At 49.1% G+C, this 70,546-nt stretch overlaps 3 protein-coding genes and 1 long non-coding RNA gene across 11 annotated transcripts; 2 read left to right on the top strand and 2 right to left on the bottom strand.

Annotated features, from left to right (window-relative positions):
• Positions 1-5,909: 5,909 nt before the first annotated feature.
• Positions 5,910-7,025, bottom strand: LOC110147165 (olfactory receptor 10P22-like). The gene has a single exon (XM_020908486.2). It carries the CDS (start codon positions 7,023-7,025, stop codon positions 6,087-6,089), a length of 939 nt encoding a protein of 312 aa, XP_020764145.2. The 3' UTR covers positions 5,910-6,086.
• Positions 7,026-41,441: 34,416 nt separating this feature from the next.
• On the top strand, positions 41,442-44,108 carry TMT1B (thiol methyltransferase 1B). The gene is made up of 2 exons (XM_020908516.2): positions 41,442-42,017; positions 43,333-44,108. The coding sequence occupies exons 1-2, from the start codon at positions 41,520-41,522 to the stop codon at positions 43,567-43,569; spliced, it is 735 nt and encodes a 244-aa protein (XP_020764175.2). The 5' UTR covers positions 41,442-41,519; the 3' UTR covers positions 43,570-44,108.
• Positions 44,064-70,178, bottom strand: ITGA7 (integrin subunit alpha 7). 8 transcript variants are annotated; one of them, XM_070454836.1, is made up of 26 exons: positions 66,378-66,809; positions 61,762-61,889; positions 61,583-61,662; positions 60,291-60,546; positions 59,684-59,815; positions 59,417-59,536; positions 58,406-58,613; positions 58,115-58,308; positions 57,661-57,749; positions 57,447-57,574; positions 57,219-57,314; positions 57,017-57,078; positions 56,721-56,890; positions 56,166-56,315; positions 55,413-55,528; positions 54,132-54,324; positions 53,203-53,283; positions 53,031-53,110; positions 52,817-52,891; positions 52,542-52,644; positions 50,144-50,320; positions 49,818-49,949; positions 47,308-47,421; positions 46,997-47,095; positions 46,743-46,868; positions 44,064-44,774 (listed from the first exon to the last, which is right to left on the bottom strand). In XM_070454836.1, the coding sequence occupies exons 1-26, from the start codon at positions 66,581-66,583 to the stop codon at positions 44,544-44,546; spliced, it is 3,546 nt and encodes a 1,181-aa protein (XP_070310937.1). In that variant the 5' UTR covers positions 66,584-66,809; the 3' UTR covers positions 44,064-44,543. The 8 variants fall into 8 exon arrangements, with proteins under 8 accessions (XP_070310937.1, XP_070310934.1, XP_020764150.2 ...); XM_070454833.1 differs by lacking the exons at positions 59,417-59,536; positions 66,378-66,809 and adding an exon at positions 69,359-69,440; XM_020908491.2 differs by lacking the exon at positions 59,417-59,536.
• Positions 66,455-68,549, top strand: LOC139030888 (uncharacterized). Its single transcript, XR_011483336.1, has 3 exons — positions 66,455-66,532; positions 67,212-67,345; positions 68,319-68,549. It is a non-coding gene; the product is annotated as an uncharacterized lncRNA (long non-coding RNA).
• Positions 70,179-70,546: the final 368 nt, after the last annotated feature.

The following is a 70,546-nucleotide window of genomic DNA, read 5'->3' as shown; positions in this document are numbered from 1 at the left end:
GCCCGCCTCCTCCACAAGTCCCTCATCCACAGTGGGCGGCAGGACAGGCAGGAACTGGCTGCAGGGAGCAGGCATGCAGGTGGCAGAGCCCTCCAGGTGCCCTGCAGCATCTGTGATCTTCCCAGATGAGGAATCAAACTCATATCCCCAGCACTGGACCACCAGGGAAGTCCTTCATCTTTGAACCTCACACATTAGCCAGTTTGCCCTCAAGGTTTTCATAGCAGTAGACTATTAAATGGGCTTCCCTGATATCTCATGGGGTCTCAAAGAGTCGGACACAACTGAGCAACTGAACTGAACTGAACTGAACTGATAGCTCAGTTGGTAAAGAACCCACCTGCAACGTAGGAGACGCTGGTTCAATTCCTGGGTCAGGAAGATCCCCTGGAGAAGGGATAGGCTACCCACTCCAGTATTCCTGGGCTTCCCTTGTGGCCCAGCTGGTAAAGAATCTGCTCTGCAATGCGGGATTAAATAAAAACTGCTCACAGAAGTGGATGATAAAAAAATGTAAAACCTTTTTCAAAGTCACTCAAAATTTTGCAATAGTTGAAATTATACTTAAATATATATTTATATTTACTAGCTCTTTCTTTTCTTTTATTTACAAGGGTAATCTTGAAAATCCTCATTAATAATGAAAAAGAATTTCATATCCAATCATACTTTCATGCACACTGAACATTTTCTTCTTTGATGTCAGTGTTTTATGTTTAATCAGCAAGAAATCTAAATCTTTTCCCAATGTGTTTCTGTGACTTACTCCTCCTCACTAACTGGGTGGCATTGAAGTGATCTGTTGCCACCTAACAAAGCACCCTAAATCTAGCGGCATAAAGCAACATGCAGTTTATTCTGCTCATAATCTCTGTAGTCTAGGAGTTCAGAAAGAGCACACCCAGGATGTCTGTCCTCTGCTGCTCAGTGTCTCTGTCATCAGCCAGAAGAGCTTCAGTAGCTAGAAGGGGCTTGAGCAGTGAGAACCGTCATCTAACAGTTCTTCGTTCACTTGTCATGTGCCAGCAATGACTGGGTTTATTCACCTACACGTGACCTCTCTATGAGCCTTGGGTTTCTCACAGCATAGCTGCTGGTTTCCAAGAAGGAGCATTCCAAGAGAAAACATCCCAAACCGAAAGCCAAGACAAAAGCTGTGAGGCTTCTGTCGTCCTAACCCTGGAAGTCACACACCATCATTTCCACCACCGGTCACAAGAGGGTCACCAAGGCAGGCCCACATTCAAGAGTCGGAGGTAGAGCCCACCTTCCGATCCAGGAGAATTACAAGGCCACATTGCCCTGCGTGGAGTGGTGAGCGGCTTCTTCTCTGGTGCTTCCAGTGGCCAAGACCCCAAGCTCTCAATGAAGGACGCCTGGGTTCAATCCCTCATCTGGGAAATAGATCCCACATGAATCACGTGGCAACTAAGAGTCTGCATGTCACAACTAAAGATCCCACATCCTAACAAGGAAGATCGGAGATCCCATGTGCTGCAATAGAGGCCCAGCCCAGCCAAATAAATCAAGTAAATAATCTTTAAAGTGCATATGGGGATTTATTATTATTATTTGGTAGTTCAGTGGTTAAGACTCCCCACTTCTACTGCAGGGGACATAGATCCCATACCTGGTCAGGGAACTAGGATCCCAATATGCCACACATCGTGACAGAAAATTTTTTTTAAAAAGCAAAAGTGCATGTGGAATGGGAGAGATTGCTGCTGCAATGTTTGGGACATCTTATCTGTTAGAGACAGATTATCAAGTAATCTGAGAACCTATGTGTGCGTGCTGAGTCATGTCTGACTTTTTGCGACACCATGGACTGTAGCCTGCCAGGCTCCTCTGTGCCTGGGATTCTCCAGGCAAGAATACTGGAGTGGGTTACCATGCCCTCCTCCAGGGGATGTTTCCGACCCAGAGATCATACGCAGGTCTCCGTCATTGCAGGCAGATTCTTTACTGCCTGAGCCACCAGGGAAGCCCATGAATACCGGAGCCGGTTGCCATGCCCTCCTCCAGGGGGTCCTCCCGACCCAGGGATTTAACCCGTGTCTCTTACGTCTCCTGCATTTGCAGGCGGGTTCTTTACCCCTAGGGCCACCTGGGACGCCCCCAAGAGCCTATGAAAGTGAAAGCGAAAGTCGCTCAGTCACGTCCGACTCTTTGCGACCCCATGAACTATACAGTCCATGGAATTCTCCAGGCCAAATACTGGAGTGGGTAGCCGTTCCCTTCTCCAGGGGATCTTCCCAACCCAGGGATGGAACCCAGGTCTCCCGCATTGCAGGCAGATTCTTTACCAGCTGAGCCACAAGGGAAGCCCCCAAGAGCCTATATTTCATGCCAAATCTGTTCCTTATAATGAATGACTTTTTATTTTAGTACAATCTGAAATTTCTACTATAATTTGCTTCTCATATAAGAATAATTCCACCCTTCATCTTTGTTCGTATCCATGAACACAAACATTTTATTACTGTTGTTTTCATCTAGGTTTTCTTCCATGTCCTTTACAAACATGTGCATTCACGTCAGTGAAGAGTGTTTCATTTCATACTTTTTCATTAAACACTCAAAACATGTCTTCAAATTTCAATTAAAATGAAATATTTTAATTGAATCAAATCTCCCATTCCTACTTTTTTAATAAATGTTGGGTTTATAACCATACATGTTCCTGCATTATCAAACACATTTCTGATAGAGGAGAACTTTTTTCACTTAGAGGACGAAAATAAAATCCTGCTTATAACATTATGCTTGTGATGACTTGAGCGTTTTTTGCCATGTTCTAACTCCTTTATCCATATATGTCTAACCTTTTTCCTCCTCCATTTCCCATATATTTTCAGTGCCAGGCACATTCAGACACATTTTTATCATAACACAACATCTGGTACTTCACTCTGGGTTGAAATGCTGAGTGATATGACACTATGGATGGAAGGCACATTCCTGGAAGCCATTCCTGCATCAGGACAACTACCAATAACTTAAGTATACTCAAAAGCAACTGTGAACAACACAAACGCAAACACTTTCATCTTACCAAACTCAATCTATCCCCAACTCAACTTTGTCTTAGATCAAAAATTATCCATTGACATTTCAACAGTACGTATCACAAGGGGAAACTGGGCTGAGGAAGAGACTGGGCTGTGTCTCTCTCATACAGGAGAGAGAGAGAAGTCACAACAGATTAAATAAAATAAAATTTTTTAAAAAAAAGTTACGGAACTTTCCTGGTGATCCAATGGCTAAGACTCTGTGCTTCCAACACAGGGGACCTGGGTTCAATCTCTGGTCAGGGAACTAGATCCCACATGCTGCAACTAAGCCTGGGCACAGCCAAATAAATAAAGATTTTTAAAAAAGAAGAAGTTACAACAGATTGCAGTTAAAATATATTACTATGCAATTTTTGTAAAAATATATGACCAGAGAAACACAATTGCTAGAATTTTCTGGCCCTTTTAAGGAGTCCATGCAAGTGAATGTTAAGCATCACAGTAAATCTACCTCCAAGTTTAAGCTTCACAGTGTATCTTCCTCTAAGTAGACACTGTTGTTATACCAATTGCACAAGATGAGGAAACAAAACTCAGAGATGTTGAACAATTTTCCCTAGGTAACACAGCTAGAGAATAACACACTTGAGCTTTCAACACTAGAGCCCATATTTTTACTCTGTACAGAATTAGTTCTCCTTCTGATAATTCGAGTTTAGAGAAAGTAGGAAGATGGGAACAGACAAGGAGGGGAGATGTCTGGCAGTACAGTGGTTAGGATCACTGCCCTGGCACTGCTTTGATCCAGATTCAGTGTGTTTTCTTTGGGCAGGGATAGAAATTCACCTTTCTTGCCTTGCCTCGGAGTTACACCAACTCTAGTGGTGTGCCATCACTTAATCCCCAGGCATCTTGATCATCCCACCATCCTATAGGACACCATATGCCCCATCATATTCATGAGACTATGCTGACAGCACCTGGAAAGAAGCAAATGGTAGGCATGGTAGATATACATTCACATCAGAGAGCAGGAGATAAGTCCCATCAAATGCAGAGACGTGTCTCTCGGTGAAGACTGTCTGAGGACATCAAGGGTTAGTCACTTGGTCATGTCCGATTCTTTGTGGCTCCATGGAGCATAGCCCACCAGTCTCCTCTGTCCATGGGGCTTCTCCAGGCAAGAATACTGGGATGGGTTGCCATTTCTTCCTCCAGGGGATCTTCCCAACCCAGGGACTGCACCCGGGTCTTTCACATCGCAGGCAGATTCTTTACTGTCTGAGCCGCCAGGGAAGCCACTATGGGAACGTCAAGACATCTCAAACACTAAGGACAATCTGCCTTACCCTTTTCTCTTTACAGTAAGAAAAAGACCTCCTGAGGATCTTGGACTGGGGAGACAACACATAGTTCAGATGGATGTTCTGCTTCAAAGTATTTAGCAGATGTCTTACAGTCAGAGCATGAAAAGGCTCTCTAGCTGCTGCAGGCCACAGCTCTGCCGTTGGACCTTCTGAACTACTCAGCAGACCCTAAGAAGCTCCATGGCAGTCCACTGGAAACTGCGGTAAGTCCAAGAGGCAAACCCACATCTGAGAACTAAACCCAGGCTTTGAGAACCAAGGCTTGCCCTTTGGAGCAAATAATTATCTTAATGCAAAATAGTTTTCAAGCTCCTTATACACAAAAGTGAATACTGAACACCTGACCACTGGACAATGAGCGACTCTTGAACGGCAAGCTCAGAATCGATTGGATGCAACTGTCATCCAAGACAAGGAGCCTCTCAGAGACTCAGACAAAACAGCTAAACGTACTGTGGAATCTTGGAAGAGATAAAAGTACATCAGGCAAAAACTAAAGAAATCTGAATAAGGTGTCCATCTTAGGTAATAATAAAGTATCAGTATTTGTTCACTAATTCTGACAAATGTATCATACTAATTTAAGATGTTAAAAATACAGGTAACCAGATTTGGAGTATGTGAGAATCATGTGTATCATTTAGCCGCATCCTGACTCTTAGTCCATTTCCTTGCCCTGGAAACTCGACTGCTCTCAACTGGACCATAAAACAACGAAAACTCTCTTATTTGGCAATAAGTTTTGAAAACTCAAAAAAATGTGCCTATATTTTGACTCAACAATTCTATTTCTAGAAGTTTATGATCAGAAGAACATAAAAATACACAAGTATAATGACACCTATTCAGCAATCAGTTCAGTTCATTTCAGTTCAGTCGCTCAGTAGTGTCCAGCTCTTAGCAACCCCATGGACCGCAGCACACCAGGCCTCCCTGTCCATCACTAACTCCCGGAGTTCACTCAAACTCATGTCCATCGAGTCAATGATGCCATCCAACCATCTCATCCTCTGTCATCCCTTCCTCCTCTCGCCTTCAATTTTCCAGCATCAGAGTCTTTCCAAATGAGTCAGGTCTTCGCATCACGTGGCCAAAGTATTGGAGTTTCAGCTTCAACATCAGTCCTTCCAGTGAATATTCAGGGCTGATTTCCTTTAGGATGGACTGGTTGGATCTCCTTGCTGTCCAAGGGACTCTCAAGAGTCCTCTCCAACACCACAGTTCAAAAGCATCATTTCTTCGGCGATCAGCTTTCTTTGTTATAACAAAAAAATTAAAACTATTCTCTGCCCTGTTTCCACCCAAGTCAGACCTCCCACCTGGAGTAAAGGCGTTCATGTGGAAACAGAGGCAACAGACAAGAAAGAAAAGGGTTTGCAGTGAGGAGTCTGGGAGGAAGGAAGCACCGTCTCCAGAAAGCGCAGCCCCAGGAAGAGCCCTAAGCCTCAGGAAAGAACAGAAGCTCAAACGTGGACGAGTCGGGCAGTCACCTTCACGCCTCAGCCTCCGCCCAGGGCGTGTCTCTCCAGCTTCGCACCCAAAACAGGCCAGATCAGGGCCCAAAGAGCAGGCTGCAGGGGGCGAGCTCTGAGCAGCAGTGCCCTCGAGCTGGGCAGGCTAGGGGCCCCGACACACCGCTCGGGGCCAGGGCTTCTTTCTCACGTGAAAGTCTCCAAGAATCAGGCCCTCCAACAACGAGAGGGGGTCAAGGCCTCCAGAGGTATTTCTTCACAAGCCGCCTCATTGCCCCTGTGACCTCCTCGTTCCTCAGAGTGTAGACGAAAGGGTTGAACATTGGAGTGACAACCGCATAGAAGAGGGCAAGGATCTGGTCCCTGGCCTGGGAGGAGCCTGTCCCCAGCCTCATGTAGGCAACGATCCCCGTCCCAAAAAAGAGCGTGACCACAAGCAGGTGGGAGGAACAGGTAGAGAAGACTTTCCGACGTCCCTGGGATGTCGCGACGCCAAGGATGGTGACAAGAATACAGGCATAGGACACTATGATCAGTGAGAAGGGTGTTAGGATAAAGGCTATGGTGACGGCAAGATTGGCCACTTCACCCCAAAAGGTGCTGGCGCTGGCCAGGCTCAGCACGGGAAGGATGTCACACAGGAAGTGGTGGATGGTGTTGGCACCGTGGAAGGGCAACGTGCAGATGAGGGCGCAGTAAGTGGTGCTGGTGATGATGCTCACGAGGTAGCTGGCGCCCAGCAGGCACACACAGGCTCCCGGGCTCATCAGGGTGGTATAATGCAGCAGCTGGCAGATGGCAGCATAGCGGTCATAGGCCATGGCAGTGAGCAGGCCACACTCCGCAATGCCAAACAGGGAGAAGAGAGACAGCTGGGTAAAGCAGCTGGCTGGTGGGATGGTGGGGCAGGAGGAGAGGAGGTCGGCCAGCATCCTGGGGACCACGGTCGTGGTGTAGAGCATCTCCAGCCCGGAGAAGTGGCGCAGGAAGAAGTACATGGGCGAGTGCAGGGCAGCGTCCGCCAGGGTGAGGAGGATGATCAGCGAGTTGCCCAGCAGAGTGACCAGGTAGACCAGAAGCACCCCCCAGAACAGAGGGCCCCGAAGGGAACGGTAGCCTGAGAACCCCAGCAAAACAAGCTCAGTCACTGCTGTGCCATTGCCCCCTCTCATGGCCCCAAGGCCAGACTGGAAGGGGGAGCCGAGGGGGCAGCCTGGCAGCGACGGAGGCTCAGGCCGCAGAACGGAAGGCATGCCGGTAGGTCCACAAGACCCTCCCGGGGCAGGAGTGGGCCTGTCAGCACCTGGGCGCTGGCGTCGCCCCTCAGAGGGACAGAAACCAGGGGAGCTGGGGCGGTCCCTCCTCGAGGCTGGAACTGGAGAGACACAGAGGATTGGCCCCTCTCACCAAGTTCTGGAGGATACGGGCAGGAAGCAGGGTGCACAGGCAGAATGAATGAAGCTGGCAGAAGGATACCGGGAGAAAAATGGATCCAGCAGGAGGCAGGACTGGAGTGAGAGCAAGAGCTGGAGAGAGAAAGAGAAGGCGCAGGAGCAAGGCTTCAGAGAGAAGGCAGGTGGGGCTTTTACCTGCTCCCGAGTCCCCACGGCCCCAGGTCGGCCCTCCCTGATGCCCAGGAGGGAAGCTCAGTCCCCCAGAGCCTGATTCCCAGAGGAGAGGTGGGGATGGAAACTATCAGCGGAAGCTGAAGAGGGGGAGAGGGTTCTGTCTGATGGTGGGGAACAAGGAAGCAGCGGCTCAGCCTCTAATTCCCTGCAGTCGGGCCTGGGGGCTGGAGTCCACACCCCAAGGACAAAACAGATGCCACAAGGCCAAAGAGTCTGGGTTGTGTCCAGGGCCCCTCAGCCAGGCCTGATGCCACAAGGCCAAAGAGTCTGGGTTGTGTCCAGGGCCCCTCAGCCAGGCCTGATGCCACAAGGCCAAAGAGTCTGGGTTGTGTCCAGGGCCCCTCAGCCAGGCCTGATGCCACAAGGCCAGAGTCTGGGTTGTGTCCAGGGCCCCTCAGCCAGGCCTGAACGAAGCCGGGTTCAGAAATCTCGTGTTCCAGCTCCCCACCAGGGTCCACCTGCTGAGCTGCCCAGCTCACTGCCCCAGGGGCTGCCCTCTGCCCACGCCCACAGTGAGTCCCCAAGCTTCTTCTTTCCAGTGCCTAGAAACCAGGACAGCACTTTCTCAAAATCCTTTTGTAAGACTGTGCTAATCCTCAAAGAAAGGAAACTGCTAAAATAGAAACAGGTCTGACTTCTGGATGAACTTCCCAACCCACCCCAGGCATCAACTTGCTCCCCAGGTACTGAGGAAGATGTTAGAAAGAGGAAACAGATCTCAGCTAGAATAAATTATGTCACCAACAGTGGGGGAGGGAGGTAACACAGTGACCAGAGAGGATGCCTCAAACCCTAACGGCTCAAAGAATAAGGACCAGAGAGAAATTCCAGTCCTTGGAAAGACATGTATCACACAACCAAGAAAGAAGCTTTCTTTGCCACTGGTTCATCTCCTGTTGAGAGTTGTGTGTGTGTGTGTGTGTGTGTGTGTGTGTGTGTGTGTGTGTGTGTGTGCTCAGTTATTCAGTCGTGACTGACTTTTATACCTCCATGGACTATGGACGTCCAGCCTTCTCTCTCCAGGGTATTTTCCAGGCAAGAATACTGGACTGGGTTGTGATCTCCCACTCCATGGTGATAGCTTACAATGAACAATGTCGGATTGGTGATCTCCAAAGAAGATTTAGCTTCAGGACCAGGGACCAGACTTGATCACTCAAGAGCTTTTGTGTAGCAGAGTTTTATTAAAGTATAAAAAGGGACAGAGAACGCTTCTGACAGACCTCAGAAGGGGGATGGAGAGCGCCCCTCTTGCTAGTCTTAGCAAGGGAGCTATATAGTTTTTCAATTGGTTATTACAGTAAATCAGGAGAATGTCTCAAGTTTGTAAAGGTCTTACCAGACCCACTCCCACAATATACATTTTAAGCTAACAGGATTAGTCAGAAGGTTCTCAAGAAAGAGAAACATGTCCTCCAGCAGGACACACTGTTGTTAGATAACCCTTAGTAGAGAGTGTAAACTGAGTTGTTTTGTTGTGTAACCTTTAACTCTAGGCTTAAAGAAGAAGAAAAAAAAAACATTGTATGCGACTAAGACTGAGGAATGCAGAAGTTTTCCGCCCTTTCCTCCTCAAGAGCCCCAGACCCCTTCTCTTCCTCCAGGACCCCGGACTTCTCATCAGCCTAAGAACTGATTCTCTCAGTGATAGCTCAGCTGGTGAAGAATCCCCCTGCAAGGCAGGAGACCCCAGTTCAATGCCTCGGTCAGGAAGATCCCCTGGAAAAGGCAATGGCAACCCACTCTAGTCTTCTTGCCGGAGAATCCCCATGGACACAGGAGCCTGGTGGGCTGCAGTCCATAGGGTCACAAAGACTCAGACACGACTGAGGGACTCAGCACAGCACAGCAGAGCTCTATGAAATCCTCCTAATCCGAGGCAGTCTTGTTTATTTGGTTTTTTTCTATTTTAGGTTGCAATATGTTTATTTATTAAAAATTCAGGGTTTCCCTAGTGGCATAGAAGATAAGAATCGCCTGCCAATGCAGGGGACATAGGTTCAATCCCTGGTCTGGGAAGATCCCACGTGCTGTGGAGCAGCTAAGCCTGGCCCCACAAATACTGAGCCTGAGTGTACCCCAGCTCCTGAAGCCCACGTGCCGAGAGCCTGTGCGCCTCAACAAGACAGGCCACTGCAAAGAGAAGCCCTCAGACCAAAAAGAGTAGCCCCTGTCACCGCAACTAGAGAAAGCTGAGCAAACCACACCAGGACAGCCAAAAAAAATTAAAAATAATTTTTGTAAAAAAAAAAAAAATAAAAGATAATTATTTATTTTTTTAAAAAAGTTCAAGACTTCCTTGGTGGTCCCAGGGCTAAGAGCCTGCCTTGCAATGCTGAAAACTCGATCCCTGATAGGGGAACTAAGGTCCCAGTGCCATGCAGTGAGACCAAAATATATTTAAAAAAAAAAAAAATTCAAACAACTTAAGTAGATAGTCCACCCTCAAAGAAGGGAAGCATATCTTTAAGTGTGGGCTGTACATAGAGCTTTCTGGAAAGAAGCAGTAAAAACAGTAACTTTACAGAGTAGCCTGAAAAACACCACTCCATGATAAAGGCCAACATCAGTAGTGGAAATCAGGTGACAGTGTGCACCTTTGATATGATGTGATGTGAAAGGCACATCACCTCTTGGCTTTCCTCCGAAAACCGATAATTCCAGTCTCCTCATCAGAAAATTTCAATACAGGAACAGGCTACAAAATATCTCACCAGTGCTCCTCAAAGCTGTCAAGGTCATCCAAACCCTCTGAGGTCATCCAAAGCAAGGGGCCTCTGAGAAACCAAGGGGACATACTAGCTGAGTGCACTGTGGTACCCTGGAAGAGACAAAAGGATATTAGGCAGAAACTAGAGACAGATAAATAAAACATGGATCTTAGGTAATAATAATGTATCACAGTTAGTTTACCAACTATGACAAGTGTATCATACTAATTTAAGATGCTACTAATACTGGAAACCAGAAGTGGGGTGTATGAGATTGCAATTTTTCTCTCAATCTAAAACTTTGCAATTTTTCTGTCAATTATCTTTGTATTTTTCTGTCAACCTAAAACTATTCTAATAGAAAACTTTTGTTTTCAAAAGTTGATTTATTGACATGGAAAAATATTCACAATGTATTATTACCTGATAAAAAACAAAGTAAAAAACAGCAAATTGTCCATATAAAATACATATTCAGGTAAATAAATAGAGAGATAGTTAAGGTAGACATACACCAAAGTATTAGCAATGATACGCTTTGGATGAAATGCACCTGGAGTGCATAATTTACATAACTTTTGCTTGTGATTTTTTTTAAGTGTGTTTTTGACCCACTGATGACACAATAATAAAAACCATATATGAAACATTAAAAGAAAAATATGGAATTTGTTTTAATGTATTTTGGTATTAAGTATCTGATTTATTTTCAAGCATTTATGCCTACTTATGCCTTTGGAAATGTTTCTTTTTATCAATAGTTTAATTTTTTAGTCAACAAATGAGTGTTTCTGATTGTCAGTACACATTTTTCAAACATAGGTCATAGAAAGGCTGTGAATAGAACACTTAGGTTATTTTCAGATTTATGATAGTGAGCACGTCTGCAATTTCCAATTTTAAAAAGTTACCAATAAAAAACAGAAAGGAGACTTTATAGAGTCCCATCAATGGACCCCAAAAGGCAGATTTTTTTCTCGAGTGGCAGTTTAAATGTGGAAGCTGTTCAAATGACATCACATCGCCCCCGTGTGGTCAGTCTCCAAATAGCCACATTATACATGGTCCCCTCTGAGCTGTATGGGTGACGACATGGTAGAAGGAAGGCGCCTTGAAGATCTTCTTCTTGTTCGAACTGCAGTCCCCAGAGGAGGAAACTGAGGCCTAGAAAAGCTCGTTTAGCTCTCCCAAGGTCGTTCAGTCGAGAGCAGAGCTGAGCTCACCCGACGCCTCCGGTGGGCGCTTCCGTCTAGGCCCACGGGGAGGTCAGGTGGTTTCTGCCAACGCAGATTCCCACTCCCGGGACACGCCTGCCTGCTCTTCCCCCGTCTGGGAACCTTGCTCCACTTCTCAGGTGTGTGTCCCGTCCGCCCTTCCGAACCAAGCACAGACACACCTTCTCTGAGAAGTCTCTGCTGCTTCTCCCAGAAAAGCCACACCCCTCCCAGCCTCCCATGCTGAGTCATCTCAGAACTTAGGAACTTAAAACAAGAAGCGTTTTCTAGCTCATGGTTTCTGAGTCAGAAACCTGAGCGTGACTTAGCTCGGTGTCTGTGGCTCTCACAAAACTGCAGTCAAGGTGGCACCCAGGCTCCCCTTGTCCCAGGGCTGTTCTTGGAGAGAGGCTGCTCCCAGCTCACTCCTGGGCTGCTGGCAAGTGTCAGGCGCCCACTGGCTGGGGACACCAGTTCCTCTCCATCGATGCCAGCTCACTCCACGGGAGCTACCTCCCCTCTGAGTGACTGAGTCAGGCAGTGATGGAGAGGGTGAGAGAGTGGACAGATGGAAGTCTGAGGCTTTTTGTAATCGAATCTCGAAAGTGACAGCTGATTACTTTTGCTGTGCACAGTTAGAAGTTGAGTCCTTTCTGGGAGAAGGCGAGGGTGGGATGTTTCAAGAGAACAGCATCGAAACATGTATATTATCTAGGGTGAAACAGATCACCAGCCCAGGTTGGATGCATGAGACAAGTGCTCGGGCCTGGTGCACTGGGAAGACCCAGAGGGATCGGGTGGAGAGGGAGGTGGGAGGGGGGACCGGGATGGGGAATACATGTAAATCCATGGCTAATTCATTTCAATGTATGACAAAAACTACTGTAATGATGTAAAGTAATTAGCCTCCAACTAATAAAAATAAATGGAAAAAAAAAAGAAGTTGAGTCCTTAATTTTGGCTCTAACATGTCAAGGTTACAGAAAGCCTGTGACAGTGATCTTGCTCACACTCTCCCTCCCTCACTCACTCGGAGGAAAGGCATCTGCCCAGTTGTGAGCCCCATGTAGCAAGGGCCTGATGTGGGAAATGCAGACACAGGGCCTGGGCACCAGGAGGCGGGGTGGCTGGGAGCCCGCTGCAGGGCAGCCTCTCAGCATGCTGCCCTGCTGCAGTCGACATTGCCCGAGCAATGCGGAGTCCAGCCCTGGGTTAAGTAATAACCTTACTCAAATCCCGTTATCTGCCTAGTGAACCAGGCATCATGATTAATTCTTTGCACTTGAGAAGGCTGAGGCTGAGACACAGCAATAGGCGTGACATGCCAAGGTCCCGTTAATCAGTGGTGGAGCCAGGATCCAAACCCAAGCCTCTGACCCCGAGTGCAATGTCTTTTCTACCTCAGCTGCCTGCCCTGACCGCTCTCCGAGTCAGACTCTTGGCTTCAGCACTCTCAAGTGGTGTGACTCTGACCTCCCAGAGTCTAGGTTTTCTCATCTATAAAACAAAGACAGTCCCTACCTCACAGGATTGTCGTGAGAATTAAATAACAATACACAGTGTCTGGTGTAGAATACAAATCAGCATTTGGCCACATGAATCAGGGAAGATAGAGAAAGTGAGTGAGTTCACCACCTCCATTTCCACCCTACTCTGAAAAGACAATAAAATCGAAACAAAAAAAGCTGCCCAAAAGATACCGAGATGGAAAAAAGATGAGACTGAAGGAAAAGTGCCTTGTAAGTTACCACTTTGAGTGGAGAGCTGTGGGAGGTCCTCTGCTCCAGACTGGAAGGCAGGAAGCAGGCTTTCTTCATCACCTTTCTCAAAACAACATTTTTTTATACAGGTGAAAATAGAAATAGGTTGGTTGCATTATCTGGAATGTGTGTGGATGGAAGGACATGAGGCGAGTCAAGGAAAGAGAAAAAGAACTGAAGAATAATATGAAAGAGAGAAATGGGATTCCATGACTGTCAGTCAACACCACAAAGATCAGAAGATGAAACTGGTCTCAAGTTGCAGCGGAAAACACTAGGTTAGATCCAGGAAGAGGCTTCCCTGCTGTGTCAGAAGGTAAAGAAGCCGCCTGCAGTGCAGGAGACCCCGGTTCGATCCCTGCATAGAGAAGATCCCCTGGAGAAGGGAATGACAACCCACTCCAGGATTCTTGCCTGGAGAATCTCATGGACAGAGAAGCCTGGTGGGCTACAGTCCATGGGGTCGCAAAAAGTCAGACATGACTGAGCAACTTAACACACTGGTCTAGACCCAGGAAACTAGAACTACAGTGGCCTCCACCCTCGAGATCATGAAAAAACACCTAAGTCTAGGAAATCCATGTACCCTGAAGCCCAGACCTTCCTGAATTTCTGGGGCTGAACTTTGACTTTGTGGGAAAAATGGGGAAGGGAAGATCTCACAGAATTAAGAGCTCCTGAGAGAGAGCTTGGGGCAGGAGATGGCTCTTCAACCCCCTGAGATCCTCTTCAGCTCCACAAGTCTAAGCAGTGTCTTGCATACATCCACATGCAGCTTAATGGTTAATAGGTACTTTCTCCTCTGGGTTGCTGTGTAAGTTTTAACTAGTTCCCCGGGGTCAGCCAAAACTCCCTCAGGCTGGGTCCCCAGTCCCGCAACCCCCAGAGCCTCAGCAAAAATAATGACCTTAATTGAGAAAATGAGATCTTCTCCACAAGATCAATGGTAATCACACCCGCAATAACGCCACAATTGTTTTTGTCCCTCAACATTAAAAAAAGAAAGAATACAGGGAACTATACCTAGTATTTTGTAATACCCTATAAGGGAAGAGAATCTGGGAAAGATATATGTATGTGTGTGTATATATATATATTTGGGCTTCCCTGGTGGCTCAGGTGTAAAGAATCCACCTACAATGCAGGAGACCTGGGTTCAAACCCTGGTAGGGGAGATCCTCTGGAGAAAGGAATGGCTACCCACTCCAGTATTCTTGCCTGGAGAATTCTGTGGACAGAGGAGCCTGAGGGCTACAGTCCGCGGGTCACAAAGAGTCGGACATGACTGAGCACCCATGTATATAATCACATCACTGTGTTGTGCACCTGAAGCTAACATGATATTGTAAATCAACTATACTTCAATTTTTAAAATAAATAAGTAAAAAGAAAATTAATAGTTTGCAACCTAGAAATGAACAGAGCACTTCAGCAATTTCACAATCTCATTTGGTCCTCACCTCAAAACAAGAGAAAAGCCTCGCAGGTATTCCTGCTGTGTTTTAATGACAGGAAAACTAAGGAGCCATGTGACTGCAAAGTCACTTGGCCAACAAGGGTGGAGCTGAGATTTGAAACCTAGAAGTCACACCCCAGGTTCCCAGTCCAGGACATCCTAATATACCACCCAGTCATGCCTATCTCAGAGACACCCCCTCCTACCAGCTCTGTCCCCACATCTGTGAGTTGTCCTCTGAAAGTCCAGCTCCTTCCAACATGAAGAGGCCACAGTGTCCTACACAGCAGTCAAGGAATAGCTGACCTCCTCTAAAAATCCCCCTATCTTCTCACATCCTGCCCCCTCACCACCCAGCTGGCATCTGGGACAAGAACACAGGCACCCTTGGAGGGGGGCATTAGTCCCTGCCCACAGTTATATGGTTCTATAACTTCATCCACCACTCTGCCTAAGAACTTCCAGAGCTAAGGGGAGACTTGCTGTCTACATTTATTAATTCGGTATTTTATTTCTTGTTGCACAGCATAAATAGCTTACCAAGACATATCACACAACCCCCCCAAAAAAAAAAGAGCTAAAATTAAAAGTAGTAGCAATGTAAATAAAGAGAAAAAAATAAAATTTTAAAACAGAAAAAGAGAGGTAGGGATATAAAATAGAGTCAGGAATGAAACTAAAAAATTCAGGCTATAAGACTCATGCCCTTCCTAAGGATGGGTCACAAGTTTGGCTCAAAACTGTTTAGCAGTCAACCCAAAAAGGAAAGTCTGATTAGTTCCAGCATCTACAATGTCCATGAGATAAAACAGAGACAGACTGCTTGGGGCACCACAACTATTCCTGGAGCTAAGACGAGACAGAGTTTCTCCGGATACCCCTAGAGAGACGACTGTGGCTCACGTCCCTACAGTTGCTTTAAAAGTGAGTTTGTTGGTGTGGCTTCTAACAGCTCCATGCAGGGAATACCGTGGCTCCAAAGGACGCTGGCCACGGTGGGAGGGCCTGGGTGCACCACGCACCCTGCTCTGTCCTCTTGGAGCTCAATCTTGACGTGCCTGACATTTGGGGCCAGGCCAGTCTTTGTTGTGAATGGCTGTCATTGCCATATAGGATGGTTGGCAGCATCCTTGGCCTCTGTCCGCTAGAGACCAGTAGCACCCTCCCCCCAGCTGTGACAAACAGTGTCTCCAGAGGTAGGCAAATATCGACTGGCCCCAGCTGAGAACCACTGATCCAAGGGTAGAAATCACTGCGTCTGTTTTCTTTCTTTCTTTCTTTTTAATTTGTTTGTTTTGCTGTGTCTTAGTTGCAACACACAGGACCTTCCACTGTGGCCCTTGGGCTCTAGTTGTGGCACGGGTTTAATCATTCCACAGCATGTGGGATCTTAGTTCCCCAGCCAGGGACTGAACCTGTGGACCCCTGCATTGCAAGGCAGATTCTTAACCACTGGGCCACCAGAGAAGTCCCTTCTATTTTCCTTTTAATGTGGGGGAGCAAAGAGGAACCTGGTTTTTTCTTCCCCTGCTTTTCTTTTTTTTTTTCCATTAGAGGTAATTTCTTACCTAGATAATCTTTGGGCTTTTTAATTTCTGAATTAAATATTTTTACATTGGGTGTAAACCAAACTTATGAGAAGCTTAAGTTGATTTAATCACATTATTTTGTAATATATATGCCAAGTATATACATACATATATACATATATATATATCTCTCTTTTAAAACTTTTTATTTTGTATTGGAGTATAGCCAATTAACAATGTTATGACAGTTTCAGGTGAACAACCAAGGGACTCAGCCATACATGGATACGTGTATACGTATCCATTCTCCCCCGAACTCCCCTCCCATCCCGGCTGCCACATGACATTAAGCAGAGTTCCCTGTGCTACACAGTAGGTCTTTGTTGGTTATCCATTTTAAATATAGCAGTGTGTACATATCCATCACGAACTCCCTAACCATCCCTTCCTTCCCCTCTTCCTTCCCCCCAGCAACCATAAATTCACTCTGAGTCTGTGAGTCTAAGTCTATGAGTCAGTCCATTTCTGTTTTGTAAGTTCATGTGTATCATATCTTTTTAGATGCCATATATAAGGGACATCAAGAGGAAACTGCTTTTATTTTTATTATTTTTTACAGTTTTATTGAGGTCTAATTTATGGACCATAAAGTCCACTCATTTAAAATACAAAGTTCTGGGACTTCCCTGATGGGGAAACTTCCCAATGCTGGGGGCCTGCCCAATTCAAAGGGCCCAAGTTTGATCCCTGGTCAGGGAAGTAAGAGCCCGAATGACAAGCAGCCCAGCCAAATAAAATAAATAACTACATAATTTTAAATATGTAGTTTAAAAAAATAAAGTACACAATCCAATGGGTTTTAGTATATTCACAGCATTGTTTAACCACCACACACATCACTTCAAAAAGTTACTCTGCACCCTTTAGCCATAGCTTACCTTTCTTCCCTCCTCCCAGTATCTCTTGGACAGATTTGCCTCTTTTAGATATTTCATGTAAGTAGAACCTTGGAGCAAGCAGTGTCTTGTGTCTGGCTCTTTCATTTAGCATGTTCTCAAGGTTCATCCACGTTGTAGCATGAATCAATACTGATATCTTTTTGTGGCCAAATAATATTCCATTGTATGGATATGTCATATTTTATTTATCCATGCACCGGTTTAAGTAAGTACTTGGGTTCTTTACACTTTGGGGCTACTGTGAATGACTTTGCTACAAATTCTCACATACAAAAAGCTTTGTTTAGTTATAGCTGATCGACATTGTTAAGTTCAGGTGTACAGCAAAGTGGTTCAGTTATACATACACATATGCCCTTTGTTTCAGATTCTTTTCCCTTTCATGCTATTGTAAAATACCGAGTATAGTTCCCTGGTGTACAACGTTTTGAGAAGATATACGTTTCCATTTCTCTTTGGTATATACACAGGAATGAGTTGTTGATATGGAGTTCTATGTTGTTTTGTTATTGCTGTTATTTTAAAAAGGAAGATGTATTTGTTTATATTCATTTTTTTAGATCCTATGTACAAGTGATAACATGACATTTGCCTTTCTCTGACTTACTTCACTTAGTATGATGGTCTCCATGGTCCACCCATGTTGGGCAGCTACAATCTTAAAATATTGTCACTGATTATTTGATCAATTCCCTGATGATAGGGCTTTCCTCACTGACAGTAGAGACAAGCCTGGTGAGCGAGGCTTCTCAGGGATCTTCCAGAAAGGCCAACTAGTGGCAGCTCTCTGGGGACCTGCTTCAGGAGCCAGACAGGACTGGAGTTGCTTGGGTGAGGAGTGAGGTCACAAGCTTTTGTGATATTAGTAGATGGTCCATTAGACTGACATTCATGATTCCCCATTGCTTCCAGTGCCTTTCTTGAAAGGGGAAATGTGGTTTTCACAGTTTCGAAACATTCGGAACCATGAATGAACTTCGTAGAAATGTCATAACTGACTGCACACCCTATCTAAACCCACCAGTGCCAGGCAAGGCCACCCAGAGGGTGAGAGGAGACTAGTCTTCTTCCATTTCTCAGACTGGGGGGGGGGGGGGGGCGGTATCAGAAAATGAGGAAATGCCAGAACAGAGTTACTAAAACATTGGTGCATTTTTTATGTTTCTTTTTAACCGATCTAAATTTTGAATATCATCAATAAACGCAAAGACAATGTGACCTTATTCAGCAATAATAGCAAAGTCCTATATGGGAGGTCTTTCATGAATACTAGGCCTGGGCCATGTAACTTCCCTGGTTCCCTGACGGATAATAAGACCCCTCCTTTCTGTCCTACTGTGGATTTCTCTGCTCCCTACGGGAGGAAGGGAGTGAAAATTCAGATAAGTCAACCTCAAGTTCTCTCTGACCAGGAAAGCATCCGTAGATCAGAGTGGTGCCTCCTCCAAACACATCCGAGGAGGTCAGAAGAAGGTCATGCTCCCCCATCCACGGCCATGTCTCAGCCCCTGCCAGCATTCTCCTGCCTCTCCAGGCTCCCCGAGGGGAAAGAAGTCACTCCCGTTGCTGTGACGGAGATTCACACCATTCCTCCTCTGTCTGACCTGGGCACTCTGCACAGAGCATTATAGAATAAAAAGACTCGATGTGCTGCCTTAACTCATTCCTTGCATCACACAAGCGAAGGAGCCCTTAAAACCCAAGACTTAAGAAGAAAAAGGTTTCTTGTGGAGATTTCCTCTTTCTCCACCCATGTTCAAGCTTCAGATTTTAGCCTTTTAGCCAAATGTTAATAAAAGTTTTCCTCTACCGGATTTTACCAGACCCACAGTAGGAAGGAGTTCTCTGATTTGATGAATGGAGTATGCTGTAGGCAATTTTTTCACAAGTTACCTAAAAAGTAAGTACACCTCACTGTAACAAAGATTAATTTTTCTCTCAAGTCAATAAAATCTGATTTCATATTAAGAAGGCATATAGTCCCCCTAAGGTTCAGATTTGGATTCTATTCCTAGCAAAATGCTGACTTCTTACCAAGCCTTAATGAGCTCTGCTGGGTCACACAGCCCTCCTAGGTCAGGTGCCAGCTTCAAGTTCCCATCCTCAACACTCTCCCCTGAGAGAAGAAAAGGGGATCTCAGTAAAAAGAGCTACTAGAAATTCCCTGGCGGTTCAGTGGTGAGGTCCCTGAGCTGACCGTGCAGGGCCACTAGTTCAGTCCCTCCTCAGAGAACTAGGATCCTGCATGCTCTCAGCACGGTCGAAAACAGTCTGGCTTTGACTGAAGCTTTACTCTGATCTTCCACATCTTGATATTTAGTTGGCAGAATAATAACAGCCACACAATGACATCTTACCTCAGGGTGATGCAAGTGGTTTACAAAGCACTTTCGCTTGCATTTCTTCATTTGAGCTTCATCTGAGAGGTAGGCATGACATAATTTTTCCATGAAACAAATGAAGAAACTAAGGCTCAGATAAATGACAGGCTGTGTAGCCTACACATGGTAGAATGGTAACTAAATGCAGAATTTCAGCCTCACAGTTCAGTGCATTTTGTATAACATTTTGTTGTTTTTAGAGTGTTACTTCCTTAATATTGTTGTATCTGTTTTGGATGTGTGCCTTCATCTCCTTATGCAAGTTGTAAAAAATAAGAATATATGTTACTACCTTGGGGTTTCAGGGGTTAAGACACTGCACTTCCACCGTGGGGGTCGAGGGATCAATCCCTGGTTGGGGAACTAAGATCATGCATGCCACAAGGTGTGGCCAGAAAAATTAAATTAAATTTAAAATAAATAAATAAATGATATTATCTCAAGATGAGGACAACAGCAAAGGGGGAAAAAAGGAGAGCTCAGTACTTCTTAACAAATAGAGTTGGCACGCTAACTCATATCTGATGGCTTCCAGTATTTTTGCCGTGAAATCCTACTGATGTTAAAGCTGAAACTCCAATACTTTGGCCACCTGATGCAAAGAGCTGACTTATAAAAGACCCTGATGCTGGGAAAGATTGAGGGCAGGAGGAGAAGGGGACAACAAAGGATGAGATGGCTGGATGGCATCACCGACTCGAAGGACATGGGTTTGGATGGACTCTGGGAGTTGGTGATGGACAGGGAGGCCTGGCGTGCTGTGGTTCATGGGGTCACAAAGAGTCGGACACGACTGAGCGACGGAACTGAACCGAACCGAAGCATCATCTTGGAACATGCGAGGGTGCACACAGAAGTTGCCCAGCAAATACGTGTGGCGAGAAGAGCACACGGGGCCGCGGGAGGGCCCACGCTCTTCTCCCCATGCTCCTTGAGAGTTCCTTGTGACCAGAGGACATCTACGTGAAAGTCTGCCAACTGCACTATAAAGCTGGGCATTCTAGCAGAGCCACACCTTCTAAAGGTGAAAATACTGCTCAGAATTGCCAAGAATGATGTTTGCACTAGACATTCTAAGCCCTACTCCAACTCTGAGCCTCGCCTCACTCCTGAAGCTAAGGGCCCAGCCCCAGTCCCTGCCCTAACACCAGGAATTATCTCATCTGATCCTCTGGCCTTGGCTCATGCTCACTGACCAGGCCTCTGTCTGTCTCGCCTACCAGTTCCATCCAGGTTCACCTCCTGCCTCACTGACTCGGTCTGATCCTTGCTGGACTCCATTTGGGCTTATTTAGCCAAGCCCAGCCCCGGGCCCCAGGCGGCTCCTGTGTGACCCTGCTGTGAGGTGCTAAGTCCGTACCTCTGCCCATCTAGGCACCCCTTCCATGGAGGCCTCGCCTCCACTCCTTCCTGAAATCAAGGCCTGGAACGTCCAGGCCTCCCCAGAGAGCACTGCCCCTTGGAGAAACCAAGGGGACCAAGGACCATCTCACAAGCTCCATCTCCCTCTTCAGCCAATTAAGTGGCTTCTTAAGACAGAGCTTCTCAGTGTACATGTGGACACAGATACATACGTGAATGACCTGGGGATCTTGTTCTGCATGATTCAGTAGGTCTGGGGTGGGACCCAAAACTCTTCATTTCTAACAAGTGCCCCAGTGAAACCAATAATGTCGGCTTTCAGAGCTGGGGGCACTTTGAGAACCAGGGTTGGGTTTAGTCACTAAGTTGTGTCCGATTCTTTTCTGACCCCATGGTCTGTAGCCCGCCAGACTCCTCTGTCCCTGAGGTTTCCCGGGCAAGAATATATAGCAGAACCCACTGGAGTGGGTAGCCATTTCCTTTTCCAGGGGGTCTTCCTGACCTAGGGATCGAACCCAGGTCTCCTGCATTGGAGGCAGACTTTTTACCACTGAGCCACCAGGAAAGCCCAGGGTTCTAGAATACTGATTACTGTGGTGTTGCAAAATTAAAAACAAACAACAACCACAGCAATAGCAACAAGAAAAACAAACAGCTCACAGAACCTGGAAGGTGTCACTGCATATTCTGTTTTTGCGCTAATCGCGTGCAGCGCTGCTCTATCTTTCACTTGAAAGTTCCCGCAAGTGCATTTTGTTTCTTACTCATGCATCCGCTCCTCTACAGCACTCATCCATCCTGCAAACTGCGTCGGTGCTACAGGGAATTGTAAGACAGCCCCTGTGACCAACAGGCTTTACAGGTGGACAGATCTGTGAACCGGTATCTTCGGTGCAGTGTGATGAGTATAGCAACAGTATTAACACCTGTGTATAGTATGAGAGAAAAGAGGCCTAGAACCACATCAGGACAGGGACTCATCAGGGAAGCCATACTGGGCGATGACATGTATCTAACCGAAGGAAGGAGCGAGCCCAGTGTGGTGCAAGGGACCTGCCTGGCAGAGGGAGAAACAGCCTGGAAGTGGGAGAGGAGGGTGGGCTGGGAGGAAGCCTCAGAGAAGAGGCTGGGGTTTCTTTCCATCAGGGGCCGATCACAGAGGGCCTTGTCTACCACCTTAAGGCACTTGGACCTTATCCAGCAGACAATGAAAAAACTATTCATATTTTTAAATAAGGGTGTGACATGGTCATGTATGTGTTTTTGGTAAAGCATATTTGGTGACCGTGGGGAGAATGGATTTCAAGGTGCCAAACTAAAAACCTAAAGGGAGGGAGGCTCAGGAAGGAGGGGTATGTGTATATTTACACCTGATTCACATTGCTATATAGCAGAAGCCAATCAACGTTGTAAAGCAATTATGCTCCAGTTAAAATTTTTTTTAAAAGAAGGAGGAGGAACCCATTAGGAAACAGTTTTCATGGTCCAGAAGCCAATGATGGGGGCTTGAACTAAAGCACTGGAGGTTGGAATAAGAAAGAGGAGACAGATTCAAGATGTGTTTAGAAGTTATTTGGAAATACATGGCAAGATTTTGTGATTTATTGAATGGGGATGGGGGCAGTGAGCAGGAGGGTGAAGAATGACTCCCAGTGGTTGGCCTGGGGCAGTTTCACTGCATCCAACCAAAGCCGAGAGCACAAGAAGGCTTGCTTGTCTGGAGTTCAGGACCAGATCCAACCTCTATGCTAATGGGTTTCAAATATTTATCTCCAGCCTAAAATGTTCTTCAAAGTTCTAGATTCATATATTTAATACGTCAGCATGCTAAAACCAAATTCACCATCTTCAAAAGACAACATCTCCTTAATCTGATATATTGAATCCAGTGACCCAAGCCAGAAGCCTCAAAGTAATCTGCTAAGAGTTATAAATGCTTAGTGGCTGCCAAGGGCTCTTAGAGAGTTAATGTTTAACAGGTACAGAATTTCAATTGGGAAGATCAAAAAGTTCTGGAGGTGAGTGTTAGGTGATAGTGGCACAATAATGGAAATGAATTTAATGCCACTGAACTATACACTTAAAAATGGTTTAAACAGTTACTTTTGTGTTATACTTAGTTTACCAAAACTTTTAAAATGAAAAAGGGGATTAAATACCTTCTTATAGAGAAGGAAATAGGGAATCTACCTGAAAAAGAATTTAGAATAATGATAATAAAAATGATCCAAAATCTTGAAAACAAAATGGAGTTACAAATAAATAGCCTGGAGACAAAGATTGAGAAGACGCAAGAAATGTTTAACAAGGACCTAGAAGAAATTTTAAAAAGTCAATTAAAAATTAATAATGAAAAAAATGAGATCAAAAACACTCTGGAGGGAACCATGAGTAGAATAACGGAGACAGAAGATAGGATAAGTGAGTAAGAAGATAAAATGGTGGAAATAAATGAAGCAGAGAGGAAAAAAGAAAAAAGAATCAAAAGAAATGAGGACAACCTCAGGGACTTCTGGGACAATGTGAAACGCCCCAACATTCGAATCATAGGAGTCCCAGAAGAAGAAGACAAAAAGAAAGGCCATGAGAAGTTACTCGATAAGATAATAGCTGAAAACTTCCCTAAAATGGGGAAGGAAATAGCCACCCAAGTCCAAGAAACCCAGAGAGTCCCAAACAGGATAAACCCAAGGCGAAACACCTCAAAACACATATTAATCAAATTAACAAAGATCAAACACAAAGAACAAATATTAAAAGCAGCAAGGGAGAAACAACAAATAACACACAAAGGGATTCCCATAATGATAACAGCTGATCTATCAATAGAAACCCTTCAGGCCAGAAGGGAATGGCAGGACATACTTAGAGTAATGAAAGAGAATAACCTACAACCTAGATTACTCTACCCAGCAAGGATCTCATTTAGATATGAAGGAGAACTCAAAAGCTTTACAGACAAGCAAAAGCTGAGAGAATTCAGCACCATCAAACCAGCTCTTCAACAAATGCTAAAGGATCTTCTCTAGACAGGAAACACAGAAAGGTTGTATAAACGTGAACCCAAAACAACAAAATAAATGGCAACGGGACCATACCTATCAATAATTACCTTAAATGTAAATAGGTTGAATGCCCCAACCAAAAGACAAAGGCTGGCTGAATGGATACAAAAGCAAGACCCCTATATATGCTGTCTACAAGAGACCCACCTCAAAACAAGGGACACATACAGACTAAAAGTGAAGGGCTGGAAAAAATATTTCACGCAAATGGAGACCAAAAGAAAGCAGGAGTCGCAATACTCATATCAGATAAAATAGACTTTCAAATAAAGGCTGTGAAAAGAGACAAAGATGGACACTACATAATGATCAAAGGATCAATGCAAGAAGAAGATATAACAATTATAAATATATATGCACCCAACATAGGAGCACAGCAATATGTAAGGCAAACGCTAACGAGTATGAAAGAGGAAATTAATAGTAACACAATAATAGTAGGAGACTTTAATACCCCACTCACAACTATGGATAGATCAACTAAACAGAAAATGAACAAGGAAACACAAACTTTAAAGGACACAATGGACCAGCTAGACCTAATTGACATCTATAGGACGTTTCACCACAAAACAATCAACTGCACCTTTTTCTCAAGTGCACATGGAACCTTCTCCAGAATAGATCACATCCTGGGCCATAAATCTAGTCTTGGTAATTTCAAAAAACCTGAAATCATTCCAGTCATCTTTTCTGACAACAGTGCAGTAAGATTAGATCTCAATTACAGGAAAAAAAATTATTAAAAATTCAAACATATGGAGGCTAAACAACACGCTTCTGAATAACCAACAAATCATAGAAGAAATCAAAAAAGAAATCAAAATATGCATAGAAATGAATGAAAATGAAAACACAACAACCCAAAACCTATGGGACACTGTAAAAGCAGTGCTAAGGGGAAGATTCATAGCATTACAGGCCTACCTCAAGAAACAAGAAAAAAGTCAAATAAATAACCTAACTCTATACCTAAAGCAACTAGAGAAGGAAGAAATGAAGAACCCCAGGGTTAGTAGAAGGAAAGAAATCTTAAAAATTAGGGCAGAAATAAATGCAAAAGAAACTAAAGAGACCATAGCAAAAATTAACAAAGCTAAAAGCTGGTTTTTTGAAAAAATAAACAAAATTGACAAACCATTAGCAAGACTCATTAAGAAACAAAGGGAGAAGAACCAAATTAACAAAATTAGAAATGAAAATGGAGAGATTACAACAGACAACACAGAAATACAAAGGATCATAAGAGACTACTACCAGCAGCTCTATGCCAATAAAATGGACAACTTGGAAGAAATGGACAAGTTCTTAGAGAAGTATAACTTTCCAGAACTGAACCAGGAAGAAATAGAAGATCTTAACAAACCCATCACAAGCAAGGAAATCGAAACTGTAATCAGAAATCTTCCAGCAAACAAAAGCCCAGGACCAGATGGCTTCACAGCTGAATTCTACCAAAAATTTAGAGAAGAGCTAACACCTATCTTACTCAAATTCTTCCAAAAAATTGCAGAAGAGGGTAAATTTCCAAACTCATTCTATGAGGCCGCCATCACCCTAATTCCAAAACCAGACAAAGATGCCACAAAAAAAGAAAACTACAGGCCAATATCACTGATGAACATAGATGCAAAAATCCTTAACAAAATTCTAGCAAACAGAATCCAACAACATATTAAAAAAATCATACACCATGACCAAGTGGGCTTTATCCCAGGAATGCAAGGATTCTTTAATATCCACAAATCAATCAATGTAATACACCACATTAACAAATTGAAAGATAAAAACCATATGATTATCTCAGTAGATGCAGAAAAAGCCTTTGACAAAATTCAACATCCATTTATGATTAAAACTCTCCAAAAAGCAGGAATAGAAGGAACATACTTCAACATAATAAAAGCTATATATGACAAACCCACAGCAAGCATCACCCTCAATGGTGAAAAATTGAAAGCATTTCCCCTGAAATCAGGAACAAGACAAGGGTGTCCACTCTCACCACTACTATTCAACATAGTTTTGGAAGTGTTGGCCACAGCAATCAGGGCAGAAAAAGAAGTAAAAGGAATCCAGATAGGAAAAGAAGAAGTGAAACTCTCTCTGTTTGCAGATGACATGATCCTCTACATAGAAAACCCTAAAGACTCTACCAGAAAATTACTAGAGCTAATCAACGAATACAGTCAAGTTGCAGGATATAAAATTAACACACAGAAATCTCTTGCATTCCTATACACTAACAATGAGAAAACAGAAAGAGAAATTAAGGAAATGATACCATTCACCAATGCAACAAAAAGAATAAAATACTTAGGAGTATATCTACCTAAAGAAACAAAAGATCTATACATGGAAAACTATAAAACACTGATGAAAGAAATCAAAGAGGACACAAACAGATGGAGAAATATACCGTGTTCATGGATTGGAAGAATCAATATTGTCAAACTGGTTATATTACCCAAAGCAATCTATAGATTCAATGCAATCCCTATCAAACTACCAACAGTATTTTTCACAGAACTAGAACAAATAATTTCACAATTTGTATGGAAATACAAAAAACCTCGAATAGCCAAAGTAATCCTGAGAAAGAAGAATGGAACTGGAGGAATCAACCTGCCTGACTTCAGACTCTACTACAAAGCCACAGTCATCAAGACAGTATGGTACTGGCACAAAGACAGAAATATAGATCAATGGAACAGAATAGAAAGCCCAGAGATAAATCCACGAACCTATGGTCACCTTATCTTCGACAAAGGAGGCAAGGATATACAATGGAAAAAAGATAACCTCTTTAACAAGTGGTGCTGGGAAAACTGGTCAACCACCTGTAAAAGAATGAAACTAGAACACTTTCTAACACCATACACAAAAATAAACTCAAAATGGATTAAAGATCTAAATGTAAGACCAGAAACTATCAAACTCCTAGAGGAGAACATAGGCAAAACACTCTCCAACATAAATCACAGCAGGATCCTCTATGACCCACATCCCAGAATTTTAGAAACAAAAGCAAAAATAAACAAATGGGACCTAATGAAACTTAAAAGCTTTTGCACAACAAAGGAAACTATAAGCAAGGTGAAAAGACAGCCCTCAGATTGGGAGAAAATAATAGCAAACGAAGCAACAGACAAAGGATTAATCTCAAAAATATACAAGCAACTCCTCCAGCTCAACTCCAGAAAAATAAATGACCCAATCAAAAAATGGGCCAAAGAACTAAACAGACATTTCTCCAAGGAAGACATACAGATGGCAAAAAAACACATGAAAAGATGCTCAACATCACTCATTATCAGAGAAATGCAAATCAAAACCACAATGAGGTACCATTACACGCCAGTCAGGATGGCTGCTAACCAGAAGTCTACAAGCAGTAAATGCTGGAGAGGGTGTGGAGAAAAGGGAACCCTCTTACACTGTTGGTGGGAATGCAAATTAGTACAGCCGCTATGGAAAACAGTGTGGAGATTTCTTAAAAAGCTGGAAATAGAACTGCCATATGACCCAGCAATCCCACTTCTAGGCATACACACCAAGGAAACCAGATCTGAAAGAGACACGTGCACCCCAATGTTCATCACAGCACTGTTTATAATAGCCAGGACATGGAAGCAACCTAGATGCCCATCAGCAGACGAATGGATGAGGAAGCTGTGGTACATATACACCATGAAATATTACTCAGCCATTAAAAAGAATTCATTTGAATCAGTTCTAATGAGATGGATGAAACTGGAGCCCATTATACAAAGCGAAGTAAGCCAGAAAGATAAAGACCATTACAGTATACTAACACACATATATGGAATTTAGAAAGATGGTAACGATAACCCTATATGCAAAACAGAAAAAGAGACTCAGATGTATAGAACAGACTTGTGGACTCTGTGGGAGAAGGCGAGGGTGGGATGTTTCAAGAGAACAGCATAGAAACATGTATATTATCTAGGGTGAAACAGATCACCAGCCCAGGTTGGGTGCATGAGACAAGTGCTCGGGCCTGGTGCACTGGGAAGACCCAGAGGGATCGGGTGGAGAGGGAGGTGGGAGGGGGGACCGGGATGGTGAATACATGTAAATCCATGGCTAATTCATTTCAATGTATGACAAGAACCACTGCAATGATGTAAAGTAATTAGCCTCCAACTAATAAAAATAAATGGAAAATAAAATTTTAAATAAATAAATAAATACCTTCTTATAAATTTCCTCCTCTCTGCCCCCACCACTGTTGTTCCAAATATTATCCCTTCACTGGACCATAGCAAATCCTCTCTGAACTGGTCTCCCTGCCTCCAATCTTTTTTCCTTAAATCAGAGATGTTTCCAACAACAAGTCGATGAGATCGTATGACTAATTCCCATGACCTATAGAATAAGATCCAAACCCCTTAGGTTGGTAGAGAAAGCTCTCAGTGGCATGGACCTTTTCTCAATGATATAGACCTTTTATTCATCCATATGATAGATATATGTTGAGTGGTCCCTGAGATTGGCACTGGAAATGGCCCAAGGACATAGCCATGAAGAGGAAGATATGCTCTCTGACTCTGTAGAGCTATCTCAACAGAGAGAACAGCAGATTCTTTTCTGCTATAGTTTTTTTTATCTTATTTATGTTCTGCACATAGATCCAGGCTGCACTGGATCTCCATCGCCGCCTCAGACTCTTCTCTGGTTGCGAGGCTTGTGCCTGTCACTGGGGTGGTGTCTCTTGCTGCGCAGGGCCTCAGAAGGTTGTAGCGTATGGACTTAGTGGCCCCACGGCATGTGGGGTTTTTCCAGGACCGGGGATTGAATCCATGTCCCCTGCATTGGAGGGAAGACTCTTAACCACTGGACCACCAGGGAATTCCCTATTGGTCATTTGTTGGCATACATGTTTTCAGTATTTACTACTTGCCAGGCACTGTGCTAGGTACTGGAAATGTGATGAGGAAAAAAAGACACACTTCTAGTTCTAATGGAATGTATTAACATAGACTAATTGGATAGTGGTAAGAATACACAGAGAACTATAGAGAAGAGGTTTTAATGACCCAGATAACCACGATGGTGTGGTCACTCACCTAGAGTCATACGTCCTAGAGTGCAAAGTCAACTGGGCCTTAGGAAGCCTTATTATGAACAAAGCTAGTGAAGGTGATGAAATTCCAGCGGAGTTATTTCAAATTCTAAAAGATGATGCTGTTAAAGTACTGCACTCAATATGCCAGCAAATTTGGAAAACTCAGCAATGGTCGCAAGACTGGAAAAAGTCAGTTTTCATTTCAATCCCAAAGAAAAGCAATACCAAAGAGTGTTCAAACTACAGCACAATTATGCTTATTTCACATGCTAGCAAGGTAATGCTCAAAATTCTTCAAGCTAGGCTTCAACAGTGAACTTCCAGTGTGAACAGAGAACTTTCAGATGTACAAGTTGGATTTAGAAAAAGCAGAGGAACCAGAGATCAAATTGATAACATCTGATGGATCATAGAAAAAGCAAGGGAATTCCAGAAAAATTTCTACTTCTGCCTCATTGACTATGCTAAAGCCTTTGACTATGTGGATCATAACAAACTGTGGAAAATTCTTAAAGAGATGGGAATACCAGACCACCTTACCTGCCTCCTGCAAAACTTGTAGGCAAGTCAAGAAGCAACAGTTAGAACCAGACATGGAACAATGGACTGGTTCATAATTGGGAAAGGAATATGTCAAGGCTGTATATTGTCACCCCACTTATTTAACTTATATGCAGAGTTCAGTTCAGTCACTCAGTCATGTCTGACTCGTTGCGACCCCATGGACTGCAGCACCTCAGGCTTCTCTCTCCATCACCAACACCCAGAGCTTACTCAAACTCATGTCCTTTGAGTCAGTGATGACATCCATCCATCTCATCCTCTGTTGTCCCCTTCTCCTCCTGCCTTCAATCTTTTCCAGCATCAGGGTCTTTTCCAATGAGTCAGTTCTTTGCATCAGGTGGCCAAAGTATTGGAGTTTCAGCTTCAGCATCAGTCCTTCCAATGAATACTCAGGACTGATTTCCTTTAGGATGGACTGGTTGGATCTCCTTGCAGTCCAAGGGACTCTCAAGAGTCTTCTCCAACACCACAGTTCAAAAGCATCAATTCTCAGGGGCTCAGCTTTCTTCATACTCCAACTCTCACATCCATACATGACCACTGGAAAAACCATAGCCTTGACTAGACGGAACTTTGTTGACAAAGTAATGTCTCAGTCTTTCCCATTCTATTGTTTTCCTCTATTTCTTTGCATTGATCATTGAGGAAGGCTTTCTTATCTCTCCTTGCTATTCTTTGGAACTCTGCATTCAAATGGGTATATCTTTCCTTTTCTCCTTTGCTTTTGGCTTCTCTTATTTTCACAGCTATTTGTAAGGCCTCCTCAGACAGACAATTTTCTTTTTTGCATTTCTTTTTCTTGGGGATGGTCTTGCTCCTTGTCTCCTATACAATGTCACGAACCTCTGACCATAGTTCATCAGGCACTCTGTCTATCAGATCTAGTTCCTTCAATCTATTTCTCACTTCTACTGTTCAATCATTAGGGATTTGATTTAGGTAATACCTGAATGGTCTAGTGGCTTTCCCCACTTTCTTCAATTTAAGTCTGAATTTGGCAATAAGGAGTTCATGATCCGAGCCACAGTCAGCTCCTGGTCTTGTTTTTGCTGACTGTATAGAGCTTCTCCATCTTTGGCTGCAAAGAATATAATCAATCTGATTTCGATGTTGACTATCTGGTGATGTCCATGTGTAGAGTCTTCTCTTGTGTTGTTGGAAGAGGGTGTTTGCTATAACCAGTGCCTTCTCTTGGCAGAACTCTATTAACCTTTGCCCTGCTTCATTCTGTACTCCAAGGCCAAATTTGCCTGTTACTCCAGGTGTTTCTTGACTTCCTACTTTTGCATTCCATTCCCCTATAATGAAAAGGACATCTTTTTTGGGTGTTAATTCTAAAAGATCTTGTAGGTCTTCATAGAACCGTTCAGCTTCTTCAGCATTACTGGTCAGGGCATAGACTTGGATTATTGTGATATTGAATGGTTTGCCTTGGAAACAAAGAGACATCATTCCGTCATTTTTGAGATTGCAGTCAAGTACTGCATCTCAAACTCTTTAGTTGACCATGATGGCTACTCTATTTCTTCTAAGGGATTCTTGCCCACAGTTGTAGATATAATGGTCATCTGAGTTAAATTCACCCATTCCAATCCATTTTAGATCGCTGATTCCTAAAATGTTGATGTTCTCTCTTGCCATCTCCTGTTTGATCACTTCCAATTTGCTTTGATTCGTGCACCTAACATTTCAGGTTCCTATGCAACATTGCTCTTTACAGCATCGGACCTTGCTTCCATCACCAATCACATCCACAACTGGGTGTTATGTTGCTTTAGCTCCATCTCTTCATTCTTTCTGGAGTTAGTTCTCCACTGATCTCCAGTAGCATATTGGGAACCTACCAACCTAGGGAGTTCATCTTTCAGTGTCCCATCTTTTTGTCTTTTCATACTGCTCATGGGGTTCTCAAGGCAGGAATACTGAATGTTTTGCCATTCCCTTCTCCAGTGGACCACGTTTTGTCAGTTTAGGACTCAAACCCACATGGCCAAGACTTGAATCCAGCCAAAACCCTGCTTGGCACTTGAACCCACATGGTATCGAAACACCTGGTTTCAGGACCCAACGGAGCTCAGGTTCTTGAGGTTTTATCACAGAAAGAACTCAGTGAGAGACAAAGTGTTAGGTAAGAAGTGGATTTACTCAGATTCAGAGAGGAGCAAATGCCAAAGGCTGAGTGTGGGCCATCACAGAAGGTGAGTCTGACGGCCGTGAAATGTGGTGTGGTTAGTTTTTATTCAGTTCAGTTCTATTCAGTTGCTCAGTAGTGTCTGACTCTTAGTGACCCCCATGGACTGCAGTACACCAGGCTTCCCCTTCCATCACCAATTCCTGGAGCCTGCTCAAATTCATGTCCATCAAGTCCGTGGTACCATCCAACCATCTCATCCTCTGTTGTCCCCTTCTCCTCCTGCCTTCAATCTTTCCCAGCATCAGGGTCTTTTCTAATGAGTCAGTTCTTTGCATCACGTGGCCAAAGTACTGGAGCTTCAGCTTCAGCATCAGTCCTTCCAATAAATATTCAGGAAGGATTTCCTTTAGGATGGACTGGTTGGATCTCCTTGCAGTCCAAGGGACTCTCAAGAGTCTTCTCCAACACCACAGTTCAAAAGCATGAATTCTTCAGTGCTCCACTTTCTTTATAGTCCAACTCTTACATCCATACATGACTAGTGGAAAAACCATAGCTTTGACTAGACGTACCATTGTCAGCAAAGTAATGTCTCTGCTTTTTTTTTTTTTTATGTCTCTGCTTTTTAATATGCTGTCTAGATTGGTCATAGCTTTTCCTCTAAGGAGCAAGCATCTTTTAATTTCAGGGCTGCAGTCACCACCTGCAGTGATTTTGGAGCCCAAGAAAATAAAATCTCTCACTGTTTCCATTGTTTCCCCGTCTATTTGCCATGAAGTGATGGGACCAGATGCCATGATCTTAGTTTTCTGAATATTGAGTTTTAAGCCAGCCCAATGAGTGGGAGGATTATTCCATCCATTTTGGGAAAGGGGCTGAGATTTTCAGTAACTGGCCCACCACCCACTCCTTGGTCTTTTGACAATGCTTTGGAACTGTCATGGCACTTCTGGGTGTGTCATTTAGCTTGCTGATTGAGGATCAAATTCTTGTCTCGTCTGCCACCTTGGTCCCATTTGATTCTAATCAGTTTATGTTGTGTCCTTGGGCTACGTCATTCTTTCAAAAGTTGTGCCCTGCCCGCTTCCCTCCTGTTACAAGAAAGTGAAGTTGCTCAGTCGTGTCCAACTCTTTGTGATCCCTTGGACTATAGCCTACCAGGTTCCTCCATCCATGGGATTTTCCGGCAAAAATACTGGGGTGGGTTGCTATTTCCTTCTCCAGGAGATCTTCCCAACCCAGAGATTGAACCCAGGTCTCCCGCACTGTAGGCAGACACTTTACCATCTGAGCCACCAGGGAAGTCCATTCCTGTTACAAAAGCAGCTTTGAAATATGGCATGGCTAATTTTTATGGGCTGGGTAATTTCATAGATTAATGAGTGGGAGGATTATGGAAAATTATTTCAGAGGGAGGGTGTGAATTTCTAGGAATTGGGCCACCTCCCACTTTTTGGCCTTTTATGAAGGGTCTCTCCCAAAGAAAAGAAAGTAAAGTCGCTCAGTCGTGTCCAACTCTTTGCGACCCCATGGACTGTAGCCCACCAGGTTCCTCCATCCATGGGATTCTCCAGGCAAGAATACTGGAGTGGGTTGCCATTTCCTTCTCCACTCCCAAAGAAAGGCAATGTCAAAGAATGCTCAAATTACCACACAATTGCACTCATCTCACACGCTAGTAAAGTAATGCTCAAGATTCTCCAAGCCAGGCTTCAACAGTACGTGAACTGTGAACTTCCAGATGTTCAAGATGGTTTTAGAAAATGCAGAGGAACCAGAGATCAAATTGCCAACACCTGCTGGATCATCAAAAAAGCAAGAGAGTTCCAGAAAAACATCTGTTTCTGCTTTATTGACTATGCCAAAGCCTTTGACTATGTGGATCTCAATAACTGTGGAAAATTCTGAAAGAGATGGGAATACCAGACCACCTGACCTACCTCATGAGAAATCTGTATGCAGGTCAGGTAGAACTGGACATGGAACAACAGACTATTTTCAAATAGGAAAAGAAGTATGTCAAGGCTGTATATTGTCACCCTGCTTGTTTAACTTCTATGTAGAGTACATCATGCGAAATGCTGGGCTGGATGAAGCACAAGCTGGAATCAAGATTGCTGGGAGAAATATCAATAACCTCAGATATGCAGATGACATCACTCCTATGGCAGAAAGCAAAGAAGAACTAAAGAGTCCCTTGCACTGCAAGGAGATCCAACCAGTCCATCCTAAAGAAAATAAGTCTTGAATATTCATTGGAAGGACTGATGTTGAAGCTGAAACTCCAGTAATTTGGCCACCTGAAGTGAAGAGCTGACTCATTTGAAAAGATCCTGATGTTCGGAAAGATTGAAGGTGGAAGAAGGGGACAACAGAGGAGGAGATGGTTGGATGGCATCACCAACTCGATGGACATGAGTTTGAGTAAACTCCGGGAGTTGGTGATGGACAGGGAAGCCTGGCGTGCTGCGATCCATGTGGTCGCAAAGAGTCGGACATGACTGAGCAACTGAACTGAACTGACTGTGGTGGAGGGTCTCAGAACTATCACGGCACTGATGGGTGTTTCATTTAGCTGATGTATTACAATGAAGGTATAATGAGGCTCAAGTTCTACTAGGAGTGGAATCTTCCACCATTTTGGACCTAGTTGGTTCTAACCAGTTTTTGTCATGTCCTATGGCTATGTCATTCTTATAAATGTTGTGCCCTATCCCCTTCCCTCCTGTCTCAAAATGATGTCAGCTACAAATTGGTGCTTGCCAAGAGCATTTGCCATCTGTCTCTGAAGAGATTGAATCTAATCCTGCTGCAGCCTTGACCTTCAACACACCCTAAAGGGAGTTCAGGGTGGAGAATGAGGCACTCTGTGCTCCAAGGAAACTGGTGGAACAGATCTTCAGATAACTAGTCATTTTCAGGAACTGATTTCAGGATTCCAGTCCTTGCATCTTCTCATAACTAAGTGAAGTGAAAGTAGCTCAGTTATGTCCGACTGTTTGCAACTCCATGGACTTTGCGACCCCATGGACCCCATGGACAGTATTCTGGCCTGAATTCTCCAGGTAGCCTTTCCTTTCTCCAGGGAATCTTCCCAACCCACAAATCAAACCCAGGTCTCCCGCTTTCCAGGCAGATTCTTTACCAGCTGAGCCACAAGGGAAGCCCAAGAATACTGGAATGGGTAGCCTATCCCTTCTCCAGCAAATCTTTCTGATCCAGGAATTGAACCAGGGTCTCCCGCATTGCAAGTGGATTCTTTACCGACTGAGCTATCAGGGAAGCCCTCTCATACCTAGGAAAGCACTAAAATCCCTTCAAGGTGACATCAGCTCCTCTTGACTAGCAGAAAACCTTCTGTAAGATAAGTGCTGGGTTGCATTGAACTCCCCCTTCATCACTATCATATATATTGACCTTCCCCCTCTACCTGTTTGGAACAGTTTCTCAGACCTACCTGAAGTGCTATCTCCCAGGTTGCAGTCCTCATTTTGCCCCAAGTAAAACTTGCAACTCTATAGGTTGTGCTTCTTTTTTAAGTTGACAATGACAAGTTTGCCTCAAAACAGTATTCGGTGGAGGTGGGAAGGGAAAGTGGATGAGCATGTAGATGAAGCAAGACTGGCCATGGTTTGAAAGTTGTTGAGACTGGATGATGTATACATGGGTGCATTATACTATTTTATTAATTTTTGTTAAAATTCAAATTTTTCCATTATACAAAGTTTTAAAAAAGAGAGAATGATAAGATACAAGAAGGAGAAAGAAGTGATGGGGAGGGGGAGATTGAAAGGGAAAAGGAGGAGAGTAAATTAAGTCCTAGGTTTTTGCTTGAGCAGTTGAGCAACTGATTGTGCCATTATTGAGCTGGTGAAGAGAATGGGCAGAGAGTTAAACAAGAGGTTTGAGAGGTGTCATAAGCCCCATTTTGGACACACCAAGTTTGACACATCCAAGAAACATGCTGAGGAAGATGTAAACAACTGGATATGCAAGTAGAATGAAACTCAGAGGGAAAAACTGCCCCAAAAAGATAAATATGTGAATTATTAGCATAGACACAGTATTTAAAGTCATGAAAATGAATGATATTACTTAATGAGAGAATGTAGACAAAGGGAGATCCAAGGTCAAACCCAAAGAAACAAATTTAGAAGACTGAGCAAATGAGAAAGAACTTAAAAGGGGCGGGGGGAGTCTAAGAAGTAACACCTAGGAGGATGATATAGAAACAAGAAGACCGGGGAGTTCCCTAGTGAACCAGTGGTTAAGAATCCATCTTCCAATGCAGGGCACACCTGCTCAATCCCTGGTGAAAGTGAAAGTCGCACAGACGCACAGTAACCAACTCCTTGCGGCCCCATGGACTATACAGTCCATGCAATTCTCCAGGCCAGAATACTGGAGTGGGTAGCCTTTCCCTTCTTCAGGGGATCTTCCCAACCCGGGGATCAAATCCAGGTCTCCCGCATTGCAGGCAGGTTTCTTACCAGCTGAGTCACAAGAGAAGCCCCAGTCCCTAACAGGGGAATTCAGATTCCACATGCCACCAGGCAGCTGAGCCTGACCGCCACAGCACCAAACTGAAGACCAAAACGATGCCAAGCAGAGTCCTGTGGGACTCCTGGGCAGGGCAGCTTTTTGTCCCCGTTCCTTTTTTTTTTTTTTTTTTTTTATTAGTTGGAGACTAATTACTTTACATCATTACAGTAGTTTTTGTTATACATTGAAATGAATTAGCCATGGATTTACATGTATTCCCCATCCCAGTCCCCCTTTGTCCCCGTTTCTTATAAGCAAGACTTCAGCCTCCATAGGCCTTCCCTGGAGGTTCAGAGGCTAAAGCATCTGCCTGCAATGCAGGAGACCTGGGTTCGATCCCTGGGTTGGGAAGACCCCCTGGAGAAGGAAATGGCAACCCACTCCAGTATTCTTGCCTGGAAAATCCCATGGACAGAGGAACCTGGTGGTCTACACTCCACGGGGTAACAAAGAGTCGGACATGACTGAGCGACTTCACTTTCTTTCAGCCTCCATGATCTTTTCTCAGTTCCCAACAGCAGAACAGTGACTAATCATAGGAGGAACAGCAATGAAACCCCCTGAGGCAAAATTAAAGCACCAGAGAGGTTCGTCAAGATTAGGAGACTGGACCACCTCAGACCCTGGTGCATTCGTGCTCAGTCATGCCCGACTCTGGGACCCCATGGACTGTAACCCGTCAGGCCCTCCTGTCCATGGAATTTTTCAGGCTAGGATACTGGAGTGAGTTGCCATTTCCCAGTCCGGAGGGTCTTCCTGACCCAAGGATCGAACTGCCTCTCGCTGTCTCCTATACCTGTAACCTAAGACCCTGCACACACCCTAATCTTGTCAGCAACCCCACCTTTTTGACACTTTACAGAAGAAAGAATACAAGACTGTCATGTCCTTATCACATCCTCCTGCCTGACCTTATAACCCCTCCCTACTCACCAGGGGCAAGGGGCACAGTTCTTGAGGTGCTATCCCACTGTGTTCCCCCTTAACCTGGCCAACTGATAAAGCCACTCTTTTCTTCTCCTCCATAAGTCTGTCTCTGTATTTCTATTTGGCTTTGGTGCACAGAGAGCCAAGATTTGGTCAACATAAATGAAGCCAAAAAAAAAAAAAAAAGGAAGAATAAGACTGTTGGTACAGCCTACAAAAGATAATATTCCAAGGAGGATGTAGTGGGCAACCGAAGCTGGTGAGGGGTCAAATAAGATAAGAACAGGGAATAGCCACTGGATCTTGCAATGTGAAGGTCATCCACAGCCAAGATAAGAACAGTGTTTATTGGAGCAATGGGTGAGAGGGAGTGGAAGAATGAATGAAAGGTGAAGAGATTTAGATAACATTAGCTGTGACGCAGAATTATGACTGTGAAGTCATAATCTCTAAAACAAGGTGGGAGCTCAAGGAGGGTATAGAGTCAGGAGAGTGGAGTGTTTATTGACCTGGTGTATATTAGAACACGTCAGGATGTCGAAAGATCCATGAAGGGACCGAGATAAATGATTTAGGAGAAAGAGGAGATAAAACTAAGATTAGAATTCATAGTAGCATTGCATTCTTGTGTTCATAACACAGAAAAAGTCTAAACAACTGAAATGGACATCACCTATGAATGTGTAAACAAATTACAGTACATCATACAATGGAATGTTGTCTGGACATAAACAGGTTGAAACATTGATACATGCTTCAACATAAGTGAACATTGAAAACATTATGCAATGTGAAAGAAGCCCATCACAAAAAGCTACAAGTAGAATGATTCCATTTACATGAAATGTCCAGAACAGGTAAACCCATAGAAATGGAAGGCAGATTGGTGGTAATGGGAAAGCTGGAAAAAACAGAGTGAGCGCTACTAAGCCTGGATTTCTTTAGGGGTGAAGAAAAGGCTCTGAAATTGACTGCTGTCATGTTTGCCCAATCCCAAACATACTGAAACCACGGAATTGCATAATTTAAATGGGTGAATTTTATGGCATGTGAATTGTGAATTATCTCAATCAAGTTGTTGTGTAAGCAATAAAGAAAGGTTGGGATACAATAGAGACCTAAACCGAGAGATTAACCCTAGGCAGAAAACTGTAATAGGCAGCCTAACAACTAGGCAGCCTCCACTGTAATAAAGGAGGAGGATGGGAGAAGATGCAGAAAACCTGTAGGTCTTGTGATAGAAAACACAGTTTACATCTGATCATTTCTCCCATAAAGTATGAGGTAAATTCATCAACTGGGAGTAAGGATAGAAGAAACGTTACAATAGGATTGAGGATAGGGGACTTGGAATGACATATTCATCTCAATACTTACTTAACACTATGACGTACTTTTACCTCGATCATTCTGAATGGATGCATTAGTCAAGGTCCAGTCAGGCAGTTTCATCCTAGCAATTTCAAACAGAAGCAATGCAATGTATATAACTGGTTTAAATGGAGATGTTGGGAAGGTTGAAGAAGGAAAAGGAAGAAGGGATGATACCCAGAGATCATAAGCTGCAAACACCCCTGGGCTGGATCCCACAGATCTCTGCTGCTATTCTGTTCTCAACGCTGTCACAGCACGTTCTCCACCTGCCAGAGACGGCGGAGCTAGAATTGCTGAAGGAAGCACAGCCTTTGGCTCCGGCTTACAGAGCCGTGAATCGCCCATCCCCGCCGCGACTGCGGAACTGCCACTGCCAACAACAGCCACACCGTCCAGCTGGAAACAGGAGGCGCCCCCTCGCTCCATAGGCTGATCTCCGGGAATGCTTACTGTCGGCAGAGCTCACAGCAAGGGAGCCAGGTAAACGCAGCCTGCAGACTTTAATCCCAGAAACGCAGAGCAAAGTACAAAAGGGTGGTGAAAGCCTGAGAGAAAAACACGTATAACCTATGGGAAAGTATTAGAACCGTTCCTGTTAATTTCAGGAACAGGAGAACGGTATGGCACAAACCAACACCACGTTGTCAAACAGTTACCCTCCAATCAGATCTTTTTAAAAACTACAAATAGAAGGAAAAAGAACAAGTTCAGGAATGTAGTATCCATACTACTATTTAACATTATTCTGAAGGCATTAGTTAAAGCAAGTAAATAAAAGAAAAAATAAAAGATATAAAAGTTGGAAAGGAACAAGTAAAATCATCATCATTTACACAGATCATTTTAGACCCAGAAAGTCCAAATAATTAAATAGAAACAATTGTTATAAATAGTGAAAGGGATTTCCCTGACAGTCCAGTGGTTAAAACGTCACCTTCCAATGCAAGGAGTGTGGTTTAATCCCTGGTGAGAGAGCTAAGATCCCACATACCTCGTGGCCAAAAACCCAAAGTATAAAACAGAAGCAATATTGTAAGAAATTCAATAAAGACTTTAAAAAAATAAGTAAATACAATAAACAATGAGACTATATGAAAAATCCATTTACAATAGAAAAGAACAAAATATTTCAGAATTAAGCAAGGAGGTGAAAGATATGCAATGAAACTATAAACCATTGCCGAATGAGAGACTTCCCTGGTGGTCCAGGGGTTAAGACTCTGAACTTTCACTTCTGGAGGCACAAGTTCGATCTTTGCTCAGAGAACTAAGATCCCACATGTTGCATGCAGCCATAAAAAAGAGAGATTATTCAGGCTTAAAAGGAAAAAAATTATTCTATATGCTACAACATGGATAATCTTGAGAACATCATGCTCGGTGAAATAAGCCAGTCACAGGAATATAAACACCGTCTGACTTCACTTATGTGAGGTACTTAGAGCAGTCACATAGAATCACAAAGACAGAAAGTACAGTGGTGCTTGCCAGGGGCTAGGGCGAGGAGAGAATGGAAAGTTACTGTTTAATGGATGCAGAGTTTCAGTTTTACCAAAAAAAAGAGTTCTGGGGATGAATGTGGTGATGCCTGCTGGTGAAGATGGTAAGTTTTATGTAAAGTGTATTTTACCACAAGCAAAAAAAATTAAATGACGTTTTGCCGAAACGAAAGAATATTTGCTGTTGCTGATGTTCAATCACCAACTCTTCAGCCCAACTCTTGACAACCCCATGGATTGCAGCACGCCAGGCTTCCCTGTCCCTCACCAGCTCCCAGAGTTTGCCCAAGTTCATGTCCAAGAATAACGACACATTTTAAATAAATGAATACATAGCCATTCCACATGCAGGTATTTACGCATGGGAAATGCGAGCATATATCCACACAAAGACATGTACAAAAGTGTTCATAGCGGTTCTGTTCATAATAGACAAAAACTGGACACAACCCAAATGTTCATCAGCAACTGAGTGGATAAATAATTTGTGGTAAATCCATAAAATGGAATGCCACTCAACTATTTTCCATAAAATAGAATACCACAAATCAGTTTTGCTGATTATCAAAAGTTGTTGATTTTCTTTTCTCCAAACGAAAACTTCCTTTGCACCTGTGCATGGGCACTATGCAAGAGAAATTACAATCACCTGAAATCTCACAAACAGCCTTTTCCAGGGCCAGTGACGGCCTCCGGGGGAGGATGAGTTTAAACAAGGTCCCTGGCTGGGGCAGGGGCTCTGTCAAAGTCCACTGCCCAGTCCAGCAGGGGCGCTCAGGGGAAAGGTCTGGGGACAACTCCTGAGTCCAGCAGGGCTGAACTATTTCGGGAAAGTGTCTCTTACACAGGGCTGGAGCTGGGGCAGCCCCCGGGCCAGCGCCCAGCAGAGAAGTTTTGTGACCCCCGCCACGCCCCTCCTCCCAAAGTTAAGACACTTTCGTTTCTGTGCTTCTATCTGGGGCAGAGGCATGTGAGTTTACAAAGCCCTGGGGTGTTCCAGGGGCACTCAGCCAGAATTCCTGGCTTACATAAACTGAGCAGAACCTGAGGCCAGGACGTGCCTGAGTCAGCTTGCCTCGGCATTTGTCCCCCTGAAGCTGTGATCTGAGATGGAGCTCCCTTCCCCCTCCCCTCATCCCTCTGAGATGACCACACACACCAACCTCTTCAACCCGGCAGGCATTCCAGAACTCAGGACACACCGACACCACCTGTTTCTTCGCCCCCTCTTCCCCCACTTTATTATGCCCCTATGTAATAAAATTTGTTAAAGAGCCTGTGGGACTTTGGGATTGCTGCTCTCTGGAGGAATTCAAACACCCACTGCACCCCAGCAGAGAGGAAACTGCCAATTAGGAAACAGGGAGCAAAGTCCTCTTGCAAGGTTAAAGGAGACTCACGCGCAGGTCAGCGGCAGCTGAGCAGAGACCGGCCAGTCTCCCCACGGAAGCACCACTCGGGGCCAGGCTGCCATGGACGCCCTGGTCCGACTCCTGCAGCTGCTGGTGTTTCTCCTGACCCTCCCCCTGCACCTCATGGCTCTACTGGGTTTCTGGGAGCCCCTGTGCAAGACCTATTTCCCCTACCTGATGGCCGTGCTGGCGGTCAAGAGCAACCGAGTGATGGAGAGCAAGAAACGGGAACTCTTCAGCCAGATAAAGGGGCTGGCAGGTGCCTCGGGGAAGGTGGCCCTGCTGGAGCTGGGCAGTGGCACCGGTGCCAACTTCCAGTTCTACCCAACTGGCTGCAAGATCACCTGCCTGGACCCCAATCCTCACTTCGAGAAGTTCCTGACAAGGAGCATGGCCGAGAACAGGCATCTCGAGTATGAACGGTTTGTGGTGGCTTTTGGAGAGGACATGAGCCAGCTGGCCGACGGCTCCATGGACGTGGTGGTCAGCACCTTGGTGCTGTGCTCCGTGCAGAGTCCAAAGAGTGTCCTGCAGGAAGTTCGGAGAGTTCTGAGGCCGGTGAGCAGAAAGGGAAGGATCTGGGCATGGAGCAGCAACGTGGCATCGGCCGCCCCAGTGTCCAGGGCACCCACGATGGGGTATCTCCTTACTAGAGCATGAGTCACCCATCCCCAGCTGCTTTTGATCAGGAGATATGACCAGGGCCCGGCCGGGGCAGGATAGGGTGCTGTGGAAGCACACAGCAAAGCCACTGAACAAAGTGGGGGGACATGAGTGGAGGACATCCAGGGACACGGCGTTTAAATGGAGACCCGAGGGGTTAGGCAGGCAGTGGAGAGAGTGTGGGAAACAAACGCGTGTTCTAGGTAAAGATGTTAGAAGAGGAATCCATACCGGGACTCCATACCGGGCTCAGATGGTAAAGAATCTACCTGACTACCAGAAGATCCGAGTTCGATCTCTGAGTCAGGAAGACCCCCTGGAGAAGGGAATGGCTACCCACCCAGGTATTCTTGCCTGGAGAATTCCACAGACAGAGGAGCCTGGCAGGCTTCAGTCCATGAGGCCACAGAGAGTCAGACACGACTGAGCAACTAACACACAGAATCCATAAGATTGGGAACTGGACATGGAGAGAAAGGAGTTCAGGATGGTTTCCAGGTTTCTGGCATAAACGACTAGTGGAGGGAGTGAAGGAGGGTAGACGGAAGTGCCGTCTGCAAGAAAGAAGAAACCTGCTCTGGACTTGTGAGGTCTGAGGTGCTATGTAGACAGCCAGGCAAGAGACACAGAGGCAGCTGGATATCTAGATCTGTAGGACAGCAAAGGATGTAGCCTGGAGATTTAGATCTGGAAGTCACCAGCTTGTAGCTGGTTAATTCCAAGCGTAGGGGTGCATGAGATCACCGAGGGAGGGTGCAGTGAGGAGGGAAGAGCTGGGGGAGCTCTTCTTAATAAGGAGCCCAAGTGCAAGGTGTCCCTGGGATGCTGGCTGAGATGTCTGGAACGCAGGCATCTGGGTCTCTGGGAGGGCTCTGGGGGAGCATCTTTGTATGCAATGACGTCTGTGCCCCTGGTTCTCCACCTCCCCATCTGTCTGCCCACAGCTAAGCTGTCCTTCTGGTCATTGTTCGAAGATCTCTCACCAGGCAACCCCCTGGGTCACCGGAGGCGTTTCACACTAGCTTTGAGTGGATGGGAAAGAGTCAGGGGATGCAGAGAAAGTCAACAGCAGGATGCTTTCTGCCCCCTAAACTTGCAGACTGGCACCTCCCACTCCACCAGGAGGCTCTGATCAGGCTAGGTCAGCGGATGGTGTGAAGTCCGAGGAAGGAGGTGGAGCAGGTGGGTGATGCGCTGTCTTCTCTTACAGGGAGGAGTGCTCTTTTTCTGGGAGCACGTGGCAGAGCCGCGTGGAAGCTGGGCCTTCCTGTGGCAACGAGTTTTAGAGCCCACCTGGAGGCACATTGGGGACGGCTGCCACCTCACCAGAGAGACCTGGAGAGACCTGGAGGATGCCCAGTTCTCTGAACTCCAAGTGGAACAACACCCTCCTCCCATCAAGTGGTTACCTGTAGGGCCGCACATCATGGGAAAGGCGGTGAAATAAGCCTTCCCCAAATCCTGCCTCTGGTCGGTCAGGCGGACGATCCCACCCACCCAAGGCTCCCTTCTCCTGAGAGGGATCCAGGCAGACGGAAAGCGTCCCCTGCCACCCCACCCCTCCTCCCCCCATGTCTGCCGGGGGGGAACATCTAACTTCAACCCTCCCTTCTGCGGTGAAAAAGCTCTATTCCCACCCTGCCCACAGGGAGCAGAGAGTCAAACCCTGTGGCCTCCTCAACTGCAAAGTCATGCACTGGGTCTCCCAATTTTTTCCCACCCACTCCCAGGACACCTCCCCCTCCCTTCCCCATGTTCCCCCTCCCCTGCTTCTCAGACCACACCCAAGTGCCCCCGGATGCGACCACAAAAGTCACCAACGTCCCTGCCAGGCCCCTGCGCCCCCTCCCACCACCGCCTGAGCTGCGGGGATGCAGAGAGAACCGGCCTCTCTGGAGACCCTGGGCATGAGGAAGCAGGATTCAGCAAAAAAGACAGAGGTTTTGTCCTCAAATATTTTTCAATAAATAGACAAAATCCACTACATTGATGCAGCAAACTAAGGTCAGAGAAGAGGGGAAGCTAGGGAGGGGAGAGCCCCTGAGTCAGCGACGCAACCTCCTCCCCACCCTCCGGGCTTAAGGCACTTTCGGGACACAGGTCCTTGGGGTCTCATTATACAGACTGAGCAGGAGAGGGAGGCACTAGGGTCCCTTCTCCCCACTTTTGAATCGGGACACCGCTGCCCTTCTCGCCCTCCCCCACCACCCACCCCTGATTTACCCCTCTCATCTCACAGCATCATAAGGGGAAGTTTGGCTGGGGGGCTGATCCTCATGGCGGGCAGAGATGTGTGCTCCAGAGGAAAGAGATCCTACCAAATCTGGATGGGACACCAGCAACCCAGTCTACCCTCGTCATCCCCAGGAGCACTGGGGAAGGGGTGCAAGGGGCCCATAGGCCGGGCCAGGGTGGAGAAGGCTAGGCTGTGCCTGGCACCGGGTGCCCCTCAGAGCCCAGCTCCGGGTGCCCATCCCCAGCCAGGATGGGGTGGGCATCCGGGCCCTCCCGCCGGGGGCTGCCCCAGTTGTTCCTCAGGATGGTGCCCGTCTTCTCCTCCTTGAACTGCTGCCGGTCTTCCCGCGGGATCTTCACCGCATGGTACTGGGGTACGGTGGCTTCGGGGTACCGCGCTCGCTTGAAGAATCCCATCTGGAAGAACAACAGGCCAGACATGAGGAGGCTGCGGGGCTGGGGTCCCTGGAGCACAGGCCCAGCACAGCCCAGGTGCTGTCCCACCATCCCGGGGACAGAAAGAACCAACGGCAGCCTGTGCCAGAAGCAGCCCGCACAGGCGTCTCCATCAACGCTGGGTGCCCCCAGCTCTCGTGCACAGCAAGAGAAAGGCGGGAGGGGCCTGAGCTGCAGGACCAAGGACATCCCCCTTGGCACCTGGAAGAGGGGTTGAAGGCAGAACTTCAGGACCACTGCCCCAAAGATTTTGACATCCCTAAGCTTTTTAAGAGATGCAACAGCGTCCCTGAGAACACAAACAAGATCTAAGGGAAAATGTGGCTTCCGAGACCCCTGCAACTTCCAGATGATTCTTCTCAAGCCTCACACACACAATACCTGCCTGCTGGGCAGCATCCCCCTTAGGGTGGGCCCTCTCCCCTATGGCCCCTCCCTCAATCATGAGCATGCTGGCCCTTACATAAGATGGAAGGGTGCCCCTTGCACACTCACACTCGAGACTTCCCAGGACTCTGACATGCTGGACTGCATGGCATCTCCTTGCACTGTGTCTCTGCACTCTCATGCCCACAAAAAAGGCATGCAGGGCACCTCCCAGCACTCCCCACATGCTCACACTCCAGGAGCCCACCCAGCCTTTGCACATGCCTCGGGCTGGGTTATGCTCACCCTTATAACCTCACCCTGACAGTCACCTCCCACCCCAGTTCCTGGAACTCACACTACCCTCATGCAATCTCCTTTCTTCTCTTTGCGTATTCCTGAATGCTGGGAGCTCAACTTACACTCACATACATACTCCCCAACACATACAAACCTGGACACACACATGCTCACACCCAACAATTACCCCACAGTCCCTGGACCCCCAGCTTCCACAGCTGAGGGCTGCACGGCCAGCCGGGCCCGGTGATAGTTGGTGGGAAAAGATGAGCTCTGACTGCTCCGATGGAAGAAGCCACACTGGGATGTAGGGAGGAGGGGACAGAGGAGGTGGAGGATGGGGAGGCCGAGGAAGGACGAGGGCCCCTATCTCTGCTCTGTCCCACTTCCATGGGAGTGGGCAGCAAAGACCTTGGACCCAGTTTCTCAAAGGCCTCAATCTCCCTTAAGAATGGCAAGGTTCCCAACAGTCTGGATGCCCAGAGGCCTGATGATACACATTTGCCAGAGTCTGTGCCTGGCCTGTGATTGGTCCTAGGGAGGGGGGCAGCTCTGCAGAGGGCCCCCCGGGCACGTGTGGTTCCACATGGCTCAGATGTGGTATGTGGTTCGGGGCATGGCCGCTGATGATGGACGTGATTCTCGGTACTGACACATACATGTGTGTGCTCTTATGTGGAGCCCTGGACGCACACATGATTCTGGCTACACTCTGTGTGTGAGAATGGTTCCGCGTAGACCCTGGTATGTGGCGGCTCGGAGTTCAGTCCTGGAGACAGTTCCCTGGGGGCAGTTCTCCACCCTGGTTGGCTTTCTTGGGCATGGCTTTCTTCCCAGCCTTAGCCACCATGCTCTAGTTAAATCAGACCACACTTCCCTGCCTCCATGACTTTCCCCTCCCGTGGTGCTTCTGAAAGGCCCAGACCCACATGCCATTCCCCACATCCAGATCCTACTACTCCACCTTCTAAGGCCCTTCCCGGGCCACCTGCTCTCAGGCTTTCCCTCCCCTGAATTCCCCCTGATTTTCTTGACCTAGTTCACTCCGGATGACAAGGCTCCCCTCCCCGGCTAGACGACGAAAGCCCTGAGAACAAGACCTACATCTGACTTATCCCCAAAACACCCAGGGCCTGATAGAGATGTTGGCACACACGGGTAAGTGCTCAACACAGATTTCTGAATAAATGGGCCGGTGAGTGTGAGAACCGCAGCCTGACGGGGGGCCCCGCCACCACCGGCACCAGCCTCCCCACGCCTCACCTTCCACATGAGCAGCACCAGCAGCGCCAACACCAGCAGCCCGGCCAGTACAGCCAAGAGGATGACCCACCAGGGGACAGCTTCGGCCAGCACGGCCGCGGGGTCCAGGTACACCATCACCGGGATCTGGGCGTGAGGGGCAAAGGGCGCAAAGGCTGGAGCAACTGCAGAGATGAGCTACCCTGGCCACACCTCCCCGGGAGCCGGAGCCACCCTGGCCACACCTCCCCGGGAGCCGGAGCCCGGCAGCTCACCACCGTGGAAGCGTCTCTGAGCAGCAAGTTCCTGATGGAGGACTTCACGGTGATGTTGGCTCGGACAATCACTTCCAGAGACTTCACAGCGGAGTACTCCTAAGGGAGCAGGCGGGGAGCACCTCCTCCTAGTGCCCCATGCCTCCCCCTCCCGCCAGCTCCTGAAGCTGTAAATGGAATGGCGCCCAACACAGAGGGTGTTTCTGTCTGTCTCGGGTTGAGAGCACGCTGCCTCTGGACCGGGAGGAAGGAGAAGGAAAAGTGGGTCCCAGATGAGCTCCTGGGGAAGAGAAGCGCAGCTGTCCTCTCACCTCCAGGAAGGTGCTGTTCCAGAGGCGGCCCCAGACATGCAGCACAGCCGCACGGTCAAAGCTGTAGAGAGGGCAGCTGAACACCACGCAGTTGGCCGTGCCCCGGGCGCAGTCCTGGGGACAGGACAGGCAGGGCTCTGAGCTGCTTGGCCCCGCCCCGCCAGGCCGCCCAGGGCCCAGCAACCCTCACGAATGTGGTCACACAGACACCTCTGCTCAGAGCCTCCCCTCCATTCCTCTAGGAGCCCCCTTCTCCCCAGCTCTTCAGAATCTTTCCTGTTTGCCTTTCCTGACTTTAAACTCTCCTCCTCCAAGAAGTCTTCCCAAACTAGCCCTGTGGTCTAGAATAGCGGCCTACCCCAAATCTGGGCTATTTGGCTTTGAAATGCATGGGGAGCAGGGAGGAGATCTCTTGACAACAGCGGGCAGGCAGAGTAGCTTCCCCAGTAGATGCACATGTTACCTAACGATGACCTCATTTATTGAGCACCTACTATCTGCAAGGTACTTACCTCATTTAAACTCACAACTGTCCTGCAAGGTGCAGATTATTATCATCCCCACTTTACAAACTAGGAAATTAAAGTTTAAAGAATCCAGTGGCCAGTCTCAGGCCACACAGCTAGCAAGGCTGGTGGAGCAGACACTTGAACCCAGGTCCAGAACGGGCGAAGCCGCACTCCTCAGCAAGGCCCAAGCTCACTGAAGGAAGACGTGGCTGCCCCCGGAGCTGCTCAGGGGACAGGGCCTGAGCCGCTGCTCCTTCCAGGTCTGACCTAGATCCATTTGGTACAACCTCACCTAGCGGACCATCCGCCCAAAAACTAATGTTCTATTCATCACACGTCCCGTCCAGAAGAATGGCTGCGAGAGTATCTGAGTTCTCTGCACCATCCCTTATCTTGCCACTGTGGAGTAATTCAAGCATCCTTTGTCAATTTGTCTAAAAGTCACGTTAAGTAAAAGAGTCCATTTCAAAATGTTTTTTTAAGATTTTTTTTTCCTGATGTGGACCACTTTTGAAGTCTTCACTGAATTTGTTACAATACTGTTTCTGCTTTATATTTTGGGTTTTTGGCCAAGAGGCATGTGGGATCTTAGCCCCTCGACCAGTGATTGAACCCGCACCTTCTGCATTGAAAGGCAAAGAATGCCTGGACTGCCAGGGAAGTCCCCCATTTCAAAGTACTTATCAAGAAGGGTGGCCCTGGGACTTCCCTGGTGGCCCAGTGGTTAAGACTCCATGCTTCCAAGGCAGGGGACATGGGTTCGATCCCTGGTTGGGAAACTAACATCTCACACGCCACAGGGCACAACCAGAAAAAAGATCAAAGGTGGCCTTTCAGGAGAAATCCGTCAGCTGGAGAAAGCAGGACTATCCACGTAACAGGAAATGGCAGTTACACGAGCTCATGCTGCCCCTGGGGCCTTCCTCGGTGGCTCAGACAATAGAATCCACTTGCAATGCAGGAGACTTGAGTTCGATCGCTGGGTCTGGAAGTTCCCTTGGAGAAGGGAATGGCAACCCACTCCAGTATTCTTGCCCAAAAAATCCCATGGACAGAGGAGTCTGGCGGGCTATCATCCATGTGGTCGCAAGCAGTCAGACATGACTGAACGACTAAGCACACACATTCTATCCTTGTGAAGCTTCTGGCCACGCTTTCAAGGGGGCCAGGAAAGCTAGGGGCCCCCAGGAAGGATGGACTGTGGCAGGGGAACTTTCTCCCAGACACACCACCAGAGTTGCCCAACTGCTGCCCTCCCCCTGCAAAGGTCTCTCTGCCTGTTTCTGCCTCTATTGCACATCCTTCCATGTGTAGGAGTCACCTTTGTTCTCGCCTCTTTTGCACATCCTTCTGTATGTAGGAGTCACCTTTCTGCCAAGCCAAGCACCACCCCGGTCCATTCGCCACGCCCCCCAACCCTCACGGCCAGCGCCATCCTAGGCGGACAGCACAGAGCCCGCTAACCCGCTCAGAGAGTCCATTCGGCAACGTAAGCACGTGAAACAAGCGGCACAGGGGAGGCCAAACTGCTTGAAAAGGAGAAACCTATGAATCACAGAAATATCCTATCAAGTTAGTTATTAGAACTTCTAAAAACCTTTTTGACATGGTATGTTTCACATGGTGAAAACCATGTCAAATTATGCAAACTGACTTTTTGTCCTAAAAGAACTCAAAAGAACTTCAAAGAGACCTCAGAGGTGGCTAAAACCACCCCAGCCCCTCTAAAATGTGACCTTCCATAGGAAGGCACAGGGAACTAGCGGCAGCTAAGTGCCCTGGTCTGGAGTGAACACCTGGTGGGCGCTGGGGAAGCTGGGGCGGTGGCAGCTGCCCCCCAGGCGTGACGCGTCCGGGCAGCTTGCCCCAGGGGCCTGGCCATCACCCCTCGTCACAGGCTGCCGGCACCCTGAAGCTCCGCGCGCTCCCCTTGCCCCTACATCTGCCATGCTACCTCCCACGCCCACTGTCCTGGCCGGACCGCGTGGGCCCTGCCCTCACCAGAGTGAAGTTCTTCTTCTTCTCGGCAGAGGACACCGGCCACCAAGACGTGCTGGGCTCCGGCTGCTCTCGAGGCTGCTGCGACTCCGGCGGCCCCAGCTCCCGCCTCCTCCTGTCCCGGCTGTCCACATCCTGAGGCGGGGGGTGGGGGGGTGCCCAGTGAGGGTCCTTCCAAACGCAGCAAGAAGAGATGGCACCTCTTCCCCAGCAGCTTCCTCCACAGGCCCCCAGCCCCACGGCAGCCTTCGCAAAGTCTGAACCCCACGCCCCCCACCTCCACACCCCCACCCTGCTCCAGCGGCCCTAACCCCTCGCCTGAGCCTCACCAGTTGGAGGACGTTGGGCCTGGGGGAGCAGAGCCCCCTCTGCCCGGGCCCCTGCCCACCCTCCAGCTCCACCCGCATGGGGTACAGCAGCCACTTCCCGTTGGCAATCTCGTGGGGCCACATGACGTTGAGGAAGGCCGAGCCCAGGGTGTTGAGCGACTGGCCTTGGTTGGAAACCTGTGGGCACAAGAGTGTGAAGTAGCAGTGTTAGTCGCTCAGTCGTGTCCGACTCTCTGAGACCCCACGGACTGCAGCCTGCCAGGCTCCTCTGTCCAAGGGATTCTCCAGGCAAGGATACTAGAGTGGGTTGCCATTTCCTTCTCCAGAGGATCTTCTTGACCCAGGGATCGAACTGGGGTCTCCTGCATTGCAGGCAGATTCTTTACCATCTGAGCTACAGGGAAGTCCCTTGATGCTGTAGAAAATGCAATACATTTTATATCATTTTGTAATGACATGGCCTTACAATTTTCACGCACCTCTAAGAATATCTAAGACTAAAATCCCACTATAAGCCAGTTGGATTACCAAGTGAGGAAAAACATTCTTTGTTTACTGCCCCACTGACTTCACTTCTGTGTGACTGTGAAGACTGAGAGTGACACAGACATGACTGTTTAACCTTTCCCTGAAGGTTTCAGGTTGGTAACCTGGAGGGCAAGGGCACCCAGAGCATTGTGTAACTTTACTTGATCTCTGATTCCTAAACTGCAACCCACTAGCAGTTTATTATTTAGCGGAATCAATTTAATGGGTTGCAATCAGCATTTGAAAAAAAATTAATAGAATAAAATAAAATAACACCTGGTTTTACCACATGCAGCGAGGAAGGAGTGTTCTATAAAATTTTTATTTATGTTAGATATAAACGTGTTTGGGCTTCCCTGGTAGCTCAGCTGGTAAAGAATCCACCTGCAATGAAGGAGACCTGGGTTCCATCTCTGGGTTGGGAAGATCCCCTGGAGGAGGGCACGGCAAACCCACTCCTATATTCTTGCCTGGAGAATCCCCAAGGACAGAGGAGCCTGGAGGGCTATAATCCATGGGGTCACAAAGAGTTGGACATGACTGAGGAACTAAACATATATACATGTTTACTAGAAAATGATATAAAGTGTAGAATACCCTAAAAATGCTTGAAAATAGCTGCCTTATAAAACAATATAGAAAAAATTATGAATAAATCAATAAGGACACTCTCATATAATGTGATTCTTTAATAACATAAGTTCACAGATCAGTAGAGACTTGAAATGCTCTTGAAGTACTTAAACATGAAGTCTCCTAGAAAACCCTGATCACAGTTTTCATGTGAAAGTGAAAGTTGCTCAGTCATATCCAACTCTTTGAGACTCCATGGACTACACAGCCCATGGAATTCTCTAGGCCAGAATACTGGAGTGAGTAGCCTTTCCCTTCTCCAGGGGATCTTCCCAATCCAGGGATCAAACCCAGGTCTCCCTCATTGCAGGAGGATTCTTTTTTTTTTTTTTTTTTTAGGAGGATTCTTTACCAGCTGAGCCACTAAGGAAACACAGTTTTTATATACTTTCCCCTAAATATTTCCATACCCACAAACCCAAAATGTTTTAGATGGTTTAGTGGATTCATAGACATGGCAAATTCAATCTAGAATTGTTTAGAATTCCTGCTTTAAATATTTTAAGCACCTAAAATTTCCTTAGAAAGTAGTAGAATCTCCCTGTCCTTACGCAGAAGTAAAACTCAAGATCTAAAGATTCTGAATGTACTTATGTAAGTAAATGCAAATTTTTATTCTAATCTAATATTTTACTAAATTCTAGACAGGTATATGGAACAGTTCAAGGGACAGAATGACATAATCCTAATACATAGAACTTTGAATTCTAATGGACAGGCAAGCAGAGAATGGTGGAGGGTCCACTGGGAGCTGGTAATTTTGACATCAAGAGAATCAAAGGGTGGGTTCTAAACCCATGAGATGGAGGGACAAGGCTGCAGGGAAGGCTCAGGAAGCATAACTTCCACAAAGACTCAGGATCATAGATCATGCACCACTCCCCGCCCACCCCAAATCTGGGAAAACCTGGAGATGTCCCTGGGAGGTGTGGGGAGGCCGGGGGTTAACAGGGCCGGGTCCTTGGAAGAGGCACTAGCCCTCCCCCCACGGCGCCATCCCCCGGAAGATGGCCCTCTGCTCTCACAGTGAGACGAGACGCTTGGTCAGGAGTGAGCAGGAAATGGTCACCTCAGGCTGCGACACAAAGGCCTGCCGGCAGCCACGGCCCAAGAGCTAGGGGAGGCCTCGGGCTTGCTGGACCAGCAGGCGCCAGACGAGAGGAGAGCCACAGCCCCCGGAACACGTCTCAGCATCTCTTCGGTGCCAAGAAGGGAGCGACCTCACCAAGACACTCACCGTGACCTCGTACTTGACCTTGCTGCCCACGTCCCGCTCGGACCGCATCGCGCTCTCGCCCCGCACCAGGCCGGAGAAGAAGAGCTGCTGGGGAACGGCCGCCCTAGCGAGGAGGGGTCAAAACAGGGACCGCGGAGCGCTGGGGCCTGACGGAGGGTCAGGAAGGTCCGGCCAGCGAGGCAGAGCCCAGGCCCGGGTCTGGGAGTGGCAGTGCCCACCCCTCCAGCGGAGGTGCCCACCCCTCCAGCGGAGGTGCCCACCCGGGCGGGGCTTACCCCGTGATGGACAGCGGCAGCTCGATGAAGACACGGGCACGGGCCAAGACTGGATGCAGCTCCTGCTCGCTGATGCTGGCGAGTGGCGGGGGCAGGTGTGGGCAGCGAGCCCAGGCACCACCCCAAGGGGTCACGGGCAGACAGCACAGCCCCTTCAAGGTGGACTTCTAGCCAATGCCCCCCACTATCACCCACACTAGGCCCCCAGCCTTACGTGGCCAACAGCAGCTCCACCTCCAGCTCTGTGGTTTCAATGGTGATCCCCGAGGTGCTGAGGATGAGGTAGAAGGCGACCTGGACCGAGAGTGGCACGCGATGAGAATCTGGGAGGGGCAGGGGCTTGCGGGGGGCAGGGCTTAGACAGGGATAAGGGCGGCTGTGGCGACCTGCGCGCCTCTCTTCATGGGGTTCCCCAGCTCACACTCCACGTGGGAGGCATTCTCATCAGACAGGCACAGCGGCTTCTCCTGGAGTGGAGGAGAAAAGGAGAGGTCAGCTGGGGTTACCAAAGCCCCCAAGACCCCAGTCCCGAGAGTTAACTCTTGGAAGGTTGATAATGAGCTCGGGGCCCTGGAGGAGGAGACAGGGATCCAGGCCTCAAGGAGGCGAACGAGACAAGCTTTCTTCTCTGTGTCACTTTGTCTCAGTCACTGAAGACTTAGACTCTGAGTCGTTACGACAACAATCTTTTTGTTTTGTTTGGTTTAAAGAGAACTTTATTATGACAGTGAGTTTTGACTTGAAAATCATTCCGTGATGTGGAAGCGAAAGTGGCTCAGACGTGTCTGATTCTTTAAGACCCCTTGGACTGTAGCCTTCCAGGCTACTATGCCCATGAGATTCTCCAGGCAAGAATAATGGAGTGGGCTGCCATTTCCTTCTCTGACAACAATCTTTAAGTCTAACTTTCTTTAAGCCCAGAGCTAATGATACACAACAACACAGTGCATCTTGCTCCAGGGTCTGTTCTTCCTTAAGCTCTGTTCTAACATCATATAACAACAATCTACCTCCTCCAAGGACTTTTTTCTCTTTTTTAACAAGAACCTTCTGACTAATCTTATTACTTTAAGATGTATGTTGTGGGAAAAAGCCTTGATTAGACAAGGGAGGGGGCTAGTCTGTCCCATCCCCCTTCTGACGTCTGTGTCAGTAGCTTTCTCTGTCCTTTCTCGCTGTAATAAGACTTCTGCCACACAAAAGCTCTGAGTGACCAAGGCTGATCCCTGGTCCCAAAGCTAAATCTTCTTCAGAGATCACGAATCTGACATCGTTCGCTGTAAGCTATCACTGCCACCCTGCCCTCGGTGCTCACCACAGGGTCCAGGCCCCGGACTCCCGAGTAGTGCAGAGCGGCAGGGAGGGTGACCAGGAGCTGGGCTTCATGAGCGTCATCCCCATCAGCCTGGGGCTGGGCTGGGTCCGAGGGTAGATTGGTGACCTTCAGCTCCAGGCCGATGACTGGCTGCCCACTCAGAGCAAACAAGGCTGTCATCCCGTCCGCATCCCTGCAGGACCAGATCCCAGTTGCTCTAAGACCTGAACACCTGCCCAGCCTCTCCGTCCCACCCCCTCCCCCAATGCATGGGATTTGCCTCCGCCCTCGGAACCTCTCCCTCCACCTGGGCCTCCCTAATCTCCACACACACCAGTCCCAGCCTCAGACTGAAGAGTCAAGACTGAAGTCAGGGACTTCCCTCGTGGTCCAGCAGCTAAGACTCCAAGCTCCAAATGCAGGGGGTCTGAGTTTAATCCCTGGTCAGAGAACCAGATCCCACTCGCTGCAACTGAGATCCAGCACAGCCAAATAAATAAAAATTTAGGGGGCTTCCCTGGTGGCTCAGTGGTAAAGAATCCACTCACCAATGCCGGAGACATGGGTTCGATCCCTGATCTGGGAAGATCCCACATGCTGTAAAGCCCCTAAGCAGGTGGGCCACAACTATTGAGCCTGTGCTCTAGAGCCCGGAAGCCTCAACTACGGAAGCCTGCATGCCCTAGAGCCCATGATCTACAACAAGAGAAGCCTCCACGATGAGAAGCCTGCGCACCGCATCTAGAGAGCAGCCCCCGGCACACCCCAACTAGAAATAGTCTGTGTGCAGCAATGACAACCCAGCGCAGTCAAAAATAGATAATACGATTTAAAGAAAAAAAGCACTGAGTGGTTAGCACTTCAGTATATAAAATAAAATTTAAATACATTTAAAAAAAAGGAAGACTGGGAGTCAGGGAACCACCCTCCTGGTCCCTGGTCCACGGCTTACTGACCTTGGGCAGGCAACTAAACCTCTCTAGGCTTCCAAGTGGAGCTGATGGTAATTCCTGCCTCGCGGGGTTGTGAAGACTGAACAGTGAGGTGTATGTGAACTATGTAATTTCAAAAATATGATGAAGGATTGTTCTTCCCTGCCAGGTGAGCTGCTATGGGCCCGTCACCACCCTCAACCTGCAAATTCCAAGCTGTCTGCGGGCCCTCCCCGCCTTTCACCCTCCCCTCTGCAGGTTCAGGCCCCTCCAAGCCCTCCCTGGGGACTTCCTTGCATACTTTGAACTTTGGCCTTCCCACCCCACCTGCTCCCTCTCTCCCCCTCACATGGGCAGAGGCTGAAACTCCGTGTCACTGATGCGGGCGCAGAACCGGGCATGGACCAGCTGCAGATTGCTCTGGCAGATCTTGTCTTCACCACAGCCTTGCTTCAGGAAGTGGATCTGGGGGAAGATGTGAAGAGGGGTCCTTCTCAGGGAATGAATGTGTCATCAAGGCATGTGGCGGGGTGGGGGACCAGAGGAATAAACAACCTGGATTCAACTTGCAGATCTGCTGCTTGCTAGCTGTGTGATATTGAGCTGGTCCCTTAACCACTCGGAGCTGTGTCCTCATCAGTAAAATGATGGAAGTGATTACGGGGCCATGGGAGAGGCCAGCAGGCTAGTCCACAGCGAGGCCACATTTCCTCGGCCTTTCTTGTGTGTAACCAAGTCCCAGACTCGGAACATGAAAAGACGGGAAGAGCATCACTTTTGGACTGGCCATAAGAAGCAGGCACGGAGCTCCCCTGTCCTCCTCCAGCAGACCAGGTTAGAGATGACCTAAGGACCTTAGAGGCCACATTTGAACCAGCACCATGGGCGTCTGAAAGACTGCCTGACCCCCCTGACTGGGAACACATGATCATCTAGTCCATTTTACATCTGGGGTCCACCTGTCACAGCATCTTGAGATATGAGGAACAACTAGGGTAACACAGGAAAGAATTCTGCAGGCTATGAATGAGTGTCACTGGCAAGGGACCCTGATATCTATTCCTCCCATCTTTTCCTGGGCTCAACCAGAGCACATGCTCACCTCTGTCCGCTGGGTGCTGGGCTGGTGGGCATTGAGGATGGGGGCCACCGGGGGCAGCCCCTGACCAGGAGCCTGTCGTCGGAGCCGAGGGGTCTGGAGACCATAGGACAGGGTCACAACGATGGCCCGAAGCTTGTCTTTGACATTCTCCTGGGGAGGGAAAAGACAGACGTGGATGCAAGAACCACCTCCCAGGCCCCAGCTCCGCCCAAAGCCCCAGCCAGACCTAGGACAGATCCTGAAGCCTAGAAAGAGGCTCTGGGAGATGAAGGAGAGAGGTGGAGAACTAAGCTAGAGAAGGGAGAAGAGGCAGGACTCAGGGCTTTGAGGACCACGCAAGAAGATGGATTGCCATCACCATCTCCAGGGAGAAGAGAACTTGACAGGAGATGCAAGAAGGCAGCAGATAAGGAAGAGGTCAGCTCAAAAGGGAACCATCCCAAAAGTTGAGACTTTAGACTGAGGTGTGAGTGTGTTAGGGAAGAAGCTGAGAGGAATCCAAAAAAAGATGATGCAACGACAATGACCCTCAGAGCCCAAGGGGTCAGCATCCACCTGGAGCTGCAGCGTGGTGTCTCCACAGACTCTGTCATGCTGGTGTTTCAGCCACACGGTGCCTGAGGACTGGTGCTTGGGGTCATCGGGGCCACGGCTCAGGAAGGTCACACGGGGCACCTGGCCCCGGAGCCTCCGGTCTGTGTCCCCGTCTAACACGTAATCCAGGGCTGTGGCAGGTGGGAGAGGAGGAACCAGTGACCTGGGGTGGGGGCGGCTCCAATGGGCCCTTCTCTGCACCCCGGAGTGACCCACCCTGAGACCCAACGCGGTGGGCGTGGAGGGGCCTCACTCACCCACAGTAGGGCTATAGCTGCTGGGCGACGCGATATAGCTGAAACAGACCCTCAGGTCCATGCTGCGGGGGCAAAGGTAAGGTTGGCAGGCCAAGGCCCCTCCCGCACCCTGCCCACTCCTGCCCCAGCCCCAGACTGGGCAGACAGGGGCGAACTAGACCCTGGAGCCTCCCCTCCGGCCTCCCCTCGAATCCTGCCTCACCAGACCAAGCGGCCACTCGCACAGTTGGGCTGCTCTAGGTCGATGGCTCGGGGAAGAATGGAGACCTCGTGGGAGACATGGAGGACGGGCCTGGCCCTGGAGAACGGGGAGTGCAGGGCGCAGGAGACGTGAGAACGTCAGGCTGGGAGAGGGGGAAGGCCGAGGACCTGGCCCTGCAGAGGGGCTCCGGCCGCGGGAGGGCGAGGGCGGCGGGGAGGGAGGGCCCACCTGAACAGCACAGCAGCGTCGTCCAGGGAGCCCACAAGCAGGTCTGGGCAGCGGTTCCCGTCCACGTCCAGGCCGCCCGACAGGGAGTAGCCGAAGCTCTTCATGCCCACGGCCTCGCCCTCCAGCACCTGCGGGACCAGACGGTCGGCCCCCCAGCCATCATCCCCACCCTCTGGGCCGGGCCCCATTCCCTCACCCCAACCCCTCCGCTCACCTGGGAAGGCTTGGGGACAACCCCCAGACTGCTCCCATGGTAGACAAAGACCTTCCCGTCCCCATCGAAGGGAGCCCCCACAGCAAGGTCTGCAGGCGTGGGAAAGCAATCAGACCTGAGGAGGGGGTGGGGAGGCGCGAGGTCCAGGCCCCGCCGTCCCGCAGGCACTCAGCGCCAGCCCTGCTCCTATTTCACTGAGAGGCTACTGAGCCCCAGACAGCTTGCATGGGCCATCATTAATCTCTCCACCACTCTCGGCAGGTGTCACCAGCTCAGAAGGGGTGTTTGCCCAGGGCCACAAAGCTGGCAAACAGTAAAGCTCGGACACGAGCCCGGGTTACTCCTCTCCCTGAGTCCTCAGAGGACCTTGCCCTTGACCTCAGAGGCCTCTCCCCGCCTACCTCCCTGGCCCCTCTCTCCGGGCCCCCCCAGCCTTCCCCATTCCCAGTCACACCTGGGAAGCCGTCTTGATTGAGGTCCCCCAGGACTGCCAGGCTGATCCCGAACATGGAGTCAGGGGAGCCGCAGAGCCGGAGAGGGGCGACCCCGGCCCAGTGACCCCCCTCGTTCATGTACACATACACAGCACCCCCCAGTTCTTCCTGGCGCTCGAAGAAGTAGGGGGCACCCACGACCAGGTCTGTCCAGCTATGGAGACAGGGAGGCAGGAGGTGGGTGAAGAGGAGAGGCCAGAGGCCCCTCGCAGCCCCAGCCTGCCCAGCTGCGCCCGCCTCCTCCCTCTCACCCATCATTGTTGAGATCAGCCACAGCCAGCGAGTAGCCAAAGCCGGAGGTCAGGCGCTCCCCGGACAGCGTCACTTCCGGCACCAGGCGGCTGGCGCTGTCTTTGCGTAGAATGACCACGGCACCCTTGTGGTTGGCACGGGGGGCCCCTGCCACGAAGCTCAGCTCCTCAGCTCGCAGCAGGCCCTTCCCAGAGTCGATGGAGAAACCTGGATGGGGGCGACTCACCGCTGAGTTCTCCCCCACCAGACTCCCAGCCAGAGTGGGTCTAAGTTCCCCCACGCTGCCCCACCCCGCAGGTTAGAGCCTGAAGGTGGAGATGCCCCCTGAGGCAGCACCGTCACAGCTGGACCGCTCCTCTGCCCCTCCAGACACCCGGGGGTCCTCCCATCTGGAGCCTGCAGCTGGGCATGAGAAGTGGGATCGGGTAGCCTTGGGGACTGGAGAGGAAGGAGGAAGGCGATGCCTGGGAGGCCCAGGCGGCTGGGCAGCAGCAGGAGCTGGGCCCGGGTGCCCCCCATAGGGTTCCCCGAAGCTGCTCTCCCCTCGGCATGCCCAGGAGCCCCCATCCCTCCCATGCACACCACTCCTGGCAGGGAGAGGAAGTGTCCACATGGACTGGAGATGAGGGGGAAATGGGGAAGAGCTGGCGTCACCAAACATCGCCCAGGCAGAACAATGTGGATGAGACAAGAAGAGGGACTTACCAGCACAGCTCGGCCTCTCTCCACACATGCCCGCCACCCACCCCTCCGGGTTCCAGCCTCCTTCCTTCCCACTACAGCCTCAGCCCACCTGGATCTTCCTCCAGGGAGACCCCTGTTTACAGCCCTCTAGGCTATTACCCCTGGGGCCTCTTCACCTCGGGCCTGGCCCCCTCGCTCAGCTCTTCTCTGCAGTTTGGGCCCGACGGGTATTTCTCTGGGGAGGTGTTGGAGGGCAGGGCAGGAGAGGCAGAGAGGCCAGGCCAAGCCCCCAGGGCCCAGGGGGACGCGGAGGGGCGCTTACAGACCTAAGTAACTATTCAGGGCCAAGTCGCCGGCCGGTCCCAGGAGCCGGTCAGCAGGGTCCAGAGTTTTATACACCAGCTGGTCAGGGTCTGAGCTATCAACGTTGGTCACAAAGAGCAACCCTGCGGGGGCGGGCGGGCAAACACGAGGGCGGGGACATCCAGAGCACAGGCCACAGAGTGCGGAGACAGAGACAGAAGGATGGGCGCGGGGGGTGAGAGAGAGGAGCAGAGGGTTAGAGCGGCTCCGGGCCGGGGCGGGCTCCCTACCAAGGTAGCTGTTGGCAGGGACCGGGATGAGGCGGGGGTCCTGCTCCTTCTCCCCCCCCGCCTCGTAGGGCCCGTCGTCCAGGTGCGCCAGGTCCGCCGAGCCCTGCACACAGAGCTCCACCCTGGCCGTGCCTGCAAGGACAGACCGGTCAGTGCCCGGGTGGGGTCTGGAGACCACCCAGGGAAGCCCCTCCTCTCCTCTCCAGCCCCATCCCCACCCCCTTCCCAGTCCAAGCTGCCTGGGGTCTCTCTCTACCCCGGGATGTGGCATCACACTCACCACGTGTCAGCCCGGCCAGCGGCAGCGTGCAGAGATGGGAATGGGAGTGATGAGGTGTGGGCTGGTGTGCTGGAGCATGCGGGCCCCGGCTGGGCAGGTGGGGGCTCATGCCAGCATGTTGCAGAACGCTCGGCCATGCGGAGGACAGGAGATGGATGGCCCCAGTTCGTGTGCGTGCCGGCGAGACGCGGTGGGAGGCGTGGCGGGGCCCCGGGGCTCCGAGCCGGTGAACACGCAGGCATGCTTGGCCTCATGCTGCCCCCAACCCCCTCTCTGAGGTGCTGGGACATGTTGGTTCCCTTCTCCCCTCTCCAGGCAGTGACTCACCCTTCCAGTTATAGGTTCCTGGGGCCCCAAAGAGGAGATAGTGGCTGTCGGGGGAGAAGGCAGCCGCCGTGCCCTGCTGGCAGAAGCCGAACTGTTCGTGGCCCTGGGGACGTCCCTCACAGAACTTCCACTCCCCACCATCCAGCTCGTCTCGGATGGCCAGGTCCTGGCTTAGCACAAAGCAGCGGCCAATCACGTCCCTCGTCTCCAGGATCTGGTCTACGCGCTGCCGCGACTCGTATCGGTGCGCACAGGTCTGCGGGAGGGCGGCAGAAGGGGTCACTCCACCATGAGGGCCAGAGTCGCGCTGCCCGTGTGCAGCAATCTGGCAGATGCAGCATCGAGTGCATATGCACAGGCATGTGTGCACGCGCGCACACACGCCTATGCCAGCATCACCTGGGCGCCACCTCCCAGCCCAGCATTAGCCGGGTATATAGAATACATAAGCCCCATCCCTGTCTTCTCTGCACTCACTTCTTCGCCCTGGCAGCAAGAAGTCTTTGCTGCACATTCTCCCCTGGCACCCACAGCATGACCCGGCCACAGAACTCATGCCTCCTTGATCCCGCCAGATGGGACTGTCCATAGCATGCCCAGCTCGGTCTTGTTCCTGAGAGCCACCACCTCGTCTGCAAACAATTCCCTCCCTCTCCACTCTCCACGTATTGCTTATTCTGGAAATCCAGACCCAAATCACCCCCAACTGCAGTAGTCTTCTCACTCCGCTCCTCATTTGAGCTGGTATAGACTGGGGACCACGCCACTCACCTAGCCTTAACCATAGTCTGCCCCAAAAGGACTTGTATTATCGTGTCTGTGCGTGTCAGTGATGAGAACCTCTGTAACTATGCAGGAGGCTCTCTGAGGCATGGACCATACTTTTCCCTGTGTTTACATGTCCTCTCTCAGTTCAATGCCTGATACTTCAAAGGTTCTCAGTAGGTTTAACACATGGATGGGTGGATGAACTGTTAGATATTTTTAAGTTTATAAGGATGGAACCATGCCTCACACCTGTTTACATCTCTCAGAAGTCCTCGGAAGCAGACAATCATATCATACTGCCAACCTGAGTTCTGTAAGCACATCTGTGTGTATGCACACACCATACATACACACAAACACGCACTCAACACCCTTGCAAAGCGTCACAAGAAGTGGTACCCGTCACCATGATATTACTGTTACAGAGTCAAACTGTTTTTCCCTCTTTTTAAAAACAAAATTTCCTGCTCTTTTTCTATAAAAATGGTAAATATCAAAAGTCAAAAAAAAGATATGGTACTCACAACAATCTTGCCCCCAGGCCCCTGACTCCGAACGCTGACTCCCAGCCACTGGTTCTCCTTGCTCTCCTTCTGCACATCAGCTGGTGGCAGGACACGAGGAATTAGGGGAGGAAAGAGGAGGCCGAGCCCTCCCCTCCCCTGCTCACGTGTCCCCCCACCCAGCTGCACAGAGCCCTCACCTCCGCGGTCGATGTCCACTCTGTAGCAGTCAGCCTCTTCCAGGCTCAGGGGGCAAGCGAAGAGACCTCCAGTGCGATTTGCCTGCTGCCCTGGCAGGGCCAAAGCCTGGGGTGCGCCCACCAGCAGCCTGCATGATGGAGGAGGGACAGGAACTAGTGGCCAGCGCCCTCTCCTCCCGGAGCCGCCCAGGCCCGGCTCCGCTGTGCCAGGCAGAGTGTTGAAGGACTAAGGCAAAGGACCAAAAGTCAGCTTTCCTGCGTCCTGGCACGGGCAAATTCATACACTTGGCCACGCAATCATCACATTACATATGCACATACTCTCTGGGTGAGGGGCCGCATAATACCAGATACACACACACACATTGGCCACCTGAGCAGCCTGGCCCACAGTGCCGCTTTGCAAGAACCGCCTGTTCCCAGCACCTGCTCCTGACCAAGCCTTCCTACCCGCCAACCCCACTCCCTGGCTCCACCTCCGAGCTCTGCCCTCTTCCCCAACCTCAGTTCAGTTGAAATCTTCCCAGAAATGCCAAGAATACTCGGAGCAAAAGTAACAGCACCACAAGGTAGCCCAGAGACCAGATTCCAGGGCCAAGCCAGAGACTAGACGTGGGTCCCACTCCCTCACTCCCTACAGGGGATCCATCAAAAACCCACCACCTAGCAACCCTGCCAGCCCAAGGTTCTGTCAGTCACTTGAACCGGCACAGAGGTGGAGGTCAGTTTCTCATTTTGTCTCCAATCCCAGCCCTGTGCGCCCCCTACATCCTGAATCCCCTTTCATCCTTCCTGCGGCTCCCCATGCCCACGATTTTGCCCCCTCCTCCCCACCCCGGCCGCCCAGCCTTCTCTCCTACCTCCCCCTCAGACTCTTTCCCAGCTACACAGTTCTTGGCAGGACAATTTTCCATGATCACAGCCAAGGCTTCGTCCCCAGGGAGGACTCTGCTGGGAATGGAGGCTGCCTGGGTCCCCCGGGAGGCAGACCCTCAGGCCAGGAGTGAAGGAGAGGCAAGGTTTTGGGCACCCAGCTGGCTACAAGGATCCTCTGCACAGAAGGAGACTCAAAAGTGTCAGCAAGACGAGCCTCGAGGCCTCCCTCCCCCACTCGTTTCCTCCACCTCCCCGGCTTGGGCACGGGGTGGCGTGGCAGATGGGCATCCGTGGGGCACTGTGCCAGTTCTGATGGGCACAGGGCCACTCTCCCTTCCCACGACTCCGCCTCGTCTCCGAGCAGCTGTCATCCCTCGTCACAGCCAATGTCACGAGAGGGGGGGTGGGCAGTAGAAGGGGAGACAGCATACACCTGGCATTTGCTAACAACTACTTATTGAGACTGTCATCTGAAGAGGAGGGCACGGCAACCCACTCCAGTATTCTTGCCTGGACAATCCCATGGACAGAGGAGCGTGACGGGCTACAGCCCACGGGGTCGCAAGAGTCGGACACGAACGAAATGACTTAGCACAGCACACACATCATCTGCCAAGCCCTGTGTCAGGCACTGGTGAGACAAGGAAGTGATATTTACTCACCACCTAGTATGAATCAGGTCCTAGGCTAGATGCCAGGGATGTGAGGAACTCAGCTCTATGACCCTACTAGGTGCCAGGCACCGGGCTAGGCATGTTACATGCATTATCTCACTAAATCTTCACGACACAGTCGTGTCTTCCTTCACAGTCCGATGGAAGGATTCTTCGCTTGTCTTTCAGATGAGAAGACTCACTCAGAGACATTGATAGCACGATGGAATTCAAGCCCACATGTGCTTAATTCCAATATCCATGCCTTTCCCACCCAATGACTATGACTGACCACCTCAGAAAAGGAAGAGGGAGATGAGGAGAGGAGGGTACCCCAAGCAGAAAAAGAAACTAGGTGGCCTGGCTAACCTCCAGACAAGTCCATGGTGCCCCCACCTGTAAACACAGAGATGGGGAGCCCTTGGAGGACCCCGGCTGCTTCATTCATCTTTGCATTTGCCCCATAGGAGGCATCATGATGTCTTTGCTGGACACATGTCATGCAGACTCACAGAGGCACACAGAGTCTGAGCTGGTCGGCGCAGAACTAAGTACCAAGAGAGGCTAACAGTCCATGTTCAAAGCTCACATCTCCCCTGGAGGTCACAAGTAGGGAGCTGAAAGAAGAGGAGGGGTCCATACGGAAAAAAGAAGCTGAGTGCATAGCTATGCCCAGCCCCTCTCTTGATGGAGAACAGACCAGGCCATCCTGCCTGGAACAAGATTTCCCACACACAGCCTCTCCATTCCCTCCACCTCCGCCCCAGCCACACACTCTTTCTTGGCTTCATCCCACGATCCCCAGCCATCCCAGACCTCTGGACAAACAGTAGCCACAGAGGCAGCCCTGTGGAGAGAAAGGCAGCGAGGAGCAAGGGGCTGTTTGGGGGGCTGGCTAAGTTGAGGCGAAGGAGTAGCCCACTACCTCTGCACCTCTTAATTTCCCATTCACTCCAGCCTCTGACTGAGTCCAGTCCTTTCTGACTCTCTCAATCTGGGTGGCCCTCTGGGGAGGGTGCTTGGCCTGGAAGGTTGGCTCAGCCCTGGGGGTGCTCCGGCCAAGCCTTTGTATCCAGCCTCGCTGTAAGGCACAAAGCCATGCTCCAGCCAGCCCTGTGGGTCACCATATAAGAAAAAAGGTACCGACACTTTCATACCACCCACACTGGGCCTTGGCGCTATGCTCAGAAGTTTACATATGTTAACAAACCTTTCAATATCCACAATTACTCTATCTGGTGGCTTCCCAGATGGCGTTAGTGATAAAGAATCTGTCTGCCAACGCAGGAGATGCAAAAGACATGGGTTCGATGCCTGGGTCAGGAAGATCCCCTGGAGGAGGAAATGGCAACCCACTCCAGTATCCTTGCCCGGAAAATCTCATGGACAGAGAATCTGGTGAGCTACAGTCCATGGGGCCGCAAAGAGTCGGACGTGACGGAGCGACTCAGCACACACACACGCATTTGGTAGGACCGCTGATGTTACAGTGGATGGAAACAAATGAGGCTGAAACCACAGAAGGCTGAACTTCAAAGTCTCATCCCTGGGCCAGACTGAAAGACATCCAAGCTGGTGAGGTTTTTCAATCAGAGAGTGGTGGGGACAATAATCTGCAACCCCAAAGCCAGGGACTTAGCCAGGGTATCCCACCCCTCACGCGCCACCAGACAGCAGAGCACCCCTGCCTGGAGCAGGAGCAGGGTGTGGGGCGAGCAGCCCCTCTGGGGGCTCCCCCAGCTTGGCTCTGGGAGAGTCAGGGGCCACCTTCAGAGACAAGGGGGAAAGGACAAGAGACCAAGCCATTAAAAATAACCTAGAATTTGCCTGGAAATAGCTCAGAGACTTCAGCATGTCCTAAAAAGGCCTCCAGCTCTGGAACTCTGGCAGATGGGGGAGGGGGGAGGAAGGGAGACAGAAATGATGGAGTAAGAGGTTAGTAGATTGAAGACAAGATGAAGTCAGTAGCTTTCCATTGCTCCCAAAGTGTGCGGGATCTCTGACCCTGCTCCCTGACGACAGAGATAATGGAGAAAGAAGATCAGAGCTAGCCCCTAGTCCCTGAGCCAGGGAAGAGAAATGAGCTCTCGTCCCTTCCCCCTGCCCCTAGGCCAATAGCAGAGGGGAGGAGATGGTCCCAGTGGACGGCACTGATCCCAGTAATGGACACTGACTGTGGCTCAGGCAGTAGCCGAGGAGAGAAAAGTCCCCTGGCAGGAAGCGGTGGGCCGCTTTCTCTTTCCTGCGTGTCTTTTTAAAATCACACACAGAGATGGGGCCAATAGTACAGGAACCGTGATAGTCGCAGTCCCCACACACGAGTCTATCTTTCTCCCACGGGTCCTGAACTGATTAGAAAATAACCAGGATTGTCCTCTGCCCCTCACCCCTCCCTGTCCGCCCCTACTGCTGAGATTCTTGGAGCTGGAAATTTCCCGAGGAGGAGGAAGGGGAACGGCCTGGCCAGCATCCCCTCGAGATCTCTCACTGCTGCGGCTGCTGCTACAACTCTGGGGGTCTGAGTCCTGCCACCCTGCATCTGCAAACTACCTAGTGCAGAGTGCCACATCCTCCCAGGTGCCTTCCTGGCCTCCCTGTAGTCTTGAGCCCCGGAAGCTCAGGTCTCTCCTGGCTTCCCAGAGTCCTGCTGCTGGCGTCCCCTCCCATGGCAATGCCCGGGCAGGAAGTTATTTCTGGAGCCTACCTTCCGTCCCTCCCGTGGTACCCTCAGTCTCTCTGCCCTCTCCTTCACCAGTCCTAAGCAGAGGCGAACTGCTCCCTCCCTAAGGGGGCTCAGCCTCCTAAAGGAGAGGAGCCACAGGCCCTGCGACTGGAACAAGGATGCAAGTTGCGGGTGAAAAGCGACAGGGGATAGCTCCCAGCCAAGACTCTTGCTCTCCAACTCATCCCCAAAGCGAGATCGCCTGGGTCTCAGATCCAAGGCAGACAAGGCTTCAGGCTGGGGCGTGGGGTACCTGGGGGCAGCCTGAGTCTCGATACGGCTGGAAGATTGAGAGAAGGGGCGGAGGAGCGGGGCGGGCATCTGTGGCTCGGGCGCTGGGGTTCTGGGCGGGGGCGGTGACTCACCAGCTCTGGGGCCGGGGCTGCAACTGCCGGTGCAGGGCCACCGAGAAGCCAAAGAGGCTCCCCGGCTCGCCCTCCTTGCGCAGGGCGCCCATCACGTCCAGATTGAAGGCGGCAGCCCTGGGGAAGAGCAGTCCGGCGAGCAGGGAGCCAAAAAGGTAACAAATCCCGGGGGTCCCCCAAGGATCGCGGCCCGGAGTTCCCGCCATGGGGCAAGCCCCTGCTCGCGCTCCCGGCGAGGGCAGGGAAATACGCTGGCGCCCCGAATCTCAGATCTCCCGAGGAGGGTCTCTGGTCTCCGCGTCTCGCTGGCCCTTCAGGGGGTCCTCCCAGTCCTCCACCTCGCTGCCCTCTACCCCTCTCCCGCCGCCCCAGCACCGGCCAGGACGACGGCAGCGGCCGCAGCCCCTAGTCTCCCCGGCTCCCGCCTCCGCTCCCGCGGGCGCCGCCCCGGCCCCGCCCTCGCCCCGCCCCCCGGCCCGCGGCAGGTGGAGGCCGCCGGGAGTCGCGGAGGGATGCCCAGGAGGGCGGCTCCGGGTAGGAACAGGCCTTGCTCCCCGCGTACCCCCAGCTCCACCTCAGCGCCGGCGCCGCCCCCGCCAGGGCTCTCCCCTTCCCCCCTAACTCCTGCCCTAGCCAGCGAGTGATAGAGGCGGCGCCTGGGAATGGGGTAGGAGAATTACGGATAGAAAGGGGGCGAAAAGAGAAGGGGCCAGGGGGATGAGCCAGAGAGTAGAAGTGGATGAGGCTAAAAGAGTCTGGAAAGAGAGAGACACAGAGAGAAAGAGATGCGGATGAGTCCGGTGTGGTCCCTTAATGCTCCCTTCTTTCCCCAAGGACACAGAACACCTCTCCTGCTGCCTGAATCAAACCAATATTCCCACCACATCCCATCCCATCCCATCCCTCCGAGCCCAGCAGTGGCAAAGGCTCTGCTAGACACATACATCGTCAGCGTTCGGGGAAATAAGGTAAAGATGGGCAAGAAGAAAGGAAAACTCAGCAGGCCTGGGGGAGGGGAGCCAAGGAGGCCGGTAAAAAGCGAACAGAGCGGCAGAAAGAAGGGTAAGAGTTTGATCAACAAGGAAGGCATGGAGAAAACGGGGGGGGGGGACGAAAGAAGAGGACAGTGAGCTGGGGGGAAGGATCCGCTGTCAGAGAAGGCCCAGATGAGCGAGATTGGACCCAAGAGGCAAAGGGATGGGAACGATGTCTCCACCCTCCAGATCCTTCCCAGAACTGTACATTTCCTACCCTCCGAAGAGGAAGGGGCTGGAGGGGCAGCGTCCTGGACTGGCCCTCCCAGGATCGAGGTGGGGCTTCCCAGGGATGTCCACAAGGACTCACAAGCCTTGCCTCTGTCTCTCCCTTCCCCCCAGGCTGAGACAAAGGCAAAGGGGGAGGACATTTTCCAGCTCTGCTATTTATAACTCCAATCCAGAAATGGGGCCAAGAAGAGAGATAGGAAATAATTTGGCACAACTGGAACGTCACTGACTCCCACCTCCCCTCCCTAGGTCTCTCTCACGGGGTGCTGGTCTTGGGTACATCCATATGTCCATCTTTCTCCCCTCCCTCTCTCACGCTCTGGTTTTGTCTCATCCGAAACTCTATCTTTACCCTTCTTGTCTCTGTCCATTGGAACCCTACTAGATTGTTTCTCAGTGTCTCTAATGTTCCCTCTGCCCCCTCAAACACTGTCATGTTCTCAAGATTCTCTCTTCTCCCTCTTTGTCTTAAAAGCTCCAACACATGTTCTCCCTAATTCCTCTTCCCAAGTGTCCGTTTTCTCTCTTACTTCTTTTTCCAGGATTATACTTTAAAAAAATTAATGTTTACTAGTCTGCTGCCCAGTGGGAGTCCTTGCCCTGGGTGAGTTACCAAACATCTGAAAGTTTGTGCCTCCATTTCGGCAACACTTCCCTTGTGTCTATCCCCCCCCAGGGAAGCAGCACGCCTCTAAACAGGCGCTCTCCAGGTGACACAGCAGACTGGCCCTGAAATCCTACTTCTATCATCCCCCAGACATGCCCTCTGCATCCCTTTTCTATCTCAGAGCCCTGTCGTTGGAGAAGAGCTGATGTGAGAATGCAAAGGAGTAAAATCAGGATGGAACCCAGACTCCTGACTCTCAGCCCAAATATCATCCAGCTGGGGTCAAAATGCCTTTAGAGGGGCGGGGGTGGGGGGAAGGAGAGGGTGGGATAGAGAGAGAGTAGCAGGGAAACTTACATTACCATATGCAAAATAGATAGCCAGTGGGAGTTTGTTGTATGACTGAGGGAACTCAAACCAGGGCTCTGTAACAACCTAGAAGGTGGGAGGGAGGACCAGAGGAAGCAGACAGAGGTATACCTACGGCTGATTCAGGCTGCTGTTTGCCAGAAACCAACACAATTCTGTAAAGCATTTATCCTTCAATTAAAAATAAATTGATTTAAAAAATAATAAATTGATTAAAAATAAACAGAAGGTTTTTTAAATGCCTTTAGAGCCCCAAATGCCTCCCTGTGTCCACCTGCAGCCCCTGCCTCCCTCCATCTCTAGTCCGCTGATTCCTGCTAAATCCAAGGTTGGGATCAGATGCCAAGAATCTGCTTCTGACCTCCTCTGCCCAAATATTTGAGAAGTCACCTCACCCGCCACAGGAGGAAGGAGAAGGAAAGAAAAGAGAGAGAGAGGCCACCCAAAATTAGCCTGGCTATAAATAGTGGGGCAAGGGAGGGCGGGGAACATGCAAGAGTCCCAGACCAGCCTAGTAAATTTAGACGTGTAGATTTTCCCTACAGGAGAAATGAGGCCAGATTTGGAGTGGAGAGCAGCATTGCAGATTGAGGAGGGAATGAAGAAGCTGGAGGAATCCAGAGAACAGAAGAAGCTTAATATTCAAATAAATAATCTGCCAGAGAACCTTTGTATTTTAATTCGGAGTTCAGGAATTCATTAAATTAAAACTAATGCTGATGTTGTATGATTCCACTCACATGACATTCTCAAAACGAAAAACTGTGGAGATGAAGAACAGACTGGTGGTTGCCAGGGGACAGGGATGGGGACGTGGAGGTGTGAGTATGAAAGGGTAGCCCAGGAAGTTCCTTCATGGCGACGGAGAGCTCTGTAACTTGACTTTGGTGGTGGCTGTTGAATCCATCTGTGGGATAAAATTACGTAGAATTATAAATGAATGCATGTTAAAAAAAAAAAACTGGGGAAAATTGAATAGGCTTATAGCCTAGTTAACTGTATAATATCTATGTCAGAGTCTTGGTTTGGATATTGTGCTACAGTTATATAAGGTGTCACCTCATGGAAGCTGGGTGAAGGATACACAGGATTTCACATTCTATTTTTTGCAGTTTCCTCTGAGTCTGCAACTATTTCAAAATAATTTCAAAGCATTTTTAAAAATTTATAAATGTCCAGACCCAGCAAAGACTCTTGCCCTTTTCTGCCAGCCCCTTCCCCCTCTAAGAGCCCTCTTCCCCTCCATCTGGGCTCCCTATTTTTCAGCTCCCCCGGACCACACACTGCCCAGCTGCCCTCTCTAGATGAGCAGCAGACACTTCCAGAACACACACTGCAGGGTTAACATCTCCCTCCACCTCATCTGGCAACAAAGCCTTGGACCATATGTCCCGGGGTCAGCCTCTTCCTCCACAGCATAGACAACAGGAGGACTTTCTCACCCCACCCACCTCTGCAGCACTGGAATCCTTCTGCTGGCCTCTGAATTCTGCCTGTAGCCAAAGTTCGAACTATGGGAGTGGCTGGGAGAGAAAGGCTATGCATGTGATTGAGGGCAGTCAGTGGGGAAATGCCTTGACCGCTCTGGTCTTTGAGGATCCCAGGGAAACCCCTTGTGTCTTGGGGAGAAGGACGACTGGGAGATCACTTCCCACGGTGAGCCATTTAGACCGGGCCCCTTTTCTCTGAGCCCTGGCCCCAGGCCAACATTTGGAACCCAGCCACACCACCAACGGCCCCCTCTTGAAGCCCGGCCAGATTTCCCAGTATGAGAAGCCTTCTCCACTCACACCATGTCCTGCCTCAGTCCTCACCCAATCCCTAACAACTCAGCAGCTTCCGGCCCTAAGGCTTGGCCCAGCCAGTCAGCCAGAAGCTTGCTAATTAAAGCGAACTCTGAAAGAGAGGCTTCAGAAGAACAGAGAAAT

The sequence above is a fragment of the Odocoileus virginianus genome, chromosome 24 (genome assembly GCF_023699985.2).
Source record: "Odocoileus virginianus isolate 20LAN1187 ecotype Illinois chromosome 24, Ovbor_1.2, whole genome shotgun sequence".
Taxonomy (NCBI): domain Eukaryota; kingdom Metazoa; phylum Chordata; class Mammalia; order Artiodactyla; family Cervidae; genus Odocoileus; species Odocoileus virginianus.
Note: the sequence above shows the minus strand (reverse complement) of the source record. Positions and strands in the feature narration are given on the sequence as shown.

Bases quoted from the DNA above. Each gene is read 5' to 3' on its own strand.
- LOC110147165 (XM_020908486.2), bottom strand. From the start codon at position 7,025: ATGAGAGGGGGCAATGGCACAGCAGTGACTGAGCTTGTTTTGCTGGGG.
- TMT1B (XM_020908516.2), top strand. From the start codon at position 41,520: ATGGACGCCCTGGTCCGACTCCTGCAGCTGCTGGTGTTTCTCCTGACC. The intron at 42,018-43,332 runs GTGAGCAGAAAG...CTTCTCTTACAG, and splicing joins TTCGGAGAGTTCTGAGGCCG to GGAGGAGTGCTCTTTTTCTG.
- ITGA7 (XM_070454836.1), bottom strand. From the start codon at position 66,583: ATGGCGGGAACTCCGGGCCGCGATCCTTGGGGGACCCCCGGGATTTGT. The intron at 57,750-58,114 runs GTGTGACTGGGA...CCACGCCTGCAG, and splicing joins CAATCAAGACGGCTTCCCAG to ACCTTGCTGTGGGGGCTCCC. The intron at 52,892-53,030 runs GTAAGGCTGGGG...GCCACTCGCCAG, and splicing joins GTGGAGCTGCTGTTGGCCAC to CATCAGCGAGCAGGAGCTGC.